This window comes from Carettochelys insculpta, chromosome 7, assembly GCF_033958435.1.
Source record: "Carettochelys insculpta isolate YL-2023 chromosome 7, ASM3395843v1, whole genome shotgun sequence".
Lineage (NCBI taxonomy): Eukaryota > Metazoa > Chordata > Testudines > Carettochelyidae > Carettochelys > Carettochelys insculpta.
In genome coordinates, this window is record NC_134143.1 from 62666072 (window position 1) to 62735887 (window position 69816).

The window sequence follows — 69816 nt, forward strand, 5'->3', positions numbered from 1 at the left end:
CTCTCCTCACCTCTGGGGGAGCCGGCAGTACTGAGTCACCACCTGCACCGGGCAAACTGGAGCTAGGGTCGCCCACGGTAACACCACTGCCCAGCCAGCGGGAGACACTGCAGTGCCCTGGGGAAGAGGGGAGTGGAAATGTGCTTCTCTTTGCGGCGGCAGGACACAGTCAGTCCAGAGCCAGGGGCAGCCAGCCCCAGCCAATCATGGCACGTTACGTTGCGTGAGTGGTGGAGCGAAGAGGCTGGGGGGGGGAGGACCGGTTGCATGCTGGTGGGTGGAGGGCTTGGGAAAGTGGTATGACAGCCCTGCTGCATGCCCAGCCACCCACAGCACACCTCGGCTGCTGGCTGCCAGGACGTTTAACTGCAACCCTGCCCCGTCCCCATTCCTGTCCCCGCACAGCAAGGCTGGCTGGAGCACCCGCCAATCCTGGCCCTGCAAGCGCCGCAGCTGCTGACCTGGACATTTGCAAAGGGTGGGAGACACATCAACTTACACAAAATTTGACTTACGTGTGGTTCCCCAGAAATGCGACCTGTGCATAAGTTGGGTTTTACTGTGTACCATTCAGAGCCCTCCATTACTTAAAGTGACATCAAATTTGGTCCCAGCACTCCAGTAATAAAGAAACAATTCTTATTCATTTATAACAATTCGTAGACTGCAAGAGAGATTCTCATTTGAGATGAAACCATCCAGAAAGAGGAGGAGGGCAGGCTGCAAGCAGAGAGTGAGAATCCAAAGTACAGTGTCAGTTTGACAGTTTACCTTTTGCAGGAATATTTACAGGGATTCTGACTGTCAAGGAAACCTCAAGGAAGGCTTCACTTTGATAGTATAAATATTAAATGTTCTCTAAAGATCAAAAGTAGCAAAGAATAAAGTTTGAGTTCTTGAAAAAGAAACCACTATCAAATAGAATTCCCATGGGCTACAAAAGGAATAGGTAAATCTGCAGTAATTTGTATTTAGAAGTGCCTAACTATGGCGCTCATGAATGTAACACCAAGCTGAATCTTTTAGAAGGTTACCGCTCATCCTTTAGGACTTCAAATATCACAGCTATGCAGATTCCTTAGGGCACGTCAGACATAAATGCTGGTAACTTGCCAGGAAGAACCACCAGTGAACAAAGTAACCAAACCAAGTAATTTGGATTAACCAGGGGACAAAAAAAATTGCCTTATTCCTGTGCTCTAGTGGATGGTTGTTTGTCTAGAGATGAATGTTATGTTGCCCTGAGGAAGTATTGTCACATTTCACCTCTGGATGAACCTTGAGTCAAAAGGAGAGCCCCTTCCCCCAGTTGATGATATGGGTCCCTTGCTTCAAAAGACAATTCTGGGTCAAGAAGGCCATGATAGTAAGGGACAGGGACCTAAGGGGACTGTTATAAAGGGCAGAGTTTAGAATTAAAGTAAGCAACAGTGCTTACCACTAGATTTGGGTCTCAGCCCTGCAGTCAGGTCTACTAGCTAAGACTTACTGATTTCAAAGTCTCCAGTGACCATCCGTCCTGTTTTAGCCAGGATTGTCCCCTTTTTTTAACTCCCTGGAGAGTGTCCTGATTTTTTAAAAACAAAAACAAACCGGCTAATTTTCCCATATGATGCAAAGCAGAGACCTGAATTTTGAAGAGACAGCTCTTTAAACAGCAGACACTGTCTGTTTAAAGAGCTAGCTGAAGAGGCTGGAAGAGGCGCATGGGCTCTTTAAACACATTGTTTAAACACTCTGCTGCCAGCGGCCCCAAGGGCGATGCGGGGGGGGCGGGAGAGGAGGGGCAAGGGGATCAGGCTGCATGGCTGCTGTGCCCTTTTTGCTCACGTTGTCTGAGAAGGACAGAGTAGGCTATGTCAGATATCCCTGCCCCCCTCCAAACACTGCTGGAAGGTAATAGGATTGGGGTAGGGAGGGCAGGGTCCTATTGCAGGGAACAGGGGACAACCACTTGGAAGTAAAGGGGGACAGCTGCTCCTGGGGTTGCACTTAGCTTCATAGCCCACAGGCAGAAGCAAACAAGCGTGGGATGAAGAATTTGGGTGCAGGAGGAGGGGGCTCCAGCTGGGGTCCAGGGGTTTGGAGAGTGGGAAGGGGCTCAGCTTGGCCCACTGATGGATGTGGAGGCCTAAGTGGGCAGTTGCCCAGGACTCCAGGCAATGTAAAACGGTCTGGGATTCCCAGACCCTTTTTAATTGCTCAGGCAGATGTGGCAGTTGGAACCCCACATTTGGGGACGCTAACCCCCTCCTCCATTCTTTCTACCTGTGCCTTTCTTCCCAGGCCAGAGCCACAGCCCCCCACCCTTTCAGAGGAGATGGAAAAAGGTGAGGTGATATGAGAAACAGGGAGTGGGTAGGGAGCTGGGCTGCCCCACTTTGCATAGGTGTTAATGGTTTAGAAGGGAAAGAATTTTTTTACAACATAATTCTTTTGGGGTTTTGTAGCTATCTGAAAACAGATCAATAATTTTTCAAAATAGACCACATTACTTGACTAATTGATGCACAGTAAATTAAAAACTTACCACACATCCTGTTTATTTGTTTGACTTTTCAGTTAGTGTTGGATTTCCAGAAAAGTGACGTCCATCAAGTTTTAGCATCTGTTTGGGAAGGGGTATTTGAACCAGTAGGCTGCAGCCCTTATCTTAATAGGCCCTGCCCTGGGAAATGGGGGAGCTAGGTAGGCCAGGAATGTGGAGGTGGGGCGGAAAGGGTGGCCCAAAGGCAGTAACTAAGAAACAAACAGGCACCATAATTTATCTGTTGTAAATCCACTGACTCCAGTGAAATTTAAATGTGATGGGCGAACGGACTGGGAGAGGTTTAAATTGGTCTAGTAGGTTTCACTACCTTTTTATAATGCTGCAAAAATATCAGATGGTTTACATTGTTCCAGAACGCAAATCCAGGGCTCCTCCCAGCCTCCTGCCCCTTATCCCTGCGCTCCTGCACACACACCTAGCCCTGGTTTCCAGCAGCTCACTCACACACCCAGCAACCCGTGCTCTGGCTGCTGCACCTCTCTCTATCTTTCCCTACCAGCCTCCACGCTAGCAGCTCCCACTCTGGAGCATAGCAAAATGAGAGCAAGGCAGGCACTTCTACAGAGCAATAGCCATGTTATTGTAGGTATATATTTTTAATTTTCACCTATTCTTGTTACAATAATGCAGTATACCATTTAAATGGGTGCTCAGTCAACTAAATGTTATAATGAAAGTTTATACTGCATACTTCGAATGGGCTGCCACTGAACTTAACTCTAAGAAATTTTACCAGTTGTTCCATATTTCATACAGAGAAATATGATCACCCTATTAGAGTTCTAACTTTGCAAACACTGAGAATTAGGAAGTGCCAGTATCACACTCTACACAAACAGCAAATTAACTTTTTTTTGGTCAGTGATGACACAGTCAAATTTTCCTGAGCATGAAAAATGACAATTTATCAAAGCCAGAGCCACAGCTGGAGAATTCACAGTTCCTGGAATGCACACAATAAAACCCCTAATGAGACAAGGACAAAAAATAAAACTGCAGCTTCAGAAATATCCTGAATAGCCACACTTACCCAATTAGTCATCTGGCAGGAATTCAAGCAGCTTTCTCCAGCCTGCGGGAGAAAAAGTAGCACTTAGTGCCTGGAAAACAATCACTTAAAATCATTACAGGAGGCTACACCTAATAGACCACCTTACCAGAGACGCACACAAGCAATCTCTCTGCCTTTTAGCGAAGAGCAAACAAATCAAATGCATTTACATGATGGCTTCTGTTATTTCTGTAAGAGAATTACTTTTACGTGTGTTCTGTACAGCACTGCAGATACTTAAGCCTAGTTGCAATTGACAAAGGAGGGGAAAATAAATTGATAATGAATGATCCCAAACTCCTTCTTGAGCTGTTTACTTGTGGGCAAATCAATCTCTAGACCTCTATGCCCGAGGTACACTTTTTTCTCCACAGTGGACCAGAACTTGGCAGCCTCCGTTGGGATGGCCTCTAGCCCTGCAGGGGGCAAGAAGTCCCACCTGAGACAGTGGCTAGGGACAGGGCTAGCTTTTGTGAAAATAGTGCCCTAGATGATCTTGTATTTCAGCACCTACCGTCCGACCACCACCACTGGCTCCTCAGGCTCCCTGCCCCTCTCCCATTGCTCATACTTCCCGTAGAACATCCAGAGAAGAGTCCACTCAGTGTGGATGGTTGGCTCCCATGGTCCATTGTGAGTTAAGTGTCTCTTGAGGAGCCACTTAATTTAACTAATCTGGCTCCAGGCAAGATTCGGGCAGTCACATGGAAGCTGCATCTTGCCAAAGCCCTGGCACTCCTGCAGCCCCTAGCTGCTCCTGGCTCACCAGGAGCATTTCAGCTGAAAGAACCAAGCAGAAATAACAACACCACAAGTGTGTGTGTGTGTGTGTGTGTGTGTGTGTGTGTGTGTGTGTGTGAGTGAGGGGGAGAGAGACAGAGACAGGGGTGTCTCTGTGACACTGTGTGCTGGTAGATTGTGTATGAGTGTGTGTGTTGTGGAGTGTGAGACTAAGCGTGTGACCAATCTGCGCTGAGGAACTGAGAGGCAATGTGTTTGAGAAAGACTCTGTGTGTGTGTGTGTGTGTGTGTGTGTGTGTGTGTGTGTGTGTGTGTGTGTGTGTGTGTGTGTGTGTCAGAGAGAGAGAGAGAGAGACTGTGTTGGGGGATTACCTAACTGATGGACAGAGCATGTGTTGGGAAGTGTGAGGATGTCACTCACACACAATCTATGCTAGGGCACTGTGAGACAGAATTTATGTGGGTGTGAGCGCCAGTCTGCGTATGAGAGAGATTGAGAGAGAGAGAGTGAACTCTCAGCTTAAGGCACCCTCTCCATACCCCTTCCTTGGACTCGACCTACATCCCTGTGGATGTTTCACTCCTCCTGCCTAAGGCCTGGCCCCTGCCAGAGACTGAGCAGAGCAGGCCGGAAGGAACTCTGTTCCAGGCAGTGATAGGCCAGGCCACCCTGCTGCCAGTGACTGGCTGTGCTGCTCTGTGGCTATGGCAGAACCAGAGCCCTCAACTATCTGGCTGAAGAGTGAGCGGTCAAGCAGTGAGGTTGAGGGCAGGAAGAAGCCAGTTAATTGTAGCCAGACAGAATACCCCTGTTCTACTCCATCTTGTCCCTTTTAGGTGCATCTGAGCAAAAAGCACAAAGAAACAGCACAGTCTTAGAATGTTTGAAAGCACAAATGCACTTATCTCAAGCCCAGTCTTCTGATGCTTCAAAACACAGATGTGCTGTGTCAGCATGACCCTGGGCTGAAGAATACAGACAAGGGGGCTAACAGGCTAGCTGTTGACCACAGGGCCTCAAACTGCCCTTGCCTGGTACTGATAATTGATATGCCCACACTTCGTCCCAGAAAAGGAATCTCCCGCCCATACGAAAAGAATGTCCTGTTTTAATGATTTAGTTGTCTCTATTTTACAAGTGTAAATTAAATTGCAACTGCCTTGTAAGAACTGGTGTCACACAGATGAACCAGTACAATTGGTACCTTTAGATAAGGAAGAATGTGCATGACCCAAGGGGTATAAAGACAGGCCCGGCAGACCACTCTAACTGAGCTCCAATTACCTCTACCTGCCGGTCGGGCAAGGTCTTTGCCACCTGAGGTCCCAAGGGACGCCCTCCTCGCATTGTTCTTCCCGAGGGATTCAGTGAATGACGTTGGCTACACTGGAGTCGAAGGACGCAGGGGTGAGAATTATACCTGCAATGTACTTTTGTGCACATTTAATAGTAAGAGCTCTTTAGGCTGAGGCATTTGGTCCTCAAATGGGTAACTTTCACTTGTAATCTAATTGGTATACCACATGTATCATCCTACTAGTAGTTAAGAAGATAGAACAATAACCTTGTAACCATTTAGATTCTTATTTTCTGCTTTTAATAATAAATAGCAACCATTTACGCTTTCAGCCTGACTCCTTCCAGTTACTGTAACTCAGCCGAACACAAAACAAAGAACCTCAGCTGTTTGGCTATATCAGCCTGATCAGTGGTAAGATGCAGTAAAAGCTGAGCGCTGTGTCGTGTCGCCTCCACAGGGCAGACTCTTGGGGCTCCCGACAGCCATCCTGGCTGCCCGCTGTGAAGGGACAGTCTGTCCTAGCAGTTAAAGATTCGGGTGGAATAAGCTCTCTGCACCAACCTCTGGGGCACCGGTCAGCCACACTGGCTGCCCACTGCGAAGGGACTGCCTGTCCTAGCAGTTAAAGACTCGGATGTGATAAGGCTCACAGACCACTCATTACCCGGCCATCGGCTAACACTGATCCAGTGCAGAGGAGGAGATAGAGAAGAGAGATGTTCAGCCACAGCGGGGAAGTCCGAGCCCACAAGTGGACTCAAACCTGAGACCTCTAGCACTTAGTGCATGAACCCCTATCTACAGTGTGTGCTAAAAGCCCATTGCCTCTCAGCTAAGGCTGTAGCAAAGACTCAGTCTTTCTCTGGGTAAGTGCTCTAGGTGCCACTACACGGGACAGTGAACCACACCTAGGCGTGCAAGTACACTTGCACTGCCCCCTGCCTATTGCACCTGGGGCCAGGACCCATATTGCCCAGCCTCAAGGCCCACGGTAGCTATGGAAAGTTGTGGGATCAATAGACCCATTGCAACACTGGCCCTCCAAACCAGTGGTTCTCCACCAGGGACATTGTCTCAGAGATTGTCCAGGAGGTACCTCAACTCTGTCGAGTTTTAGAACAGGCTACATAAAACCCACTAGTGATGATAGTACAAACTAAAATGTGTAACAGACAAAATAAGTAAGTCATTTTTCAGCCCTATCATGCTCTCACGCTTTGGCATTTTTATATGTGATTTTGGAAGCAGTCGTTTTGAAGTGAGGTGAAACTTGGGATATGCAATGCAAGGCAGATGCCTGAAAGGGGCACAGTAGTCTGAAAAAGGTTGAGCGCCGCTGCTCCAGAGTACTGCATAGAGCGCAGCTGGGTTTGGTCTGAGCCCTTTGCTTCCTAACTGACAATATCCCAGCCATGAGCACAATTTAGCAACATTCTACTGAAATTTTAGCTGGTATATATATTATTAAATATCTTGCATTTCCCAGAACTGTAGCTCACTGTCCCCAGCTCATGGAGGGAAGAGGGGCTGCGACTCTCTCAGCAGCAGAGAACATTGGAGAAAAATGCTGGGACATGTAGTAGCCCCGGGATCTTCAAGATACCTGACTACCACATTCTAGAGAAAATCTTTGGGGCTAATCAGTCAATAAACACCATAAAGAAATGGAAGTAAGTCACAAGCACTTTCCAAATTACTGCTGCAGCTAAACATCATATTACACCATAAGAACGGCCACGCTGGGTCAGACCAAAAGTTCATCTAACCCAGTGTCCTGTCTTCTGACAGTGGCCAATGTCAGATGCCCCAGAGGGAGAGAACAGAACTGGTAATCAAGTGAGCCCTGCCCAGTACCCATTTCCAGCCTCTGGCTATTAGGTATAAACAGCCACTCACCTTTTCACTCCTCTTTCTGCCAGTCATAGGACACTGGATGTATGCGCCTCTCCAGCAGAGACTACGGAACTCCAAACGATAATATTTTTATGTGGAACCCCTACGAAAATTTTATTCAAAATAAAAATTGTCAGACCAAAAAAAACAACCAACCAACCAGCAACATCTACAGCAAAAACAAGTGACGTAATTTAAATCAGGTATCACAGCAATGAAGAAGATTGTATCTGGTTTTACATATCATCAGTGTATGATATCCGAAGCGTTGAATTATTTCTCCAGATGCTCACAGCACACCTATGAGTTTTTCATGGAACACCCCTGGTCTGTGGAACACAGTTCAGGAAACGCTGACCTAGAAAATAACTTGGAGGTGAAATTCAGCAAGAAGCCTGTAGGAAAGGGGCAGAACCTCCTAGTCATTCCTCACAAAGGCCCACTGTCCTTCATTTTCCCTCTCTACTTCCCCAGTGGCTGCATTTGGGAGAGCTCTCTGGGGCAATTGAGATATATGGTGTAGGGCTGGTCCTATTCCTTCCTTCCTCTTGCAAAAGACACACCCCCGATGGATCACGGGCCAGCCTCCCAATCATCCCCTAGAGAAGGCTTTACAGGCTGTTTCTGAAAATTTAATGTCCTTCATAGGGTTTAGCTCCTACCTGTCTTCCTGAGGCACGCTGCTTGGCTATTAGCTAGGATAGCTTTAGAAGCAGCAAGTTCCATGGCTGTATCCTCTTGAACTGGCTTGCCTCTGTAAAGAGCAGGCTTCTTTCTGGTCACTGCTCCCTTCCCTTGGTAAATTCCTGTTAGGCCGCTTCTTCCCCAGAAGAAACAAGCTGGGCAGGTACTCCTTGTCAGTGGAGCACAGGCCCAGAGGGGCTCATTAGCCTGCTCTCTACCAGTGGAAAGGAGAGTCCTTGCAGCAAACCCCATCATTTTTCAGTACATACCTTTCAAGAATGTTAGGATTTATATAAACCACAATTTCCGTCCCCGCAAACTAGAAATCTTGGAAAGAGGGGTTGGCAGTAATTATCTGTTACAGCTATTACATGACTCAGGTATTACAACAGCATTGGTTTGTAATTCCATTGCCTGGTTTACTAAATCAAGGTTGCAGGTTGGAGCCAGCATGTGCCGGGACAACATATTTTTTACACCAGACTTTAGGGCTTTTTTTTTTTCTTTCAGTGTATACCAAACATCCCTTGGTTTTGCACTCTGATGCTTTCTCAATCTATTCCTATGCCATTGGTGTATTTCCTGAAGATCTGATGTGGTATGATAGGAAGTGTTACTGGTATAATTTTAGAAGTCAAGTTTCCTTGGCAACGGGTGCTGACATCTCTGACTTTAAAAAAAAAATCAGCTCTTTGGAATGATCATAGGATACAAAGACCCACTGACATTGTTCTAGCTAGGGAACTTTTCACGCTCACCTCTGAAAATGCAGTAATTTGAATTTTTAAGTTTGATATCGTCAAGGAAGGTCATGGCAAAAATCCCCTCCATTGTCAGGCATGCAGAGTGATTGGGGTACAGGAGCTAAAGGGAAGACGTTGGGAACTGACCCAGGGAAGCTGAAGTGAAACTGGACAGTGAGCGTCGGGGAGGGAAACAAAGCTTAGAAGAGATCTGTGGACTAGAGCAGTGGGTCTCAACCTGGGGCCCGTGGACCCCTAGAGATTTGAGGGTTTTGCAGGAGGTCCATGAAAACAAACAAGAGATAAAAAAAATCAGAAAAATAAGTTTTAAATACATTGCAAAGTTACAATCTATTATTTTTAAATGAATACCTTCCAAGAATGTTACTAATTGCTGTCCAAAAATCTATGTTGTGGTTTCCTTTTTCATTGAATAAAGTGGATATAGTGGCTAGAACTGGGTTTGAGGGAGTGATTGGGGGTCTGCAAACAGTTTAGAGGAGTGATTGAGGGTGCGCATTAGTGAAAAGGTTGGGAATCACTGGACAGGAGAAAAAGATGGATAATCTCCAAGAAAAGGAGAAAGATAAGGAACAGTATGAAAATGAGAGGGAATGATAGGCCCCATTCAAAGAGGAAAAGACATGGGAAAAAGTCAGGCAGACAGAGAAGATAGAAAATAAATAGAAAGGAAAGGAGGAAAATAAAAAGAAAGGAAAGAAGGAAAATAAGAGAGAGAAAATGGAAAATTAGAGAGAAAGGAATAAAGAAACAAGGGAGGATTAAAGAAAGCAAGAGCACATTAGGGTTATTAAAGATTACTTTTGCTTTAGCGTCAGTAAATATTAGGTTATTTTTTCTTGTTCCTAGAGACCAGACTGGGTTTTAGAAGCAGCTTCTGAGGGTATAGATTTTTATAGTTGTTGATTTAAGTATCTAGGGAGCCATGTAAATTGGCAAGCAGTGATGTCTTGTGGATCAAGCAGTGGTTTAAGTAGCAGGAATCCTGGGTTCTTAGTCCTAATCTGTCACTGACTAGGTGCTTGACCTGAGGTAAATCACTCCATATACTTCTTCCTTGCCACTAACTTGCCCGTCTTGCACTTTAAAATGCAATCTCTTTGCAATAGGGACTACCTCCAACTAAGTATTTGTGCTGTCGTACACAGGGGCAGGAAAGGGGTATGCGGCACCAAAAAAAAAAAAAATTCTGCCCTCCATATTTTAAAATTCTGCTAATTGTTCATGTTTTGTCAAAGTCACACACGAAAATCACAACACATTCAATTACTTTGGGTGATTTATTTCAAAATACCTGTCAGCAAGAGCATCTGCAGCAATACAAATGATTCAGGAAGTGCTTTTTTGAAAAATAGTTTCCTTATTAACCATATTAATACAGAACTTTGGTGTGAGTAGCCATTTAAATGACAATACAGAAAATTATTTCCTGCCCCCCACTGGAAGCAGTGCAAAGCAAAAGCTGCAGGAGAGGGACGTAATTGCTGGGAAGGAGCCTGCAAGTGAACCTGGAGAGTTGCTGGGTGTGGGTGGAGAAATAGGGAACAAGAGGCTGCGGGTCAGGGGATGCATATTAGGAGCTGGGGTACCTCTCTCATGCAGAACCTCGCTGATCCCTAACCTCTCTCATTAAGTCAGGCATGTCCCTGCATCCCCATACCACTTTCAGTCAGGCACAGCTGCACATTCCCATGTGTCCCTTCATCCCCCACTCCCATGCAGCCCGTGGCCCTCCTCTAGTTCCTGTACAAATCTGTTCCCTCATCAGCTCTTATGAGTCCATCCATGCGACACCCTTCCCCCCAATAGAGCCATCTGTTCTCTCCATATCTCCTTGCCTGACCCAATGGGCAAGGCACTTTGAGGAAGACAACCTCTGCCTCCTCCCACATGAGGCTAGCTGCTCTGACCCACGAGCCTGCTGGCACCAGCTTGGAAGGGGGAAGTGTATTTGCGGTTCCCCTTCCCGCTCAGTGAAATGTTTATGTGGTGGGGCAGGGTGATCAAAATCCATGGGGATTGTGTCTTCACTAGCACTGTGGCACAGACTTTCCTCAGGTGTAATTCAAGTGAGAGATGCGGCATAAATAAACTGCATTATACAAAAAGAGACACTTCTTTCTTATCCATCTTTAGCAAAGGCTGAGCAGTGGAGTGGTTGTAGGAACACGAGAATTTGTTCTCTTAGTATGTGGTGTTCATTCTGTTGAAGAAAAACCTTGACAGATTTTAGAAGTTCTTCTGAAGTTGTCACGAGAAACATTTTCATATCAGCAATGACACTGACCTGGTGCACTTTAACAGTACCAAAACATTACAATTTAAGCCTTGACACTTCAGAAAACAAGACAGAGGTCAGCACTAGTTGTATTAGCATAGTGTTCACTGAAGTGCAGGAATCAATCACAAAGATAGCTTTGCAGAAGACCCTATATATTTAAACACTCCCCTTTGATATGCTCACACACACACACACACACACACACACACACACGGTTTCTTTAACAGGATTGCAGATAATGTACCTGAGTTTCACTGGCAACATCCATGCCTGAAGGAAGGCTGATTTAACGTAGCACTGGCCAACAACCTGCAGAGATTACTCAGTTGCTAGAAAGATGTTCCTGCAGGCGCAGGACTTTCTTTTTTAAGAAACAACTAATGGGGTCTCTCTCCAACATTCTGTGTCTATAGCTAACAGTAACGGGACAGCAGTCAGTCAATAGGGAAATTTAATCTTAGCACCCTTACTTTTTAAGCTTTATTAGTGGATGTCCTTGGTGCTCCATATTCTCTAGGCCATAATGCCACTCTCTGTCACACCACAGTAAGTCTGAGGGAACATCGCTGTAGTCAATGGACATACTCAGGATTTGCAATGCTCTGAGGCCAGAGCTGACCCTTGCTTGGAGTGTAACTATGTGCTGCAGATGATAAATACAAAACACAAATATCACAGCTATTTTATGCTCACAGCTTATACACATTCCTGGGAAAGGATTGTATTTTTTATCAAGCTTAGCTCATGTCTGTGAGAAAAGAGAACCAGGGGTGTGGCTACAAAATAATTAAGGCTGAAATTCAGCAAAGCACTGCAGCATGTACAGTAAACTCTTGTTTAACCAGTATTTGAGTAACTGCCAAACTAAAATAACCAGCATAACTCACAGCTGAGTAGCTCCAGTAAGGGGACACCAGGCGGGAGTGCAGAGAGAGCAGAGAAGCCTGCTGGCTGCACTCACACAGCACAGAAGGATGGCAGGGGGCTGGTTCCTCCTGCCTTCCACCCCCAGGGCTGGGGCATTGCTCTTGTGCTGTGTACACAAACCCCAGCCCTGACACTGCTTCTCCTCTGCTCAGCAAATGCCAGGTGGGAGCACAAAGAAAGCAGAGGAGCCTGTCAGCTGCACTGACACACACCATGGAGGGACACAGGGCAGCGCTAAGCAGGTGGGCATTGCTCTCGTGTTCTGTACACAAACTCCAGCCCTGGCACCACTTCTCCACACACACGACTTTCTTGACCATGGCTAAGGAAAAGGAACTGGTACTATAATATCATAGTAACGAACATTTAGAAATAATTCATACCAATGAAGTGTGCACCTGAATTATTGTGAATTTTAAAACAAAACAAAAAAAATCCAAAAACGTAGGTCTGTTTTTGAAAATACAGCCTTTCTGTACTGTCCCCGAATATAAACAGTAACAATCTCAAGCCACAGGGAAAAAGATGAAGGATTAGTGACTAAATACTAAACTACTGATGTAGACAATTATGCAACACATCGATAAGGTCTGAGGATTCCTTAGAATCACGGGACAGAAAAGGACCTTGAGAGGTCATCTAGTTCAGTCCCCTGCACTCACAACAGAACAAAATATTATCTAAATTATTCCTGACAGGTGTTTGCCTAACCCACTCTTAAAAATCTCCAATGAGGTCGGGTGACGGGGACAGTATTTCATGCCAAATGTACTGTATGGCTCTGCAACATGCCATATATGTAGGATACCATTTTAGAGGCATTATTATTGGGAAAAGCCTTGTCAGGAAAAGTGTGGTTTGCTTTTTAAGCTGAATACAATCACGCTGAGCTTGGTCTCAGTAACGTGCCAGATTTGTCAATCTCTGCACCCATTGGTACGAACCTTTGCCACAGCTGCTTCCATGCAGTTGCCAAGGGAAGTGGGATGAGTTAGCTCATGTCTTCGTGGCGGTCACTCGATAACAAGTAGGACATCTTCATGTCAGTCTCCTATTTGAGAGTCCGTTGATGGCTGATCAGCCCAATTCTGGAGCCACAGATCTTATCACAGGAAAGGCAGGGGTTGGTAGCTGTTGGAGGAGAATGGGGCAGTTTTTGACATGCTTTTCTTCTCTTCCAACTGTCCTTATCTGCCCTGCTGCAAGACCTCTCGGATTGCATCACCCCCTCACTGATTACCATTCTACACTGGCAAGAGTCTTGAGCAAGGTTCTCTCAAGTGTTGACAGTGATTCTGCAGTTTTTCATGTGTGCCTTCAGCATGTCCTTATGTTGCTTCTGCTGGCCCCCCATACTTCTTTCTGTCCTTATGCCAATTTGGAAAACAGAATCTATTTTGGAAGGCGCTGATCAGACATCCGAACCATGTGACTCGTCCAACTAAGTTGATGATGAGTGATAATAGCTTCAATGCTGGTCATGTTTGACTCTTCCAGGATGCTAGTGTTCATGCACATTATCTTCCCAAGAGATATTTAGGATTCTCCTGAGGCTGCGTTGATGATATTGTTCAAGTGCCTTCAAATGACACTTGTATCTTGTCCAGGTTTCACATGCATATAATAGTGTTGGAACAACCACTGCATGGTATACAAGAAGTTTAGTCTTGGAATTGACGTCCCAGTTCTGGAAGACCCTTCGTCTCAGGTGGGTGAAAGCAGAGCGGTAAAGGTTGAAGGTTGGTGAAGCATCTTGGTCTTTTTGATGCTCAGCGTGAGCCCAAGATTCTTGTATGCTTCAGCGAAGGCACTTAAGACTGTCCCAAGGGCTGTGGGTGAAAGAGCAACAACCATATTGTCATCCACATACTGGAGCTCCATGATCCAAGTTGTGGAGATCTTGCTTTTGGCCCTCAGTCTCCTGAAATTGAAAAGCTTCCTGTTCATTCTATAGACAGACAATCTTCACACCATCTGGAAGCTTGCCGTAAATGAGGTGAAAAGTCATGTTGATGAAGACGCAGAACAGTGATGGGGCAGTGACGCTGCCTTGCTCGACTCCTGTTTTGGCCTCAAAGGGGTCGCTTTGGGATCTGTTGTTGCTCAATACTGTGGCAGTCACGTTGAGAAGCAGCCTTAAAATGCTAATGAATTTTTTGGGGCACTTGATCTTTGAGAGGATGGGCCACAGGGTGCTATGACTGACTGAGTTGAATGTTTTGATCAGGTCAGTGAAACTTGTATATAAAGCTTGGTTGTGTTCAAGACATTTTCTTACTGTAGCCGGGCAGTGAATGATCATGTCCGCTGTTCCTTGGAATGGATGGAAGCCACCCTGGGATTCTGGGAGAATTTTTCTGAGAGTGGTAGGAGTCAGTTTGCAAGGATTTGCACTAAGATTGCTAAGGAGGTAATGACAGTAGTGCTTTCCAATGGTTTCTAACATTCAGGCTGTAAGTCAGTAGGGGCTGGATTAAAATACAATTTGAATTGGCTGAAAGGCTTCCATTGACTGCAATGGGCTTTACCTCAGGTCCAGCTGAGCAAATTAAATCCTTTATGGGGGACACTCTGTCACCAAATGCAACTGCTAATGGGGACTCACTGGACAATACCCCGCACTAACAGGCCCAAGGAGCTGATGAGGAACCTGAATGAATACATGGAGACAACAGGTGAATCCCATCTTTTCCTAAAGACCACAACAGGTGCCTGTGAGCTCAATTTCTTTCCTGACAAATTATGAAATCTTTTCAATATGAAGTTATGCACATCTCTGTGCAGAGAGAGAGAGAGAGAGAGATACAAAGACTTTCAGTGACAATACTGCGTTCCTGACTGTTTGTATCGGTGGCGAGCAACCTGTGGCCCTGGAGGAAAACAGCACTTCCTAAGCTTTCCTCCTCCTTCCCAGAGCTTTCAAAGTGGTGCAAACCACCTGATTCGTGCTCTGTCCCCACTCCAGCCCTGCCCTCACAGAACTGGGTATGCTGCCAATCAGCTGTTCACAACATTCCAGCTCTGGGAGGAAGAGGAAAGAGTGCAAATCAGGCAATTCACTCTCTGAAAGTGATTCAATATAATTGGAGATATACATCTCCAAGAATGGGAAAGGACCTCAGGAGGTCATGTAGTCCAGTCCCCTGCCCTCTTAGCAGGCCCAGGCACCATCCCTGATATCTGTTTGCCCCAATCCTTAAATAGGCTCTTCAAGGATTGAGCTCATAACCCTGGGTTTATTGGGCCAATGCTCAAACCACTGAGCTATCCCTCCCTCCAAGTGGTAGGAGGAAGGGGAGAAGCAGGTAAGGGTGGAGTTTCGGTGGCCCAGTGTGCGCGACACATGGGGGATGAGGGCACACAGGGGGGCTATAGGTGCTGTGGCCCACTGAGGTGAAGGACAGCCACTCGTGCAGCTCACCTGCTATTTCTGCTTGCCTAACCCTAGTTTATATGCACAAGCAGTTCAGCTAGACTGAAATTTTCATCATGCAATTTACTTTATCACAACTCATTCATGGCAGTATCAACAAACCCTTAGTGAAAGGACTATCATGGGGTCATTTCCATTGCAAGAAATCTCCGAAGAACTCAAAGTAAAGTGCCAGTCCACTGCATCTTTCTATTTGGCATGGAATTCTGTTACCATTTTCAGTTTCTGAATGTGAGTAACAGCTACAGAAAGAAAATGAGTTATCTCCCTTCCAGGAACATTCAGCAAAATTTAAACTTATTTTTTTAATTGCCAATGTAATATTAAAAATGTATTTTGCAAAGTCTTTCAAGAGTACAATGAAGAATTTTACATGAGGGACAGACCCATTTACTGTGTACAATACAGAATATAAGCGAGGAAATAATACATGATGGACACTGTGTGAGCGCATGTATCTTTGCACAAGAAAAACATAGAAAGAGATCTTTTTCTTTGCCCTGCAATTCATCATCCTCAATGCAGAAGCTTGTAAATTTACACAGCAAGACAAGACAATCCCACTCCAACCTTAAAATGCCTCATTCATTGTCTTTTTTTTTCCTCGACCTGACATATCACTTATCTTCACAATTCACAGTGGATTCTTCAGAATGCTCAGTCTTTAATTTTTTAAGAGATGGCTCTACAGCAACAAGAGACATGCAGTGCTCCAAGGACTGTGCAATTTCATCAATTGTCCATTTGTCTTCATGAAGTGCATGCTCCTCTAGCGTAAATGGTCCATGTTTGGTTCGGGTCAACTCTTTCACGCTGGCACAGGAAGAGAGTTCTGTAGCATAAAAAGAAGAAAGAAGACAGACAATAGTGAATGTTCAAGTTAAAATCGATGGATCATGTTCAAAATCCCTAATGAGTTAATTATAAATAATTTTTTTTCATATAGTTAGAGTTGGAGAAAAGGGCTCCAATTTAGATTCTCAGCTCATTTCTCTCAATGTGAATCTGGAATATTTTCAACAGATTTACTACAGAGCAAAAGAGATCAGAGCTTGACCATCGGCCTTCAGGAGATTCTGTATTTCAAAATACAATAATAAAATTAGTAACCAAAGTTAAAACAAATCCAGGGTAAAATTTTCAAAAGTGATTTTGGGACTTAGGACTGTAAGTTCCACAGATTTTTAGAGAGACTTAGAAGCCTCTGTCCCTTTTAAAAATAGGACCTAGGAATTTTCTCAAATTTTACTTTATATCACTTACTAAAACAGTATAAAATGAGGAACAACCTGAGATAAATATCAATGCAGTAATTAGTTACCATTGAGACAAAAGAGACTTTTGATCAGGTTCCCAAGGACACAGCACACATAAAATTGGCCTTTGGTCACAGGATGAAGAACAGTCTCTGAAATGCTTTTTTATCTCCTCTAGGTGTAGGAGGATTGCAAAATGTATTTGAAAAGCAATCAAAAGGAGAAATTTAGGGCAGGAACCATGTATTTGTATTATTCCTTAAAGAATCAAGTATGCACTGGTATGGTAAATAAAAAATTACAGGGTCTTGTATTTTTAACCCCACTCAACACTTTCATCATCTTCATTTTTATTCACCCCCTTGTGATTCCTTCACAATTATTTACTCTGCTTCCCTTTATGCTCCTGAGGTAACTACTATAGTACACGAAAGTGAATGACAGCACTGCAGCCAGCATATTAGGTCTGGCAACTAGAGATATGCAAAGGGAGAATATTCTTCTATTAACAGAGATGTACATTCCTTAAGCAGTCATGCTTTTTCCATGCCTACCTTTTCCGATGTCACTAACCAGGCTTCTGACATAAAAGCCACCTCCACATTCAACATCTGGAATGTTAACAGTGACACAGTAAATTGCCAGCCCAGTATGAAATCTACTTCAGACAGAAACTGTGCTCCCAAACCAATATAAAAATGCACTATGCAAACAATCAAGTGATAAAATATTTATAGGGTACAATATAAATAATTCATCCTGTAACATATGTGTGGGTGAGATTGCAAAGCCAGAGAGGAGAGAGAGCAAACATAACAGTGACTGAACAAATGCGTTATAAATTAACGATTGGCCTTGGCATTTTAATAAATACTTCAGTCATGTTCATTTGAAAGGTTTCAAAAGGTCATAAGCTTCAACTTTCCAGTGATGAAAAACAGTCATTTTTAGCTCGACTCCAAACTGATATCAAACACTTTAAAACTGTGTGTCTTAAACTTTTTGAGACCACAGAACATGAGACAATAATATTTTTAATGTGGAACATTAATTACAGCAATGAAGAAGTAACATTGCATCTGGTTTTAATAATAGAAAACATATCCCAGCTGTGTATTTTTCCAAATGCTTGCGGCACACCTGCAAGTTGTTCATGGAACACCAGTGTTTCACAGAACACAGTTTAAGAAGCACTGCTTTAAAAACCTGACTGCACTTAGAGGACACAGCTGACGTGAGCTGTGACATTACAAAACAAACACTTTTCCATTCCCATCTTTCTTAACTCCCCCATCTTGTCCTTTCTGCAGAGACCACCTAGCAATCTCCCAACCATAAATCAACTATTTAAATAACACACCCCATTGAAATAGAGTGGTCATACCCACTTTTAACAACACAACTTGTAGAACACCAAAGACCTCCCAAGGGAGCAATGGGTCTAGTTCCTGAAGACATATAACTGTCCTGCCTTCACCATCAATACCAAAGGAGGATAACATTTTTCAAAAGGCTTCTCCAATTCATTTCTGTACTTCCTAATGTCTTAACTACATTTCTTTACACGTGAAAGAAGGGAGCATGGATCTCCTTTCCCCATATTAGATGTGGGGTCATTGTTTCTCCCTGCCCCTTTGAGGTGGGCATGAGCCAGCAGTTGGGAATACAGTCATGGTGGGTGTGAACAATTCCTTTCCCAGGCCAACCAAGCTCCCCACAGAATGACAGCAAGAAATCAGCTTAAGTCACATCAGACCAGGGCATTCTTACTGAAAATAAGAGTTCCCACGTTCAGACTTGCACTGAAATAATTAACCATGTGAACTACAATGCACTGTGTGACTTCATTTCCAGTTTGAGTACAGACAAGCTGGGAGCATCACCTTCCATCAACTCTTCGGCCCTTACCCAGGGTGAACAGTGGTGGCTGGAAGTTTTGGAGAGAGAGGCTGTACACCGTAACTGGCCTTGCAGGATTCGGTTCCACAGCTTTTCCTTTCTTCATCAGAGATGACAGGCTTTGTCCATCTCTCTTCAGAGCAGAATAGCTGAGGGGACAGACCATACAAATGTATGTCATGCAGCTGTGATACAACAAGTCTCCTATTCTCAAAATCTATTAAAACTGCACTACAGTAAAATATGTTTTAGCCTTCTACTCTTCTCCAAGTGCTCTTAAAAAGAACTCCATAAACCAGAACTCTCTCATCTGGCAACACCTGTTATTTGACAAGATTTTTTAGTTAGCCAGACAACCACTGTAATGGGTGTGGCCAAGTTTGCTGTGGTCCCATAAAGTTTGTTTACAGTCACCAGTCCTGGCTCTGTGTTCTGTGTTGTTATTTAGCTCTAATTTACCCCTACATGTCTTCTAAGATCCAGTAAGCAGTGGAAGTGTTGGTGACGCTGCTAGACAATACTGACCTCCTGGTGTCCAACAAATTCTCTCATCTAGCACCCGTGAGGTCCTGGTGGTGCCAGATAAGAGAGGTTCAACCTGTACTGAAATAACTGGTATACAGGACCTCACTTATGAGAGAATTAGTTAGCTGCAACAAACAAATTAAGTTAGAGTCACCTCTTCAGGACTTGCATTTAAAAAGGGTTCATCATTGAATTCATCGCTTCTGAAAGTGAGGAATCAATGGTGAGTACGGCAGCTGACTCGAACACAGGGCCCCACTGAAGCCTGTGGGACCAACCAATGTGCAAACTGTTAGGTTGGGCCCATGATCACTAGGCAGTGAAGCTGGTGCTGGACAGACGGCTTCCTTCATATCGCTCTGCCTTTCACTTTGATCCTCCTTCAGCACCACAACCCTACTACTGCAGTCTTGAATCTCTCATGAAAGGCAAGTGCCAACTAACGACCAGTGCTTTTTTTTTTTGTAAAAAAGAGGAGCCAGGACTTAGCTGGCTCCCCACCCACACCCCCAGCCAATCCCATGACTGGGGCTGCTGAGGTGCCAGTACTCGGTACTGTCACAAAGAAAAAAAAAAAGAAAAAAAGCACTGCTGACTACACAGCCTTGTTTCAGCCTGTTTATCTGACTCCTACTGATGAAACTAAATTAATTTAATTGGTGACAAAGGGCCTTAATCAAAACCCACTGTCGTCATCAGCCCAGGACATGTTAAAAAGAAAAGCTACCCACGTTACCAGAAGCTTGCAGGAAACAGAACTTTTGATAGAACTTAAAATATTCTTTGCTAACTAACAGATAACATAGGGGTGTCAGGGGTGCAGTTTTTGACTGGAATACCTGGTTGAAAAGAGACTCTGGCAGCTCCAGTTGGCACCGCCGACCGGACCATTAGCAGTCCAGTTGGCAGCACAGTGGGGGCTGAGGCTAAAGTAGGCTCCCTCCTGACATGGCTCTGTGTGGACCTCTGAGGCATCTGCCAGGTGCCTACCACCCCTAGGCTCAGGGCAGCTCTGTGCACTACCCTCATGCCCCCAGGCGCTGCTCCCAAACCTCCCATTGGCCAGGAACTGAAACCAATGGCAATTGCAGGGGCAGCACTCGCAGGCATGAGAGCAGTGTGCAAAGCTTCCCTGGCTGTACACCATGCACCTAGGGCTGCAAGGGAGATGGGGGCCACTTGCTGAGAACTGCCACGATAAGCACCACCAGGACCTCAACCTCCTGCCTTAACCTGGATCCCCTCATACCCCCAAAATCCCTCTTGGACCTTGCACTCTCCCTAACCCTCTGCCCCACTTCCTGTACTCCAAACCCCAGCTCTGGCCCAACCTCAAAGCTCACCCTCCCAGCTGCAGCCTGAACCCCCTCCCACATTCCAAACCCTTTACCCCTGGCCCCACCCTGAAGCCCACATCCCAAGCCAGACACATCGCTCCCAAACCAGCCCAGTTCCCCCCCCATTCCGAACCCTGCCCTGCCACATTCCTGGCCCCATAGCAGCCCTGCACCAAACCCCTTTGTCCCAGCCTAGAGTATTCTCCCCTCCCCCAAATTCCTCATCCCTAATTCCATCCCACAGCCCACACCCCAACTCATTGCCCCACCCTGCTTAGACTGAGCGAGTGAGTGCAAGTATTGGAGGGGTAGCCGTGTTAGTCTGGATCTGTAACAGCAACGAAGGGTCCTGTGGCACCTTATAGACTAACAGAAAAGTTTTGAGCATGAGCTTTCATGAGCACAGACTCACTTCATCAGATGCTGGTCTTGGAAATCTGCAGGGCCAGATATAAATAAGCCAGAGCAAGGGTGGGGATAACAAGGTTAGCTCAGTCAGCAAGGGTGAGGCTTTACTATCAGCAGTTGATCTGGAGGTGTGAACACCAAGGGAGGGGAAGCTGCTTCTGTATTTAGCCAGCCATTCACAGTCTTTGTTTAAGCCTGAGCTGAGGGCATCGCATTTGTAGATGAATTGTAGCTCAGAAATTTCTCTTTGGAGTCTGGTCCTGATATTTCTTTGCTGTAGGATAGCTACTTTTAAGTCTGCTACTGTGTGGCCTGGGAGATTGAAGTGCTCTCCTATGGGTTTTTGTATATTGCCATTTCTGATATCTGATTTGTGTGCATTTATTCTTTTACATAGAGACTGTCCAGTTTGTCCGATGTATATAGCAGAGGGGCATTGCTGGCACATGCTGACATAAATTATATTTGTAGATGTGCAGCTGAATGAACCCACGATGGTGTGCCTGATCTGGTTAGGTCCTGTAATGGTGTCATTGGTGTAGATATGTGGGCAGAGCTGGTAACGAGGTTTGTTGCATGGATGAGTCCCTGAGTTAGAGTGACTGTGGTCTGGTGTATAGTTGAGTGAGTGCAAGTGACAGAGGGAGGGGGGATGGAGCGAGTGGGGGCTGGACCTCACAGCAGGGTGTTCAGTTTTAGAAAGTTGGCAACTCTCAGCTAATGCAGCATCTGGACAAATTCCTGCAAATACAGTATCAGATTCCTTCTCTGTTAAAATTTAACTTCAGAACTTGGTGAGATGCATCAATTTGCATCTGATGTTGCTATCAACATAACCTTCAGCTGTGAATTTATCAAGTTAATACATCCTACAACCTATAGAACCCACCTGCCTAATGCAGGGACTTCTCTTCAAGCAACCTATAGAGAAGGGTGGGTAGAAACACCTTGTGTCTGGTTCTCTGTTGCTAGGCAGCAGCTCAATTAACAGTCCACTTCAGAGATTTCTGGAACTGGGTGTGGTAGTTTGGGGAATGTTGAACACCTGCCCAGGGACCACACTCAGACTACGTTAGGGCAGCGGCCTTACGAAATGCCATATGCAGCTTTGTGGGAGATGCTGACTCACAGGAGCTGAAAACAGGGTATCCCCCACCCCCGACTCTGAAGCCTTTTGCAGCAGATTACTAATACTGATAACTCTCCAACAGGGAAGCTCTGGCCATGTTAACTACAGAAAGGAGAAACTGGAAAAGAAAACTTATTTATTTAGTTTTAATGGTATACTTGGCAGACTGATTGTTTTTAGCCAAACTGTTTTAGTGAAATTGTCTCAACTTGTATGATTCACCAATTTTTTTCTTTTCTTTTTTTCTCTTTTTTGCATGAGGATGGGGAAAGAGTTATTTATCTTTTGCTTTTCCTAGTTTTGCATTTTTCTTGTAACAAGGTTTTTGTTGTTAAATGGAGCAGCTGGTTAATTAGTTAGCTGAAGAGTCCGCATGGATTCCAGCTGGAGCCTTCTGCAAGCAAGTGGAAGGAAGACCCATGACTGAAGGCCTCCCCATGCAACTCTCATGCAATAGGGCACTGAAGGCCTGCCCTTCCTTCTCCTCCCCTCTCCCTCTCAGCACTTTGGAAGGAGACATGAATTGCCTGAATTACGCTCCTTCCCCACTCACCCTCCCTCCCTGATCTAGAATGCTACAAACAGCTGATTCATGTTGTTCCAGCTCTGGGAGGAAGGAGGAGGAGTAGGAAAGGCGTCTGAATCAGGAGATTCATGTGCTCCAAAAGTGCTAGGAGGGAGGTAAGAGGAGCAGATAAGTGGGGGGTTCTGGTTTCCCAGTGTATGAGAGGCGTGCAAGGGCTCAGGTGAAATCCCAGCATACTGCAGGCTGCTGCGGCCCAGTGAGGTGAAAGAGGACCACTCATTCAGCCCATCCACTATAGTGGTTGTCCATCCCTGGTGTATACATTTTGGTGATCAAAGACTGAGACTGGCAAACTTAACCAAAGCTTATGGGAACTTGGAGTTACTTCAGGGACTAACTTGTTTAGATCTGATTTGTTTATGGAAAGGTAATGGATATGGATTATAAACTAGCCATGTTTTGTGGAAGAAATTTAGGTGTTACATTTTACCCTAAGTTTTAGAAAACTGATACTTAATAATTAAACTCTTTTTTTCCCCCCTTTTTGGACTTAACTGCAGGAAGGTTGACCCTGCGCAATCCTTGCTAACAGTCCTCAAGGAGAAAATGCTGAGTCTCCTTGTGCTTTTCTGTGGGGCCACGTCTACACTAGACCAAATCTTCGAAATGGCCATACAAATGGTCATTTTGAAGATTACTAATGAGGCGCTAAAATGCACATTCAGTGCCTCATTAGCATGCCGTCGGCCGCGACTCTTCAAAATTGCTGCTTTTCGCTGCCACGCGGCTCTTCCAGACAGGGAATCCTTTTCAAAAGGACCCCACCGACTTCAAAATCCCCTTATTCCTATCAGCAGATAGAAATAAGGGGATTTTGAAGTTCCCGGTGTCCTTTTGAGTAGGACCCCCATTTGGATGAGCCGTGCGGCAGTGAAAAGCAGCAATTTTGAAGAGCCACGGCTGGCAGCATGCTAATGAGGTGCTGAATGTGAATTTCAGCGCTTCATTAGTAATCTTCAAAATGGCCATTTGCATGGCCATTTTGAAGATTTGGGCTAGTGCAGACACGGCCCTGGAGTTGTTTTGAGGCATGAGGATAAGGGCAGTGAAGTAAACCCTAGTCCATGCAAAAGCTGTTTGCACCTTTCTTGCCCATATCTTCTTGCCAATATAGAGAGCTCTTTATTCATGGCAAAACTGGCTTCTGTGGAGAAGTGCACGAAGTGGAAGAATGCCAGAGTACTTCAGAACTTACAGTGGAGGAACTTGCATTATATTCCCCACGAACTTTTGCAGCACACGTTCAAGATCTCCTTTTGTTATCTGATCTGTCAAGACAAAACAAGACGTAAGTTAGTGCTGGTTCATGTCACGCCAGGGGAGTCTGTTGCACTTTACAAACAGGTACGAAGAGAAGGTCCCTGCCCTTTGGATCTTATTAACTTAGCCAGGAAAAGAACGTCACCAAAGATGATGGGGGACCACAGTGGGTACAGGAGGAGATAAGAGTGAGTTTAAACACAAGGGCTACGTCTACACTAGCCCAAAACTTCGAAATGGCCATGCAAATGGACATTTTGAAGTTTATTAATGAAGCGCTGAAATACATATTTAGCACCTCATTAGAATGCTGGCAGCTGCAGCACTTCGAAATTGACACGGCTTGCCACCGCGCGGCTCGTCCAGATGGGACTCCTTTTCGAAAGGACACCGCCAACTTCGAAATCCCCTTATTTCTAACAGCAGATAGGAATAAGGGGATTTCGAAGTTGCCGGGATCCTTTCGAAAAGGAGCCCCATCTGGATGAGCTGCATGGCAGCGAGCCGCGTCAATTTCGAAGTGCCGCAGCTGCCAGCATTCTAATGAGGTGCTGAATATGTATTTCAGCGCTTCATTAATAAACTTCGAAATGGCCATTTGCATGGCCATTTCGAAGTTTTGGGCTGGTGTAGACACAGACAAGGAGAGGAGGACAAACTGCCTGGCTTGATTTACATGTTTCTTGCTGTTTAAAAATTTAAATAGCCCTATTTCAAGTACCAACACAGCAAGATGCTCCAGATCACAAATAATATTATCAAATCATTCATGGTAACGCTGCAGTGGTTCATAAATGAGTTGAGGATGGTGGAGAGACCAATGCACAGCAAACTGACAGGGGTGGGGTGGCAGAATTTTGATGTCATTGAACTTCTCCTAAAGAACCTCATATATATTATTATTTTGCAGTCTTGCTCTTGCTGTGTGTAGTATCTCAATGTAGGTGTCATAGAAGAATCCATCTGGAAGTAAATCAGCTTGATATAAATTTAGCTTCATGAGCCTATCAGCATGTCCACTGTGAACCAGTGCCTCAGCCAACATTTGGTATGTAAACTCTTAGCAGGAGTGTCATTTTGTTTTCTTTTTAAATGTTCATCCCCTGGATTGAATTTGTGGTTAGGGAATTTAAAGACACAGCTGGGTTCAATTCCTGCTCTGATCTCATGCTCCCCACACTGAGAGAAGTTGGAAAAAACCCTTTATGCTCTAAAGAAAATCATTTGCTGTGCCGCTTATTTAGTAATCTTTGAAAAGAAAACACAAAGAAGAAAGCGAGGCACAATATATTGCAGTCACTAACAAAGTTACACAGTATCAGTTTATCAAAATAAACATTTACAAATTAGCCGGTCTAGCCCTAGAATAAACAATGTTTGTCTTCTGCAGTCTCTTGCGTTGTGAACAGGCTGGTATTAAAAACAATCATCCCATCTGCTTCTCCTCCAATGCTATTACAAGCGGATGTGAGAGTTTGGTTTTTTTTTTTTTTGGTTTTGCTGGAAGCTGTGTTTGCTTTTGTGGGTTTACACTGGAGTCGTGACTTTGCTGGAACATTGTGTAAGTGCTGTACTCACGCTGCTCAGAACAGAACATATATATGCTCTATGTAGTTCAGCTTTACTCCTGTCATGGGGTTTGGCTTTGCTGATAATTCACCCAAACAGCCACCACACAAGGCTCAGCCCAACCTTTCTCCCCAAGCTTGGCTGGTTCTGAGGATTTCCCTGCTGAGCCTCTCTTTTTTCCAGATAGTTTTTTTTCTACTACAGAGAAATATACTCCACTCCAGCTTACATCCTGGGGAGAGATAAAAGCTATAACTACCAGTAGGACTCAGCACATATTACATAGTGCCTTCATGCTGACTTCATGCTGATTAAAAAATGATGATTTAATAGGTGATGAAGGCTTTTAGAGTCTGTCACCTGTTGCACAATGGCTTAAAATACAACAGTCAAGTCCAGCTGGTGCTTGGAATAGGCACTGCATGCAATCTGCCAATGGTTTATACACGCTACCCTAAATAATGAAAGAAATAATGTAACCCAGCAGCCTCTGCATAGGACAGAGTGTAATAAAATATTCCCCAGTTAAAAATCCATAAAGATACCAACGTACTACTGACCCAAGAACTTCTAGTCCTGTCTATATTGGTGTAAACCAGAATGACTCCTTTTGTCTTCTGAGACCAAAAGCTCTTGAGTCAACAGTGCACTGGGATGCTGATAAGATTACAGAAGGAAAATGGGTCAATGACTAAAATGAGTAAAATACAGTACATATTATTGTGAGAGTACTCTAGTATAGCTTGAACCTCTCTAATCTGGAACTCAATGTATGGCAACAGCCCTAACCTGGCAGTCATTTTGTTAGTCTTTAAAGTGCTATATTTCTGCTGTTTTGTTTTGCTGGAGTACAGACTACTGGCTACCTCTCTGCGACTACTGGCATGATTTCAGTTAGCTGGATGACCACTTACGGGTGCGGCCAAGTTTCCTTTGGTCCCATATAGTTTGTTTACAGACACGAGTCCTAACACTCAGTGTTCTGTGCTGTAATTTGCCCCTAAATATCTTCTAAGAGCCCAGTAAGCAGTGGAAGCGTTGGTAATGCTGCTTAACAATATTGACCTCCTGTGGTCCAGCAAACTCTGTTGTTTGGCATCAGTCAGGCCCTGAGGTTGCCAGATTAGAGACGTTCAACTAGTACATGCTAAAGAGTAACATCTGTTCAATGTCTGTTTGCAGAAAGTATTCATCATAAACGAACAGCATATAGATAATCAAAGTGCATCTTTTCAACTGAGCCGTGCCAGTAGATATCAGTTTAAGATCTGGGATAAAGTCTGCTTGCAAATGATTTGCAAAAAGGAAAAAGAGGACTGCTGTTTCTCTTTTATAATTATTCAACCAATTTTGTCAATGACATCCCTTCAATTAAGAGGCATAGTCCAGAGTTAGGCATGCAGTTTCTGTCACCTATGCCTCAGTTTGGCCAATAAAGAGACTGGGGAAGGAGGTGGATATATACCAGTATGGTTCACTACCCAAGGAGCCACAAAATATAAATGGCTCTCTCAGAAAAGCATCAGAGAACTAAACCAAGTTCAGTTACTTTCAAAAGTCTCTGTTCATTTTCCAGCAGTAAGGGAACAAGAAGAAACAATTTCCACTTGAGGAAGCAAGAATCAATCTGGCTGTGTAAGATGCTTTTTCCTCCTGCCCCACTCACTAAAAATCCCCCCACAACAACAACTAAAAGATTGTGAGCTTGGTTTTAATCCTTCCCAACATATCCTTGCAGTGTGTAACGTATGTATATACAACAGCTTGTTTTCTAGAGACTTAGCTATAAAATGTTAGTGCCAGCTTCTAGTTCAGACAGTGGGCTGCTTTCTGCAAGTGTTCTCCATTCTGGACTCAGTGGGGTCCTTGAGGAAGAAATCTGCACATCTTGTTGGCTGCTTTCCCTCCCCCACACTTCAGACTCTGTCCTGAATTGCACAAGAATAGGGAGCACTCAGCACCTCACAGGTTGGGGCCCACAGGCCAAAGGGAAGTTGAAATTCAGCTCTGAACACCAGCAGTGTGTAATGTGCAGAAAAATAATCTACTGTGGAGGAAGCTACCAGCCATTGGGGAGTTAAGAGATGGGATGAGACCAAAAGAAGCTGGGGGAGATAAGGGTGAAGGGGATCACATGGTCCCTGAAAAATCACAACAAAATCTCTCTGCTTTGCACTACTGTGGGACAGCCCAAGATGATTTCTGAATGTGGTGATGACAGCAAGCGAGCAAGGCTAAGGTCTGAAGCACATCTGGTTCATCCATTCTGGCAGTGGGACTTGTACAGTCATAAGTAATTAAAAGTCATCATCGTGGGACAGTGAATATTCTCCATTTGCATGTGCTGCATATATTTTATCAGCATAAGAGAGTGTCAGCACAGTATCTTGCATCCTGCCTTTCTGAGAAGATACCACTTTGATTTGCAGCTCTTAGAAAATTGTGAAGTCTAACAACTCAGATGGGCAACCTCACAAAAGCCTAGATAGCTGGAGAAAAAGATTCTGCTGTAACCCCTGACCACTCAGTACCGAAATAGAAGCAGAATGAGCAAGTTCTCTGAGCAGCATCAAGCAGTCAAAAAGATATTATCAGCCAGCATTGGCAGTGCAGTTCAAGGTGAAATAGGAACTGGGGCTTGCCTGCACCAAGTGTAAGGAGAAAAATGACAAGAAAGCGGGGGGGGGGGGGGGGAACAAAAACAAAAAAACAGCAAACCTTCTTTATCACAAGATAATGAAAGGTAATTGTACTGTATTTACCTGTTCCTAGGTATCATAAATAGAGTGGGGCCTGTCAGAACTGCTAGCAGACCAGCTACCTATGGCATATTTTTATGCTGCAAAAGAATTAATGGCAAAACACTGCCAGGTAGGTCTCCAATTAGTCCTGCATTATTTCTCAGAGACATGGTGGTTTTTTTACCCTGTCTATGAATGCACTGCAGAACGCATGAACTGACAAAGCAGTAAATAGAATTAGTTCAGAACTGCCAAAGTTATACACCATGGTTTTTGTATGTGAGAGGCTCATTTATGTAGATTGCTAGGAGCCAGCCTGCAAAGGAGAGACAGCATCAACAGTAGAAAACGTGATCAGAGGAGTCTACGCCAGCCTGTACTTAAATAAAAAAGCCGATATTTAAAGGGACTTTTTGAAGGGGAGGGCTTCTTTCCTTCTGGGTTTGAATGGTGTCATTAAAAGTCATCCCTCACGGGACTGTGCACTGAAGGATGAAAATGTTATTGATGACGCCAGTACAGTGAAGACAAGACAATACAGCTATGCCTGATTCTATTATTCACCTTACTAGTTTGATGAAAGTTCCTTTGAAAAACTGAAATCAACAACTGTACTGAACCCAGTTGTGAGATCTTGCGCAATGAGGTTAAAGTTGAAATATCTTACATTTGCATTCTTAGCATTGTATAAGATGCAACGTTCCAAAGAGCTATACCCTCTTGCTCCCAAGAAGGTTTTTTTCTTTTAATATTAATCATTGCTGCAGGTGAGTTGCTTGTTTTCCTTCAAATGCAATCCTGAAAAAGTTAGCATGTGAAGTCCAAAATCTCTCCTTTGCTTTGGTAAGATACAGACCATTTATTGCACACTAATTAAGTCAGAGATAGAGATTAATGAAGTTACCATAGGGCTTTTCTTCAGTTACTTTTCCTGTAGCATCTAATGTATCAGTAGCTTTTCCCAGTTCTCCAATGGCCGTGTACCTCTACGAAGGAAAAAGAAGAGAGCAATGTATTCAGGAGTTTTAAATGAACATCCAGTGAGAATTTCAGATGGAACTATTAAAGTTGTCTCACAAATAACCAACCATACCACCCTAAGGAGTCAAAGATGGAGATATTAAGACAGGAAATAGAAGAACTGAAATCCAGCATTACATGAACATATCCTTTCATTATTTTAGGATTGTCGCAGAGAGTTAGGGAATATGGTAGCTAAGCAACATTAAAACAAACATGGTGGGATGTAAGAGCTTAACAATAAAAATATTTTAGTGAAATAAATGTGAGCAAAATATTTGCCATAATATCTTCAATACACGTAGGATTTTCTATGCCAAAGAACTGCACAGTGCTTTACAATTTTGATACAATACAAGACAATGAGAGGATGAAGAACTTATCTACCACTGTAATGCTCTGATATGCCTCAGAAATCAAGCATTAGTATGCATTACCACATAGTACTGTGGACAGGAAAAGAAAAAATTATTGGATTATCCATGTTACAAAATGTATCAGCACGACCAAACAGAATCATACCCCCTGAAGTGTACAAAGGAGATTGCGTCAGTGCAGAACGTTCAGGGCTACACGCATTATTCACATCATTCCTCCACACAGACCCCAATGCAGGTGAGTTGGCTCGTGCATAGTCATCAGGTTGGTGTTTCTCAATGTCTCCTACAGCCAGGGTACCCACTTTTATACTGGCTTATGCTAATGCCCACTGCTGGTGTACATATTTAGTGATGGTTTCAGCCATGTGCTTTCAGACTTCAATACTACTGGGGTTCCTAATAGCTACAAGTAAATTAACCATTTACCTCAGAGTTACTACCATAAATTAGTCAACTAGTTGCCACGGTATAGCCCCAACAAGGGCATGTAAGTTCTGATTTAAAATTAACACCCTTCAAACTTTCTTTGAAATACCAAACATATAGGCCTGCAGTCCCTTACTTCACCTTTATCGTGTGCCATGTAACACACATCGGCTACGTCTACACGTGAACGCTACATCGAAATAGCTTATTTCGATGTAGTGACATCGAAACAGGCTATTTCGATGAATAATGTCTACACGCCCTCCAGGGCTGGCAACGTCGATGTTCAACATCGACGTTGCGCAGCACCACATCGAAATAGGCGCAGCGAGGGAACATCTACACGCCACAGTAGCACACATCGAAATAAGGGTGCCAGGCACAGCTGCAGACAGGGTCACAGGGCGGACTCAACAGCAAGCCGCTCCCTTAAAGGGCCCCTCCCAGACACACTTGCACTAAACAACACAAGATCCACAGAGCCAACAACTGGTTGCAGACCCTGTGCATGCAGCATGGATCCCCAGCTGCAGCAGCAGCAGCCAGAAGCCCTGGGCTAAGGGCTGCTGCCCACGGTGACCATAGAGCCCCGCAGGGGCTGGAGAGAGAGCGTCTCTCAACCCCTCAGCTGATGGCCGCCATGGAGGACCTCGCAATTTCGATGTTGCGGGATGCGCAACGACTACACAGTCCCTACTTCAACGTTGAACGTCGAAGTAGGGCGCTATTCCTATCCCCTCATGGGGTTAGCGGCTTCAACGTCTCGCCGCTTAACGTCGATGTTAACATCGAAATAGCGCCCAACACGTGTAGCCGTGACAGGCGCTATTTCGAAGTTAGTGCCGCTACTTCGAAGTAGCGTGCACGTGTAGACACGACTATCTTGTGACATAAGGTCACCTAGGGAGTTATGAACAGGCAGGATTTCTTAATGCTAATTGCATTGAAGGTATCAGGCCTGTATGTCCTCATATTACAGCTGCCTACATCTTACACATATAGCCTACATGTCTTTGGACAATAAACAAGAAACAAACAAATTACTAGTTTACAATCCCCTCTCTATAAATAAAGCAATATGGAGAACAGTCTTTAAACTATTGGCATAGCCAGAGACTTTGGGAGTTTTCAACAATACGATGAAAAATAAAATCCTGTGTATTGGACAACTTTTTCAGATGTGTATGAAAGATTCGATTGCTACTAAACTTTTAATGCCTTTCACTAGATTTCAATTCAAAGAGGTTCCAATGGTATGAAATCCCTATATCTCCTGGGCCTCTATGATGATTTTTTAAAAATCTGACTACCATCAACTAGCTTCAGGCTTCCCATTATAACAGCATCATTAAATTTAACATACTAACTGTGTAGAAAATTTCTTTTTGCTGTATCTACATAAAAACAGGTTATAGCAGAGTTTCTTAAACTTTTTGAGACCAATGAACAACAAACAATATTTTTTGTGCAGAATACCTATGAAAATTTTCTTCCCAAACCAAAATCATTGTAAAAAAAAAAAAAAGGCAAAACAAACAATGCCACCAAAACCAGCAACGTATACATTTAAAAAACAAAACAAAACAAAAATGAAGTAATTGGGTATCACAGCTAACAAGCAGCAATGTTGTATCTGGTTTCAATAACAAAGAATATATCCCATCAGTGTATGATAACAAAAAAGTGTCAGACTCACAGCACACCTGCGAGTTGTTCATGGAACACCAGTGTTCCGTGGTACATAGTTTAAGAAACAATGGATTATAGAAATGTCATCATTGAATTGTGAACAGAGTCCACAGCCTGGATTTTTATCTTTTTAGTTCTGTATAAGGTTGTGAACCTTTCTAATTTACAAAAAGTTGTGTATACCAAAGGATAACTGCAAAGAGAAAATCCCAGTCTAGTTATAGGCCATTAAAGTGAGGGGGTATTAAAAAAATAGCTGCTATACATAAATGTTTCCAGTTTTAGGCTTCAACAAATACTTACTACAGTAAATTCTTTCATATCCGCCATTCTATCATGCAGAACTCTCAAACAAGCAGCATTTTAACCATAAATAAATTTTAGTTATGTTATCCATATGCACATAGTGAAAGTAAATACAAATAAATACAGCAAATATGGCATGGCTACAGTTACGCTACAGCGACCTGCCTATAGAAGTTACTGTTGGAAGAGCTGTTCCAACAAAACTTCTGTTGACAGACTGGGTCTACACACAGAAGTGGATCCATCTTTTGATCCGCTCTGTCAACAAAAGGGCCATCTGGAGTGTCTACACAGCGGTTTTTGTCAACAGCGTCCGTTGACACAACGCGTTGTGTATGTAGATGCAGAATTTTGTCTACAAAACTAGCCTGTAAGTTTACAGTGTACAGTCCTACTGTTGTTGGTAAATAAAAGTACCCAGCTACATCTCTGTTTGCTTCTTAATAGCTAAACCTGTTTTTCTTCCGTGTTACGCATTGGTAGGTATAACTCTCTATTATCCAGAATATTTGAATGTCCAGCAACCTCCTGGTCCTGGGGCTGCTGGATATGAGAGAGTTTACTGTAGTTAAATCCTGACAGGACAAACAAGGGTAGGGAGGTACCCCTGTTCAGCGATACAGCTGCGGGACTGTTCCAGTTCCACTGTTCCAGAAGACATCCTTTGGAGTTGAGTGCAAGGCTGTCCTGGACTCCCCCACATCCAGCCCAGTATTCTGGGACACTTGGGGGAAGAGGCTGTGGGGAGGAGGGCAGGTGATTCAGCATGGGGTGCACAGGGGCACTATGCTCCATATGCTTTTCCTGCGCCTGTACCTGGTGCTTTAGCAGCACTATTTGCGTTTCTATGAGCCTCAAGATCTCCTGGATCTTGGATTTACATTCCCTCACGCGCTCCTCTCCTCATGCTCCATTTGCATCACCTGCAGCATCCCTTTCATCCACACACTTGACTGTGCCCCGCTGATGAGGAAAGACTGCATTTGCTCATTAAACAGGCTGCCCTGATTACACATTTTTCACCTTCTGATCTGTGATAGCCAAAACAGCTGGAGGAGCAGGCAACAGACTGAATGTTGCACTCACTACAAGAAAAAAAGCAAAGGGCAGACTGGGTACTCGTCTATGGTTGCAAAGAGGAGCTGCAGTCATGAGAAGCAGCACCTGTGCTGGCAGCAGGGCAGGGGCTCAAGTGCTCACAGTGCGTTCAATGCTCCCCATTTGCTGGGAGAGCACAATTTTCCCTTCCCACAGGGGGCTGCTGGGGTGAAGGGATGCCAGTTGAGGCAGCAGGGCAGGGGCTCAAGCAGTCACTGTATTTGCCTCCCCACATTTGCTGGGAGAACACACAGTTCCCTTCCCCGCAGGGACTAGGGCTGCTGGGTGCGTCAACAGCGGCTCACGCAGTCAGCAAGCCATGCTGTGTTGGGGATGAGCAAAGAGCAGTGTACGGTCTCAGTGGCAGCAGTTACGTAGCTTCCTGTGCTTCATCCAGGTTGCCAAGCGCGGTATCAGTCTTCTCTGAATGACACAGAATAATAAGGTGTGGACACTGGCTCAATGTGGACAAGGGCTGGCTGGTATGCAGCAATGCTTTGTGTTGCAATTATACCAGATCGCTTACTGGCAGCTGGCATGGAAAGGTGTCCTACTATGGAGGACGGAATCAGGCAGGACTCCCCAGAAACCTTGTGAGGAGGATGAAAGCTGACTTCAACGAGAGCTTTATGGAGATGCAAAGTGAGGATTCCCACTCTGTCTCCAGACAGGTTGACAAATGGTTCTGGGGAGCCCCTGCTGCATAGGCAGAGCAGCTGCCACAGCTCGCACCCAACCAGCTTCAACCACCTGTAGCATGATTAAAAAGGTAAAGTCACCAGAAGTGCCCTCCGCACCATCGAGTCTGGCAGCAATACACCCCGGCAGGAGAGGACTGGCTCCAAAGTTGAGAAAAGGCCCTGGCTGTCCGTGTGACTGAATGCTCTGCTCACCTGCTGAGCACTGTCATTGCCCTTCACTTCCTCCTCAACAATGCTCTCATTGTTGCCTGAGGCTGCCTCAAGAGTCACCAGGGAGGCATGCACAGACAGCTTTGGGACACTGGTGAGGTGTCACCCCGCACCCCCGGCTCCGAATCCCATGCAACCATACTGCTTCTGTGAACAGCCGCAGCTCTGACCCAGACCATCCATTTGCCTGCTTTGTCTTCTGGTACGTCTCCCTGAGCTCCTTTATTTTCACATGGCACTGCTGGGTGTCCCTGGTGTATCCTTTTTCCAGTATGCTCTGCCCGATTTTGGTATCGATACCAGCATTTCTTCTGCGGCTTCATAGTTCTGCCCATATGGATTCCTCTCCACACACATCAATCAGATCCAGTGTCTCCTACAGGTTCTATGCTGGAGCATATTTGCAACTGGGCGTTGGTGGTCAGGCAAACTGGTGAAGTGTGGTGGCATCATCGCCAGGCTGGCCGAACACAAAATGAAATGCAGATTTTGCCAGGGCTTTTACTGTGCACCTGCAAAACAGTGAAGTGGAAAGTGCTGGCCAGAGTGGTCACACTTGGGCATGTGAGACACCTCCTGGAGTCCAAGACCATCAATTTCTCCAGCACTGCATCAGCACTACCCCTAAGTTGATCACGCAAGGTCAAATTTACTGTTACTCCTTGGTACAGAAATCAACTAACAATCCTTAAAGATGGCAGAATGGGCTTGGTGGTGTAGACTCATTGTTTAGAAAAAACAACCTGATGCAGGTAAAGTTCGACTAAAACTCTGAGGGTAGACCAGGCCGTAGAGTTCATTTGAGGGTATGCTATTTTACACTCAGAGCAGCACTGAACATAGAACTACACGGGGTGGGGGTGGTGGGGGGTTTGCTAAGAACCCTAGTCTGACAGACTGAGAATCAGAGAAATCAGACTGGACATAAATAGAAGACCTATATATGCACATGCCTGACAAAAGTGTGGGCACAGGAACCGTACAAAGGTTGCAAGGATGCTGGTAGCAATCAGCAGGAACACAAACTCAGCCATTAGCCGTTTAACAGCATGGTCTGCAGTTACCATATCTGTAGATGGATCTTGATTGCAAACTTGCAAACTACTGTCTTGGCCCTATATGGTTATTTATAAAATACAATCAATTTGTGTTTCTAGATTAATAAGACAGACCATTAACTCCGGACAAAGATTAGTTATTTACTTAATTTGTTACATATATTTAAATCACACCTAGAGGTTTCAGACGAAACCAGCATTCCATTGTGCTAAGCATTCTTCAAAACAAATAGCAAGATACAGCCCCTGTATCTAAACAGACAAAACAGGCCTGGGACAGCAAAAAGGGGATGGTTATTTTAGTCCAAGTTGTTTTACAAAAACAAAAGGACTTCCAGAAGCTACAGGCATAAAAGCAGGAAGGCCCCAAACAACTGGAAAGTTGTTACCAGAAGACAAAATTGAGATGACAGAAGATAACAAAGAATTATGACAAAGCAAGTTCAAAATTAAAAAGCAGCAAATATGTCATCGTAATACTGAGAAAAATTACAGTTTCTCTCCTCTAGCATCCATTTTTCTCCTGAGTGAAAAAGCTGACTTGGTGCTAAAGCTGCACTACATTTTATTTACTGCCAGATGCTGTAACTGTACTGTCAATTCTGAAGACCTATCTGATCTTTACCCTAGCACTAACTGGCTTTTCTGACCCCTTATATCACCTCTTACTTACAACACTAGCACATGGGGTGACCAGATTTTCAAAGGGAAAGACTAGCACCGCCCACCATGGAGCTAACTGCCAAAAATTCTGCCAGAGTGATATGATAACTTGGGGGTATTCTGCCAGAGACTGCAGAAAAGTCCAAAAGCCAGAACAAAACACCGGAATGTTGTGAAAAAAAAAATTAGTTCACCCTCCAGATTTCAGTGACACACGGTCCCACTGCTAAGCGTAAACAAGGGTTTACAGCACGCAGACTTATTCAAGAAATCAGATGCTTGGGAATAGTAGGTCTCTTCATTCAAAACTTCCAGGTACCTTCTCCATGAAAATTCTCTGCATTCACTGGGGGGGCGGGGGAAATCTAAATCTTGGTCTCATAGAGAACATTTCCAGTTTTGTTTTGCCACACACTTATTGTCGCCTTTCCAGTCCTAATCTCTTCCACCTGTGCAACATATTACACAGAGAAAACACAAAGCCCACCATTTTAAGGAACTGAATTTTAAGGAAATTCAGTATTTTCTTTCTCCCACAAATAGAGCAGACTCTTCATAGGGGTAAGAAATGCCAATAAAAGATTGCTTTAGATTGGTGCAATGGGTTATACCTTGGAATGTCAACGTAAAATATGAAAATTAAGCATTTAAATTGAATCCAAAGAAGTTTCCTCATTCTAATGTGTAATAAAACTCCCAATGGCACTGGTAAAGGTTGAACCTCTTTCATCCGACACCCTTGCGACCTGACAGGTACCAGATGAGAGAATCTGCTGCACCATGGGAGGGCAATATTATCTAGCACATTACCAACACTTCCGCAGTTTACTGAGCTCTTAGACGTTTAGAAGTAAATTACAGCTAAATAACATCACAGAACACAGAGAGGCAGGACTGGTGGATGTAAAAACTTTATGGGACCACAGGAATCTTGGCCACATCCGTGATAAGTGGTCAACCAGCTAACTAAAATCATGCTGGATTACAGATGTTGCCAGACAAGAGAGTCTTGGATTAGAGAGGTTCAACCTGTACAAGAATATTTGAGTGACCAAAAAGAAGAACTATAGGGAACAAAGCTCCTTTAGTATGAAGACAGACAGATCTGTTAACAGATCATTTGTTTCTCACTCCCATGATTTTGTGATTTTTTTAAAAAGGTCAGCACTGCTATTGTGTTAAAGTGGGATGGAAGACTCCTGTATGTCCCTTACACAAATATGTAATATACAGAGGTCAGAAGGAGGGCGTGGATGAAGGAAAGAAAGAATAAAGAAAAATTTTAACTGGGGTTGATTCTTAAATACACTTCATTTTGAGAAGCCTTTGTTCCCACAACACAATAAGTGCAGCCTCTTCAAAATTGTCAATACTTTAAAGAGTCTGAATATTAATAGTGCATGAAGCAGAGATATTAATAGGTTAGGCCGTTGGGGTTAACATGAAAGAGACTTGGAAAATACACAGCATGAAGAGCCAGCTCACTAATGGTATGGCAGCAGACAAATTAATACCTACACTAGACAGCTGGGTCACTTTTACAATCTATATTGGAGGGGAAGAAAACACTGAGAAGAAAAAAACAGTACAGCATATGAATTTAGCAACACTAGAGACCGTGTTAAAAAAAATAGGGCAATACAAATCTTTGAGTGCAAATAGGATTGTGAGACACTTTGAGGTTGCAGAAGCATTTCAAATTGGTCATAGTAGCTCCCATGGGTGGAGAAGTGCCCTTAAGTGTTCCAGTGAAAACAATTCTGATTTGATCAAGTTATGATTTGCTGAAAAATCGTGCAATGTTTGCATACATAGTATGTTTTGCATCGAGCTCTCAAACTCAGACAGGGCTCAGCTGCTGTGCAGCTTTTGCCTTGCAAAATGTTCCATTGGCCTAAGTGGCATTTCCATTCATTTGCAGGATCAGGACCAGTTATTTAGTTGCCATATACAAGACAATTCCTGTTCATGATACAGGACAGCCTTGCTTAGGGGCAATTCGAGGAATTAACCAGTTGGCTTCAAACAAAGCATAGCTGTCAAATTAAATGGCCTGTGTCTGTCAGCAGCATTTCACTATTGCTCTGCGTTTCCCCTTAATCTGTGCAATATGACAGCAACATTTAAATGTGTGGTTACCATATAAATGTCTATTGCAAAATGCTGGATGTATAACAAGATGCTACAATATTGGTCTTTACGGTTGTTTTTGACTGTCACTGACATGTTAACACAGGCACATACTCCAGGCAGTGATGCCTAGAAAAGGCCAACAACAGAATCTTCTAGAAAAGTGTTTTTCAATATTTTTTTATAAAGTATCCCTTTAAAAAACAAAACAAAAACAAAAACATCTATACATAAATACCCCCAGACTTCTCTCATGTACTCCTAAGGGTACATGTACCACCAGCTGAGAAATGCGTTCCTAAGGTAATCTGAGGTCTTGAAACAAGTGCCATTCAACCCTTCCAGGTTATTGTACCCTTTTCAGGGGTCAGATTTGTTCTGCATTCCACCAAGTTACACCTGATGTAAAAACTATTTCAAAAACATGCCAAAACATCACAGAAGACTACTAGTGAACACTTGCCGACTTTTTACCATCAAATAAATGAATTGGAATAGAAATATTGTACAGTAGTCCCTAGAGTTATGCCAGGGTAGCATTAACATTCACCCTCGAATAACTCAAATTTCACGTAAAGTCAGTGTGGGTGGCTTTTTTTCCCTCGGCAGAATGCACGTTCTCTAGCCAGGGAGGCAGCATGAGCATCTGGAGCTCCTTTTGAAAGGTAAGTCCTGGGTTTGGGCTGGGGGCGGGTTGAACCAGGGCAGGGGGGGAGCAGGATTTTGAGTTGCGCTTAACTTGGGTTCATGCGAGTTAAGCACAACTCAAAATCGTGCATTTCAAGGGCTTACTGTACTTACATTTCAGCGTAAGGCATATGAAGCAGTAGAAATAAGTCACTGTCTGAATGAACTTTTAGATTGTACTGACTTTAATAGCGTTTTTATGTAGCCTGTTGTAAAAGTAGGCAAGCATCTACATGTGTTGATGCACCCCTTAGAAGGCCTCAGTGTACCCCCAAGGGTACATGTACCGCTGATTAAGAAACACTGCTCTGGAAAGCGTTCTATGAACATCAAACAAGCAGAGCTAATTTATCTGTTCAGTGTTCATATACTGGCAACGAGTGCAACAGAAGAACATTGGATTAAGAATAGTAACAGAAGTAAACCGTGCTAGTCTATACGCTATCAAAACAAAAAGCAGTCAAGTAGCACTTTAAAGACTAGCAAAATAGTTTATAAGGTGAGCTTTCGTGGGACAGACCCACTTCTTCAGACCATAGCCAGACCAGAACAGACTCAATATTTAAGACACAGAGAACCAAAAACAGTAAGCAAGGAGGACAAATCAGAAAAAGATAATCAAGGTGAGCAAATCAGAGAGTGGAGGGGTGGGGGGGAAGATCAAGAATTAGATTGAATTAAGTATGCAGACGAGCCCCTATAGTGACTCAGAAAGTTCACATCCTGATTTAAACCATGTGTTAATGTTCCGAATTTGAATATAAATGTCAATTCATCCGCTTCCCTTTCTACAAAGGAGCGATAATGTCTTTTCAGTAACACACGTACCTTGAGGTCATTGACAGAATGGCCCATTCCATTAAAATGTTGACTAACTGGTTTGTGGATCTGGAGTGTTTTAATGTCTGTTTTGTGCCCGTTGACCCTTTGTCTAAGGGAGTTAGAAGTCTGTCCAATATACAAAGCATCTGGGCATTGTTGACACATGATGGCACTCTCTGATTCGCTCACCTTGATTATCTTTTTCTGATTTGTTCTCCTTGCTTAGTGTTTTTGGTTATCTGTGTCTTAAATATTGAGTCTGTTCTGGTCTGGATATGGTCTGAAGAAGTGGGTCTGTCCCACGAAAGCTCACCTAATAAACTATTTTGCTAGTCTTTAAAGTGCTACTTGACTGCTTTTTGTTTTGATTGGATTAAGAGTATACGAGATGTAATAAAACAAACTACCTATACTTCCAGCTAACTTAACCGAACTAATGTGGTCTGTGTACGGAACCTGACAGCCTGTCCCTGGAAGCAGTTTTCGGCACTGCCCTTGGCTATGTCCTGATCTTACATCCCGCACTCTGCTCCAATCACCATGCCCAGCTGCCTGGATCAGGCCTGAGAGCCAAGGTTGTGTGCGGAGCCTTACCTTGGGCACTTCCTGATGTGTGAATGCTTCCCTATGCGGGTACGACATTCTCTGAATATATTCTGCTTCCACAGAACACCACCCGCATTTCCAAAGTGCTGTCCATCAGAGCATCTCAAAGCACTTTTTAAAAAATTACAGTCTTCCCCCGCCTTACGAGGGTAATTCGTTCCTGAAAAACTCCTGTTAGGGCAAATTCTTGTAAGTCGAAAATGTAATTACCATTAATTTCAATGGGAAAAAATGTTTTGTGTTCCTGAGCCCCAAAATTTACACCCATTTATGCTAAAACACCACCAAATCCCATTGAAATGAACACAATTACTTCAATAGTTAACATTAGTTATCATAACGCAACCTAACAAGGCATTTTCCCTTCATGAATTACTCTACAATATGTCTGTTTACCTGCAGAGACAGGGGAACGGAAATCAAAGAGCACCGGGGAGGGAGGCACAAAGCTGGGTAGCTGCCCATGGCTGCAGAAGCAGGGTCGGTGCAAGGGGGCGGCAGGGCAGAGCACGGCACGGGGAGGCAGCCCAGCCTTGACCACAGCTCAGGTTAAGTGGGGAGGGGGCAGTGTCAGGGGCTGGCCACGTGGGGAGCTAGGCAGGCACAGGAGGCCCCCAGTTGGCAAGAGGCAATGCATCGCTCGTGTGGGGCTGTGTGGCGGAGAGGCCCTGACAGCAGCGGCCAAGGTGCTAAATGCAAAGGAACACCACAGGCAGCAAGTGGCGCCCGAGGCACAGCTGCGCAGGGCGGGCAGCGGCGGCCCCCTAGCTGCCTGGGGAGCAAGCGGCAGGGGTGGGGCCAGGATGGGCTGCACACCCAGCAGCCACGTCTCACAGGAGCACCTGGGAGCCCGTGGCCACCAGCTGGGCCAGGGTGCGCCACTGCTGCAGAGCTGAGGCGGAGACCCAGACCAGCCACAGGTAAAGGCTGGGCCAGGGGCTCCGGGAAACTGCTGCCGGGCACTGCAGAGAGACGCACTGGGTGGGATGCAGCTGCGGGTAGCCGTTGCCTGGAGCCGCAGCCTCTCTCCCACTGCAGGGCATCCGTGTCCTACTGAGGCGCACAAAATTGAAATCGGTTCTCGTGAATTCGAGGAAATGCCTCGTAAGACGAGGTAGGGGTTTTAAATCAAATTCCTCGTAAACTTGAATTCTCATAACCCGAATGGGTGTATCTCGGGGTATGACTGTAATTCACTAAGTGAGGATTAGCTCCATTACACAAAAAAGAAGGGAGAAGACAGGAGCACTAAGGGTACATCTACACCGGTCAGGGTTGATTGTCAGAGGATTCAATTTTACACTCCTACTGGGGACACGTGAAATTGAACTATCAGAGGTCAACGGTCAACCTCTGTACTCCTCAATCCCAAGAAGAGTAAGGGAAACTGTGCAGGCTGCCAGAAAAATTGATCTAGGATATGTCAATTCCAGCTGGAATTGTGTATCTTAGATCAACTTTTTGGTCTAGTGTAGACCTGACCTGACAGATGAATGGGTCCTAGAGCTTGAACTGCAACCTGAGCCAAAACATCTACAGTGCAATTAAGCAGGCCCTGCGACTAGAGCGTCAGCTGGCATAGACTACTTCTTGGCATCTAACTCCAGTTTATATGTACCGTCACAATGATTTCTTTAGGCTGAAAGCTGTCTAGATAAAACACCAGAAGACAAGCAAGGGCCCTTGATCTGCCTGCAAAGTGCTACCTTAGGAAAAAGGTGGTTTAAAAAACTAAACAGTAAAAATGTGTGCCACATAAAGATTGCTCTGAAAAGAAAGTCAAGTCTTTCAGCATCTTACTCTATATGCATCCACGAGGATATTTTTGCAATAAAATTTTAAGGGTAAAAGGAAATATTTTTAAAAGGTATAAATGCCTCCCATAGAACTCACTGCCACAAGATGATGGATAATCACTTTGGGGGAAAAAAAAAAAGACTCTGCTATTCATAGCTATATGTATAATTGTATATCCACTATTATGTAGATAAAAAATTAAGGACACTAAATTCTTACACTTCAGGGCATAAAAGAACCTGTCACAGATGACTGGTTAGGAAATACTGCTCCCTGTGAGACATTTCACTGTAGGCTTGTGCATCTTTCTCTACATCATCTCAGGACTAATCTCTGCAGAAATTATACTGTACTAGATGAACTGCATATCCAGTTAGGCACTTCCTAGAATAATGTGGCAATTAAACTTACAGGTAAGAAGTTCTCATAGTACTAAAGAAGTTGGACCATTTTCTACTGAAGAATCCTTCAGAAGCAAGCTCCATATTCACAAGACAAAACATGGTGAAGCTGCCCTTAAAGACTGGATAACTGAAATGTTTTCCATGATTCTCAGGCATTCAGCTTTACAAGTATAAAGAATCCACATTGCTTCACAGCAGGCTATTAACTTAACATCTTCATTCTCCCCTTCATCCTTTGTCGTCTCTAATCCTTGAGGGGGTTTGGAGTTTGGGTTTAATATTATCCCGATGACATTTTGACATGGAGCCCCTCTGGAGAGGCTCCAACCTTTGAGATCAAATGCTCAATTCACCTACTCCCCACTCAAAAATTTTCAGTCAATGCAGGGAAGTCAATTCTAATTCTCCACAAGTCACTCGAGGTCCTTGGGTTTCAGTTAAAAACAAACAAACAAACAAAACCATGACGAGAGATTCCGCCCTCCAGAAAAGAAAAGCAACATTTTCAACCTGATGATACTGCAGTATTCAGAGCACAGAAAGCTCATTATGGCCCAACTTCTGGACTCACTTGCCCTGGTATTACCCCAGTGAAGGCTCTAGGGTCACCCTGCTGCACGTGATCCTGCTGAAGAGAACACGTATAAAGCCACAGTTGGGCTCTAATGCAATTAACTAAAAGGCTACATTACACTAGAGATTTTTGTCGACAAAACTCGCAGAGTGTCCACATTAAAATGCATTCTGTCGACTGTACATCGACAGAACATTGCACACATCAACAGCATGCTCTTGTTCCCCTATGAGGCAGAACCTTTCTCATCAGACTCTGTTGACTGGAAGTAAGTGTTGATGCTCGGGGGTGGGGGGCGGGGGGGGGGGCCTCTGTTGACAGACAGGGCTTCTGGGACACCAGGCAGCCCTGTTTGCTGTGCTTCCAGGTGGCCGTTCTGTCAAAGAGTGCAGCCGGACAGTCTGGCCGCTCTCTGCCGACAGAGCAGATCATGTTTTTGGTCTCTTTGCTGTCTGGCAGCAATCTGTTGACAGAAGTTTTGTTGGAAAATATCTTCTGACAAAAACATCTGTCAACAGATCACTGTAGTGTAGACATAGCCAATGTGGACGAACGTGCTACCTGGGGGTCTGAAGTTTTTGATTACCTTGTTTGTATCACTGCAGTAAAGGCTTTCTGTGCTAGAGGCATCTCTGTTCCACTCTCGCCCCCACACTGGGATTTATTAAAATTGTGCAAAGTCTCACTGTGAGAGGCTTAGGTTACCAAACCTCCTACATACTCAATGACCCCACAATGTCCTTCTCCGTAGCTATGTTATTACAGCATATCTAAATGAGTAAAGATTTTTTCCAAAGCTGTGATCCCCTCATCCAGCCTCACGTCTTTCAGAAAAAGCATAGCGGGCTAGCCATTCACATGCTGTAATTTATTCTTGAGATTCTCAGCCTTTTGCTTGCTGAGCCCCACAACGAGCTATAAAAATTCCTTGGCCCACCTGTGTCAACAGTTTTCCTGAATACGTAATAAACTGAAAGCCAGGAATGGCCCTAACGGGTACCCAGCAAGGTAATTGCCCAGAGGCCCACACCAAAAGGGGGCCTGAGACATTAAGTTATGCAGGTTTCTGTTTTTAGCCCCAGGTCCTTGGGAATCTAACACTGGCCCTGCTCTCTGCTTTATTTTGGCAGTGAGAGAAGACAAAGAACTGAGATGTTCCAATGCGGATGACCCTCCAGTGTCAGGGAAATGACTGAGAGATACAATCTGATGATCCTTGCAAGTGATGCACTGATACCACAGAAAGAGGCAAAAGCCCCCAGAGTCACTGCCAGTCTGAGCTGAGCATGTCAGCAAGAACAGGGCCAGCCAAGAACCCAAGAGCTGCTGTCCACCTTCTGATCTTCCATGGGGCTTTTCTGTCCCAGTGGATCCAGTTTGTATTCATCTTTCTTGAAGATGGAAGACCAGAACTGTACACAGTATTCCGGAGGAAGTCTTACCAGTGCCTTCTAGAAGGGCATTAATAGTTTTCTGTATCTACTGGAAATGTATCACCTGATATAGCTTAAAATCACCTTTACCTTTTTCCACAGCTAAATCACACTGGTGACTTGGTCATTTTGTCATCAACCCATGCACCCACGTTTCTCTTTTCCCCATCATTTCCATAATGCTGAGCCCCCAACTGGCGGCAGAAATTCTGATTCTTAGACCTTATATTTTGCACTGCTGAATGTCATCCTATTTTTGTCACTTCACTCTTCAAGGCCATTCAGATCATTAGCATGCACAAAGTTTTGGTGACAAGGTCATTAATAAAAACAGTGAGTAAGACTGACCTCAAAACTAATACTTAAGGACCTCCACTAGTAACCTCCCTACAATTCAACAATTCACCTATTGACACACCCTCTGTCTTCTCCGATTTAGCCAGTTCCTCATCCTCCTTACAATGCTTGTACTAATCCCATATTCTTAATTTATGTAATAATTTCTGATGCAGTACCATCCCAAATGCTTTATTAAGTCCACATATACTAAATCCACTGTATTTCCCTTAGTAGAAAGAGTCAGTTAATTTCTCAAAGAAAGACATCATGTTAGTCTGGTACAATCTACCTCTGATGAACCCAAGTTGCATTATATCCCCTTTACTGTTTACCTGCATGATTTAATAACCGTTTCCTTCACCACTAATTCTAAACCATATTAGTGAAGGCAGACTAACAGGTCTGCAATAGACAGTATCATTTTTTCCTTTCTTAAATATAATTACAATATTAGCTATACCTAAGTTATAGTGCTGTAGCTCCAAATAGGTGAGATTTATTAAACAGCTTGGCTTTTGGGCTAGTAAGCCCACATGCCAGTTCGACATTCAGGGATGGAAATTACCTGGTCCTCCTCATTTGAGGACATTAAGATCTTTACATTTTGATTTCACCTCGGATGGGGTAGTTTCTCTTTCTATACACTGATTCATCAGCCACCCTATCCCTTCCCACTTGCATTCCATATTATCCTCCTTATTTAAAACCAACGAATAGGATTCATTTAGTGCTTGGGCCTTACCTCTTTAACCTCCTTCCCATCGACACTGCACAGTGCCCAACCTCATTCTTCCTTATTTTTTATTAATGCTACTATAAATCCATATTTAAGTCTTTGAGCACTTCAATCCTGCTGATGTTTTCAACTAATCCCTTAACTTCCCAAAATCTTTCCTTCTGAAACCCAAAACCCAGAGCTGATTACTTGGTTTTGATTATCCTTTCATTTAATTTAAACTAAATAAGCTCATGGCCATTCAATCCAAAGTTATTTCTTCCAGCTAGCTCTTATGTGATGTTCTAATTACTTACCAAAAAAAAATCTAAAGCTGCAATGCAACTGACTGCAAGGGACTTTGGATTGGGCCCTATTGCCACAACCACTTTTCTGTTTCTTCTACTTAACACTGGGTGAATATCAGTCCCTTATTCAAATCATCATCATCATCGCCATCTATGAATAGTTTACTGGTCATGGATCAGAGGTGAGAAAAAGGAAGAAATATAGTCAGTATGAAATGCATTAGAGAAGCTATCAATTGACTTTAAAGTCAATTATTTTAATGTCATTATTGACTTTTCTAAAGTAACAAAACCTGGAGAGCACATGACTACTGAATTGATTTCTTCATCTCCTATGCCTGCCCATTTTTAAAGTATACACCAGGACTTAACATTTTCAGCTTTCAAGATCGTGTGCAAAACCCGCTGTCACCCCTGGCTGGAACCAACTCTCAGGCTATGTCTGCACTAGCCCCCACCTTTCAGAAAGGGGATGCTAATGGGACACTTTGGGATATGCTTATGAGGTGCTACCATGAATATGCAGCACCTCATTAGCATAATGGCAGCCACGGAGATTCAAACGTACTGCTTTCAAATCATGTGCCACCCATGCAGACGGGGTCCTTTCAAAAGGATCCTCTCTACACGGGCAGCATGCAATTCAAAAGTGGCACTTTGGAATTACCGCGGCCACTATTATGCTAATGAGGTGCTGCATATCCTGAAGTGTCTCATTAGCATCCCCCTTTCGAAAGGCAGGGGTTAACGTAGACATATCCTGAATGCTTAAGTGACACAGCCCCATACCCTACATCTATGACCTGGAAACACAAACACACAGACCGTTTCTACACGCTAATAAATGGCCTGAAATATGCTAATGAGGCATGGATGCAAATTCTCTACACCTCATTAGCATAAGGTAATGTGATTTGGAGTCCGGAAGACATTCTTCCGGACTCCAAAACTCCGTTTAGAAGCGCAGCCCCCAGGGGGGTCTTCCAGAAGGAAGTCCTTCTTCCAGAGGCCCCTTCTTCCTGAAAAGTTTTGGGAAGAAGGGGCCTCCGGAAGAAGGCCTTCCTTCCGGAAGACCTCCCAGGGGCTGCACTTCTAAATGGCGTAAGGGTGACCTGGCTAGTTAGTACAACCAGAGGAGAGTCAAGTTCCCATCTATTCACTACACAGAAAAAGAGCTCTTCAAATCCACGTGTTGTCACATGTGAGGAGTTCCTTTACAGCCAATGGGGCCACTCACATGAGTGAATTCTTGCAGGATTGTGAGTGGCCCCATTGGCTGTAAAGGAACTCCTCACATGACCAATGTTACTGAAATAGGTAAATGTTTGCAAAATCAGTCCCTTAAGCCAGGGGTGAGCAAAATGGGGGCTGGGCCCACTCAGGCAGATGCAAAATTTCATGCAGCACGATTGGCTGCTGGGTCACAGGCTTATCCATCTCATTAAAAATGGTGAAATATGTTACTGTTTTTATGTACGTGTATTCACATTTCTATACCGATTAATAACATTTTTACAGTCTAACCACTAATTTTCTTACATGTGCTGAAAGGGTTTTTCTTTTTTCAAATGAACATAACCAAAAAGTCCATTGGTTTTGATTACATTAGACAGGCTGGGGGCCCCTGCTAATTGCAGGTACAAAAAGTGGGGATGTAAGAATTTTGCTCACCGCTGCCTTAAGCCGTTCATAAATGATGCTTTTCTCTTTCATACAATTGTATACCCTGCTGCTTAAGTTTACTAACTTCCTTGCTACACTTATGATGACAGCTCCCAAAATCCCTGTTAAAGCCTGGGATCCCAGCATGCAGAGTGCTGTACAGACCCAGCAAAAATAGACGACCTGTGCTCTGAAGGATTTATAACCTAAACGTATATTCCCCTGACCAAAGAGTCCTTAAAACTGACATTCGGGAGCATATAATTTCCCAAGGGCCCAGTGTGTTTTGAATAATAAAATCTTACTAGAAGGCTGTTTATTAGCCTGGCACATCTATTCAACTGCCACTTTTAGAAACCACCAATGCACTGTTTTTTGTCCTGTCTTCAACATACGGAAGAGGAACCCCCCACCCATGGAATTACCCCAGCACACCAGTACCACACTTCCTGTTGACCAACCTCTGATGTGATATCGTTAAACAAAACAAAACAAAACCAAAAACAAAAAAACAACAAAAAATCATGATACACTGATGGGAAACTACTGTTTGTGAGATTTTCTAAACACTGATAATTTGGAAATATCAGGAACCACCAATACAAAATCATGTGGTTACATAGCTAACTTTCATCACTTTCATTCTCCTCTCCTATTTTTAGTTATATTTTGTGTCAAATTTGACTGCAAGTGTTTTGGGGCTAGGACTATGCCTGCCTGTACAATGGAGCCCTGGTCCCCAACCATATCTAGTCATTACAGCGGTACTAATAATAAGGATTTTAAAAAAGAGTTTAATCTTTTAAGACTCCATGGAATTTCTTAAAAAGCAGATATGAAGAAAAGATGTTATTTCACAACAGCTTGTGATGGAAGAGTTGCAGTATTACTCTTTCATATCCATTTGAAGGAAGGGACATAGAGCATGGGATTTTAAAGTTTTGATTTAAAAACAGAAAGTTATAATGTTTACAGGACATCATTCTTTACTGTGTTTCTACAGCTCATATATTAAACCCACAGAGAACTGATCATTGAGAAAACATTCCCTGATCATCACTAAACTCTCTGGGATAATGTCAGAGATACAAGGGTTTTGACAGACAGTTTGGCATGCTTGTTATAGCAACACTTTGGGTCCTTGGAGAAATGGAGACATTCTGAATCCTTCCTTAATACTGCCAGGTTTTGCTGCCTGCATCTCGATTCACCTTGACACGGAAAAAAATACGATGACCAATAACTTGGTGTGCCATACCTTGGAGCCTGACAAAAGGTTGCTCAGCATTTTAGTTCCTTTTCCAATGCCGACCACTGAAAAGACAGAAAGAGAAATATTACAGCCTTCTATTACAGCAAATTCACAATCTCCCTGTACTCACTATCACTCAGTTTATTGCCATAGATCACTGCTAGTCAGAAATAACACATTTTCTGCACTGTTACCATACAAATGGCCTCAATTATCATAATCAGCTGAATGAGTCTTTTAAGAGGAGGATACCAAAAGATAAAGATATCGCCTAAGAGAAACTATCCCTCTGGGGCTCAGGAAATGATAAAAGGCAGAGGACAGATAAGATTTGCCTACTGTTAAAATGCTCCAGTTCCACCCTGTGATTGCAGTTTATTTATTTATTTGCAGTACTTTTGATCATCAGTAAAGAAAGACATAATACGAACCATGGCTCTGAGTCAGGTCTGATGAAGTCTTTAGCAAGGTCCATTATTAGGAAGCCACAGACATAGCTGTAACTAATGGACCATTTAAAGGTTATTAGTGGCCTACAGTAACACAGTGAGAAATACCATAATGGAATTCGTTTGGCACTGATAGGACCAGGGCAAGAAAGTAAAATAATCAAGAGGTCTCCAAGTCCCATGACAGGACCATTTATGACTCAAACAGGCTCATGTGGTTGTGTGGCCTACTGGCTTTTTCAATTTTAAACTATATTTTGCCATGTCAAAGTGATTAACCATCAGATTTTCATCAATAAAGAAAATGGGCAAAAAAATACCTCTTTACTATGTTAAAATGTGCATTAAAATCTTCCAACAGTATTGTGCTTTTCTTTACTAACTTTTTCCATTGGTTGTCTGCACATCCCATATTCAGAACGAGTAGATTACAACCAGAACAGGAAATCAGGGAAAACCAGGTACATTATAACCACACATTTGTAAACCAGTCATCACCATACAAAGCATATTCTGTAGAACACTCCAATATTACCTTGTGTACGGGCTAGATATCAATATTGATGCAGAAATGGCTATGAATACAATCATCATAATTCACTATGATACTGTTAAAATAGAATAAGTTTGGCTTTACTCCATTCTAGGACATACAATTATTTCTGCATACAATACTAGATGAATATGATAACTCACGTGCTTATATTTTTTGCTACTAATTTAACGAAATCAAACGTTAAAGCCAATTAATGGACTTGATTGGAAACCTCTGCTTTCCATCAACCAGCGATGAGCATCAAAAATATCAAGAAGTGGGGACATCTCCTTAGCCCTAAAACCAACTATTTTACCTCCAAGTGTGCTTACACATGCTCTGGAATGTGGCTTTACAGCTTCAGTTCTGCTTTTAACAGCCTATATTTTCTTATCACACCTTTCAAAATGGTGTAAGTGTTGATTACTGTGATTTGTGCTTGCATGGACTTTTTGATAAAAGTTAATGACAATCTCTAAATGTGGGAACCATTGGACAAAAGACAAACAAATAGCAAGTATGTCTCTTTAAAGTACAGAACATTCTAATCATCTCTAGAAGTAAAGCTCATGACCTAATATATCTGTTAGTCTTTAAAGTGCTACAGGATTGCTTGTTATTCCCATTGTACAGCACACTAGTTTGTTCTAGTCATGATCTTTAACTCAAGAAAGCAAAACTTGCAAAAATAGGTGTGTTTCAGAAAGAGATCTGGCTGTATATTCAGGATATACCAAAGGAGACTAAAGTTTAAGGTGCATTAACAGAGCTAGAAAGTAAGAAAAGAGGGACTCTATCTGTCCTCTTTGCAAAAGAATAAAACAAAGAAATCTTTTTCGATATGGATAATTCTAGAATTCTTTTATAATTGCTCTAGTCTTCAAAATGGTAAAAAGAACATTTATGGTTGGACAATGTTAGTTATGTTTAACCCATGTTTCCTCTTTAAGGGATAATAAAAGGTTTCACCTTCAATGCTTGAAATGGTACAAGCTTCCTTTGAGACATGTATTTGAAAATGTATTAACCACCTCAATACTACTATTATCTGAACAGTGGATGTTTTATGTAAAAAATGGAATCAAATGACCTTGTTGTAACAGATTACTAATGTAAGAAGCCACCTAAGTATAAAATCGTTCATATTAATTGGAAAATTAATTAGCTATCTAGTAACGTTTAACCAACTCCTTACCAAACTCAGGAAGGCAAGAAAAACCTCTCTATAAATTGGTAAGAAATAAGACAGAACTCTTCTGCACAGCCACTTCATTTTTAAATCTTTATAAATAATTTATGTTTAAGAAGACTTCTAGGGGCTTAAACACTTTCATATACAAAACAGGAGGGTGTGGACTCAGCTCCAGAGTATCCAAGCACCTTATTAGACCTAGATAGTAGTAGAGGACTAAATGGCTCTGTTGTTCCAAAGGAGAAACTTGGAAAGCTGTAATGGAGAAGGGTGAAAACATTGAGGAGAGAAATTATTCAGAGGGGTACAAGAAGGTAAAACAAGGTGAGATCATGAAACTAAATTTCAAGGTGGATGTCAGGATAGACTACCTGACAGGGAAAATGAATGAGTGCAGCAGAGAAAATTCTCGCAAGGTATGTCTACAACCCATTAACAAACCTGCAGTGGAGTCTCAGAGCCAGGGTCAACTAACTTGGCTTGTGGGGGTCAGGCTGTGCAAACTAAATGCAGAAGTACAGAGGTTTGAGCTTAGGTTGGAGCTTGAGCTTCAAGAGCCCCGCCTCTTACGCCCCCCAGGTCCCAGAGCTGGGGCTCCAGCCCACACCTTCATGACTGCCCTGCAATTGTATATCCCTCCAGCCCTGAACTCCGTGACCCCAAGTCAGCTGACCCAGACCAAGCCATGGCCATGCTACCGGTCTTGTACTGCCCACATAGATACACCTTCAGAACAAGAGAGAGTGCTATAACCGCCCAGAGCATTAAGAAACAGACTGGACAAAACACAGTTAGTTTGCCCTACACAGAAGCGTTCTGCAGTGGCTGGGAGACTCACCAGCTCTTTTCCAAATCCATTTGTTTTAACGACTTAAACAGGGGAGTCTATGGGGACATCTATGCTGCAAAGAACATAAAATGCAATGCGGAGTCTCAAAACTGACCTGGGTTTGCAGTACGGAGTTAAAAATAGTAGTGCAGATCTTTGGGTTGGGACCCTCCACACTCCCTGAGTTTTAGAGCCTAGGCTTTAGCATGAACCCAAGTTTCCTACACTGGTATTTTTAGCCCTGTCGCATGAGCCGCTTGCACGTGAGTGAGCTAAACAAGACTAAGACTTGGTACCAGTGTCCCCTGAAATCTGTGAGCTCGTGCAGCCACTCAGAAGATGGTCAAATGCCACGCAGATGATCAGCAGCAGAGTGCCCACAGCCAGGTTTTTTGTTTCTTCTGGTGGTGCACATTCGCATGTGCCTTGGTGCACATAAAATTTATTCTGCACATGGCTGGAAAAAATCTGCACATCACTTGAAAAGATTAGAAGGGACATTGCTTGGTACCCCAGGATTTTTATTACAATGTAGACATGCTCTGCAGATCAGGGTACTAGTAGCACACAGAGTAGCAAGGGAACTGGGGAGGTAGGGAGGGAGGAGGAGCTTTTAGAGCTGCTGATCACACTTTGAACTACTTCATGGCGAACTAGCAAACACCAGCCATTACTCAAGTGGGCGGATCTTACCTCAGAAAGCATCCAAGCCCCAGCCGTCCCCCAACCTCTGCTCAATTCTGAGAGGATAAATGGTGACCTGTGCCTTGTTAAGAAGGTGATTGGAACTGATATTCTTATCAAAAGGCTTATACAATTTCCTGCTTCCTTTTCTCACCTTCTATCAGGCAACCATCCAACCTCACATAACTACAGGCCAGTCCCCTTCCACTCCTATTCGAGGGCGGAACTCCAGCCACTGAGGGAAACTATCGGAAGTGTTTGGCCGGCAGTCTTCCAAAAGCTCTGCATTACAGCCAGGCTGCTCTTTAATAACAACCCCAACCTGAATCGTATTAGGCCCTGCTCGAGCATTGCTCACTGATCTCTTAAGTGCTAAAATGTCAGTGGAGAGTATGTTCTTATCTAGCTGTTACAAATATGGCAATAGGTACCTCACTTAGGTCCTGAGCCTGCAGGTACATATGCATGTTTCTAATAAACTAAAAAAGGGCTACTCGGATGTGCATGGATGAATGCTCACAGTATCAGGGCACTCACTCTCACCCACTCTCTCTAAATCAAAGGAGAGCACTTCATGGAGCAGATACGTCTGATATCAAACAGCGAGAAAGGAACAGAAAACAGGCCCTGAAAGTTGAGGCCACAGATGCACAGATCAATAAAGGAGGTTGAGCATTTTGTGTTGCTGCTTTGTACATGGAAGAAAGCAACCCCTACCCACCACAGATATGCAGGAAACCTCAGACAACAGTGAACTGAACGTTAAATAATTTTTCTGTTATTTCTTTCCTTCCCCCAACTATTTCTTCGCACATAATTAGGAATTTCAGTGCATTCATTGCCACCCACCTACCAGTTTTATCAATTTTTTTTTTGGGCTTGCATTGATTTTTCCCTGCCACTAGAACAAAACATCCTTTGCCCTTGTGCAGCATTGATTGGAAACATATTAAGGTGATGTACTTTTCTGTCTTTACCAGACACACATGAAGCTTGGATACATTCTGGCATGCCACAGATGCAAGCTCTGGAGCCCAATGGTTGCCAGAAGGCAACAGAAGAAGCAATTTAAAAACACTCTTTTTTTTTTGTTTTGTTTTCTGGATCGATGCTAATGACTTCCCACAACAAGAAATAAAGTGCTCAGCGCGAACATCTGTGCCAGAGAAAGAACCTTCCACTTCGGAATCAGAGACAATAACCTTCATCGAATGGTAACTGAGTCAAAAGATAACTTCCATCCTATGGGAGTTACATTTTACAGGGCACACAGGTTGAACGAGAGAAACAACTACCCACATACTGGCTGCCATCTCAACGGTTTCTGTTTCCCTGAAACACAGTTCAACTTTGAGAAGTGACTATGTCAAAACTCAGTGAAATTGATTCACAGCCACTTGTTGAATTTAATTTCGAAACAGAATTTTAACTGTTTTTCTTTCTTTTAGAGCTACAAAGCAACACAGCAAAATTACTTCTGATGATGTGCAAGTTGGTAATAATCCATCTGGACTCTCAGGCCGACAGCTGAGTTTACACAGCTGGAAATTTTCATTCCGTTACCAGTAAACAGAACACACTTGATAAAGAAATCATTGCAAGGTAGTAAACGCAGAAACCTCATTGATGCCCTTGTCATTAGATGTGTTATTTTTCACTTCCTATCTTGAATTGTTGTGTTGCTGATTTGCATAGCTGAACTGAATCCCACACCCCTCTAGTTTCTACAGCACGTGGGGTTCTTTTGAGATGCAGACATGACAGAAATTATAAATCATTATCGTAACAAACATTACAGAAAACTAATGGCAGCTACAAAACACCGGCTTAGCCAAACAAACGTATCCGTTTCTCAGGCCATTCAAATTAGGGATGTAAATACCATTTAATTGAAGGGTGGGGGCGGCAGGGGAGGCCACTCCAGCTTGCGTCACATCCCCTGTTCCTCCCACCCATGGAATGCCAGGGACCAGGGCTGCTCCACCAGGGCCGAAGCACTGCCACTCCCTTGTGTGCTGTGAGAAGGGTGCTCGAGCCTGGCTGGAGCAACCCCTGTCCACAGGAGGGGGCCTGCCTCAGCCTGGCTGGGCTGGAGCAGCTTCCCCAGTGCCCCCTGGCCACCACAGACAGGGATTGCTCTGGCAGCACTGGAGCAGGGCCCCACTTACAGCAGCCCCACGGGACTGGAGCATACCCCTGCCTGTGCCAGGCTAGGGGGAGTGGGAGGGCGTTGCTGTTCCAGCTCCTACCAGTTAACATCCCTATTCAAAATACAATTCATGAAATAAAAATAACAAAAGGCAACACTGCAGATATTCCTATTTTAATTACCCAGAATTCCTGCTGCTGCACCATCTAGAGTGCCACCATGTCCAATCTTCAAAATCTGTTTTTTCCTTTTTCTTGCACACACTTGTATACCAGCTTCTGCAAAAATAAATTGACACAACACATGACAGAACAATGCAATATAGGAAAAAAATCTGTTATGCTGCAATGTATCAAAAAAGAAAAAAATTCAATGGAAATAATTTTCTACTGGTTCCAATTAAATCATGAATTAGGAATCTATACATTACACACAAACAATTTCCGGTCTCATGCACCATTATAAACAGAAGTGTTAAAGTAACGTACAAGAAGCAAGTTACCCGATTCCCTTTGTTAATGAAACATATAACACGACCAATAAGTGAACACACTCACAGAAAGCAGCTATCACACACACGAAGCATTCTTACTCTATTTAGCTGCATGTAACAGGCCAAACACTGTGCAGCTACATGCGTCATTTCAATAGGAATACCTACATGCAACTGAGTTGAATTTGATCCATGTTCCCTGTCTGCTGTTATGGCATATAATAGAGGTCTCAAACTTCCTTGCACCGTGACCCCTTTCCGTTAACAGAAATTACTATATGACGCCATGGGAGGTGACGGACGCCTAAACTGCCCAAGCCTCACCACCCTGGGGAAGAGACGGAACAAAGCCAACAGGCTTCAGCCTGGGGCACAGTGGGCCTGTAACATGAGCCCTACTCTCCACGGCCAAAGCCCTCAGGCTGTGGCTTTAGCACAGTGAAATAGGGTTTGGACTTCACTTCAATCCCAGGAGATGAGACTCCCAAGTAAGTCCAACTGCCAGCCTTAGCAAGCCCATTCAAATGGAGTCACAGTACACTTGGGAGTCCCAACCCACAGCTTGAGAACTGCTAGGATATAATAAACAGTGTCATATGGGGAAAGGGGACAGACTTGTTCAAATCCCATCTAGGAATTCCACAGTCTTGATCACTGCCTGAAAAAGAAACAAACATTCAGCACACTTTCTACGGCTGCATCTACACTAAAAGATAAAATCAAATTTAAAGGAGTTAGCCCAATCTTAAAATGTCACTGTCTTGACTATAAATACCATTAGCGCGACTTAGTGAGCCCTAATACTGGTAACAAAACGTCAATATTACCGGATGGGCACAGCGTCAATTTCTAATTTAAAATCTTGAATAAAGGCTAGTGTCAAAGTGCCATGTCTTTAATTCAAATTTATTCACCTCTGGAACTGTCCTGTATGTATCCCACAAAGCTATGTGATGACCCTCCATGTATGACCGTTTCCTTCTCCGCTGTTCTCCATCCAGGTGCGCAGGAAGAAGGTCACAGGAAGCCCACAAATTTTTGACTGAATTACAATTTGAATTTGAATTCTGCAGCAGCCAGGCCTGCAAATATAAAGGTCTGGATGTGTGGCTGATGGAACCAGGCAGAGGTAGACAGGGCTGATAGAACAGCTACCTGCCACTGCACCAACGTCTACAGAGGACGTGCAGCCCAGGGAACCCAGGCGGGTTTGGGGGAGGTCTGAATTCAGTCACTTGGTGCTCTGAATTCTGGGACAATGCTTTTCATTCTGGGATTTTAACATGAAACACCCACAAGCAACCAGGACTAAGGCATAGGCTCATATTGTCAAACTTGCATAGGGCAATGGGGACACAGTAACTTGACACGGAAAAATGATGGGTCCAATTTCAGGAATGTTTGTGGACGCTTACATTTGAATGAATAAGAATAAGGTTAAAAAACAATCAAGCTTACTAAAAATTGAATTTATCTCGTACTGTGGACTTGCCCAAGCCAAAATGAACTTGAAAGCTACTCAACTGACTATACAGTTGAAAGAGCTACTCATGGACCCAAGACCCCTTTCCAATTTCTATAGCTTTACAACCAGCTAACCCTGTAAAATAACTGCACAAGGAGCTGCCCAGGAGAAATTCAGATGCTGCCCAGCTGATAACAGAGCACCCACAGCTGGCAACATATGTTTCTACTGATGGGCACACCTGCACATGCCTTATTGCACATAAAATTTATTTCGCCCAGAGACGGGAAAAAAATTAGAAAGAACATTGTTTATGGCCACGTGACTATCATTTCAAGTGGTTCTCTTCCATTACAGTGGGGCTATGTCTGGACTGCAGGTTTCTGACGGGAAACGGGGAGAGCGTGGCTGATGGAACCGGGCAGAGGTAGACAGGGCTGATAGAACCAACTGCACCAACGTCTACAGAGGACGCGCAGCCCAAGGAACCCAGGCGGGTTTGGGGGAGGTCTGAATTCAGTCACTTGGTGCTCTGAATTATGTTACCCATGCAAACAGGAAGAACTTTGAAATAAGCTGTCAACAAAGTGCTATCGTTGTAATTATGTCACGCAAACATTAATCCAGCACTGAAGCCTAAGTGAGCAGACCCCTGTGCCTGCATAGAAACCAGCTGAGGGGGGCTTTTAATGCAGCCAGGATCCTGCAGTTTTTCATGCATGATTGGAGCCTTATACTGCAGGAGACACAGTAATCCAGTCAGGATCAGGGGTCCATAGCATGGTCCGTGGTCTCCAAGGAGGTTACAGTCTTAAACTCCAATTCTTTGGTACACTTTGGGGAGGTATTCTTCTGCAGTGCAGTTCTGTAGTGTTCCAACCCTAAGTTCTGTACCACTCAGACCCATGGGACTGAAATTATTTCAGCGGGTACCAGTGGAGGCATAAGCACTCACCACCAAGGACCACACTGCAAGATCAAGTATAAACAATTTGAAAAATTAAGGAGAAAATACATTTTTCTGGCTTATTCTTTCCAGGATAGACAACAGTGATGTGAACTTTGAAAAGAAAGAGATAATATGTCCCTAGGAGTAGTGATCTAGGTATTTCCTGCATTTGCTGGGACACTAAATCACTCCTGCCATGCAGATTCACAAAGAGGAGGTCCACATAATACCAGAAGCTTGAGGAAGCCTAACAAGTTGAACACAAATAGCTAATAATCTCAGAGGGTAGCTGTGTTAGTCTCTAAGGTGCCACAGGACTGCTTGTTATTTGTGAAGCTGCAGACTAACATGTTTATTAGGTCATGAGTTTTCACAGGTAAAACCCACTTCCAATTATCTGAAGAAATGGGTTTTACCCACAAAAGGTCATGACCCAGTAAATGTGTTAGTTTTTAAGGGGCCACAGGACTGCTTGTTGCAAATGATTCACATATTAGTGAAATCAAACATCTGAGTGAAAGTGACTTTTTGGATATAATTTCAGGCTAGGTTTTACAATGAGCGTTTCCAGCGATTAAGGATTTTTGTCTCGCTGTACTGCAACAGACACTTTAAATATGGAAATGTACCCATCTCATACAACTGGAAGGGACCTTGAGAGATCAAGTCCAGTCCCCTGCATTCACAGCAGCACCTATCACCATCCCTGACAGATTTTTTTTAAATCTATTGACCCCAGATCCCTAAATGACCCCTCCAGGATTGAGCTCACAATGCTGGGTTTAGCAGGGTAACACTCAAACCACTAAGGTGTGTCCCTTCTACTAATTTCATTCCCTTCTAACCAAAGTAAACTTCATTTAGACTTTTCCACTTTTGCAGCTTAGAGAAATCTGGGCTTTTAGAAGTCACATGTGCACGAGAGGTATTTACAATTTGCATATCTGGTAGACTCATGAATATCTCCTTGAACAGACGGTGTGGGCCGAATTTAGGAGTGTGTTCGAGCTGCAACACATGAAGGTGCAAATTGCACAAGGAAGATGTTTCACTTGGGCACTAGTTTGCACACACAACCCCCTAACTTGGGGTTACCGGAATGGGGCATCTACACGGGCAAGGGTCCCCCAGCCACCTGCGGAAGGGTTAAATGACGCGCCAGCAATCTGATTTGCATACGTGCATTTAGCAAGCAGTTCACAACTCAAGAGCTGCGCAGACTGATTATCTTACCACCCAGAGTGGGGGGGGGAGAGAGACTCCTGCACTTTCAGGACGAGCACGGAGTTTCCAGCCTGTATCACCCAGACCTGCCTCCTCTCCCCAACGTACCCCCGACCCAACGTGAACCATCCGAGCGTCCCCCTGCCTGAGGGTGACATCCTGCCCCTCCCTGCAGTACCTGCCAGCAGTTTCTCCTTCAGCTGGTTGAGCACACTGGCGCACGTGGGACCTTTGGGCTTGTACACCGCGAACAGCCCGCTCAGAGAGAACAGTTTGGCAGCGGCGGCGCTATGGGCCACCACGCTCCCCAACTCCCCGCACATCCGCTCAGCCATGCCCCCGGCCGGACTGGAGAACCCCGAACGTGCAAAGCGATGGCGACTCGGGCCCGGCTTCCCCAGGCGCCAGGCCGCCCTAGCACCCACGTGGGGCTCATCTCTCTCCGCACAGGACTGCAGGCAGCGCGGAAGGCCCGGGCGCCCGCTGAAGGGCGTGCCGGGAAATGTAGTTCGTCGCGATCGTTCACACGGGCGGAGGCACTACCTGGGCGCAGCCCGAGCCGGGTAGACGCTGCCTGCCGCGGCGACGAAGGTTGCGTTCTCACGCGGTGCACGGCGCTGTACAGAGAAAGCGGGGGCGGGGGGGGCACAGGGATGCCAAACGCGCCTCGTTAGTAGGGGTGGATGGGAGAGGTGTGTGCACTAGGGAAGGGACGGGAGAGGACAGGAAAAGTGCACCGCCTTCCCACGTCTCTGCCACTTCACTTCACTTCACTTCACTTCACTTCACTTCACTTCACTTCACTTCACCTGCCCTGCCCTGCCCTGCCCTGCCCTGCCCTGCACTGCACACACAGTTTGCCTGTTTCATTGGCCTCTCCTTCGTCAAAGTCCCCGCATTTTCTTTTTAAAGCGTTAGAACCACTGGGCGGGGGGTACGGGGAAACTGCTACAGGTGCTGTGCCAGGAGGAGTGTCCAGCCACTTAAACTAGGAAGTCGGTTTTACTCACCAAAGGTCATTACCTAATAAATAAGATGATTAGTCTTTAAGATGCTACAGGACTACTTGTTTATTTTAAACTACAGACTAACACAGCTGCCCTTGGGAGGCTATGGTTACACTAGAAACGTGTTGACAAACGTTTCTGTTAGAAGAGATTTTCTGACAAAACATCTGTCGACAGAGTGCAGCCATACACTAAAGTGAATTGAAAGCCCTGTCAATGGACAGAAGGCCCCCCAGAGCATCAACACAGATTTTTGGAGACAGAATCTGACAAGAAGGGTGCTCGTCCTCATCTGAGAGAGGCAGAAGGTAGTCAGTAAAGGTACCGATGTTTGTTGACACATTTTGTGCATAGATGCTCCATCGATTTTGTTGATAAAACTCTAGTGTAGCTGTAGCCTGAGACTCTTACAACCAATAAGAGGGGCAGCAGGGGACAATTTCTCTGGGTTATGTAATTATCACACGTTGTTTTTTAAAGTGCCTAAGGCTGGAACATTATGTTACTAACTAAATAAGAAAGAGAGACAGCTTCTGATTCTCAGACAACTTTTTTTATTAAACCCTTGTACTCCGCGTAGAGTACAGGTCATCTACAAGTCTCCTCCACTTCATTCCATCTCCAGATATAAAACTTCTAGCTGACCCCAGGACCTTGTTGTCCTTTCGTCTCAGTAAATCTTCTCCACATTGTCTGAGGTCTTCGTCTGTTGCTCCCCCACCCTTTTTTTTTTTTTTTTTGCATCATGTCCTTATCTGTCTGAAGTCAATGGTAACATTCTTATTGATATATATGGGAGAGGGGATAATACCTAAGGAACATCAGTCAACAGTGAAAACATTTCTAGACCATATCCTCCCAAAATGGGTTACTTTTAGTCAGAATTTGTCTGTATATCTTTAACAATGAGGGCAATTAGCCACTGAAACAGTGTAATTAGGAATTTGTTGGATTTTTTTCATCATATTAAATTCTTAAATCAAGTTTTGGTGTCCTTCTGTAAGACACAAAAGCTCAGCTAGAAATTACAGGCTGTATGAGGGATTACTGGCTGAAACTCTATGGCTTTGTCATACTGGCTGATCATAATGGGCCTTTCTGGTTTTATAATCTGTGAATCCATGATCATTAAAGCACATGTATAACTATTTGCATGATCCAGGCCTAAATTTTGGATACATTTATCAGAATAGTCTGTGCTAGCTGGCAGTAATTAATTAGAAAATAAATGTACCTTTAATGAATGTGGTGGGTCTCCTTCAATTTCAGTTAGTATAGAAGCTACAAGTCTCTGTTTATCAAATGGGCTCAGATCTGAGATTTTGGTCATTTTATAAGCAATTTGTCACATTTATATATACAATATACCCATTTTGTGCCCACCAGACCCACGTGTGTAATTCAAACTCCTGTTGTGTAGCTGGTATGGATGTGGAGTGAGGAGTGTCAGAGACACTGAATCATTCTGTAGCAAAGCACCCGGTTTTCTGATGAATGGATTTGGAAAGCAGCTCTCCCTCTGACTCATCATAATATTAGTTGTACTACCTTTGTTACAACAAGAAGTCCTGTGGCACCATATAGACTAACAGATATTTTGGAGCATCAGCTTTCGTGGGCAAAGACCTGCTTCATCAGATAAGCAGGTCTTTGCCCATGAAAGCCGATGCTCCAAAATATTTATTAGTTTATAAGGTGCCACAGGACTTCTTGTTGTTTTTGAAGATACAGGCTAACTAAGGGCCAGTAAGGGGGTCTGGCTGCCGTGGTTTAGGGCTGCGGGGGAGGGGGTGGCAGGTGGCAGGGGAGTCTGGCCCCGGGGCCAGCAGGGGCATCAGGCTGCTGCGGTTTGGGGTCGCAGGGAGTCCAGGCAGCAGTGGGATGTCAGGCTGCAGGGCCAGCAGAGGATCAGGCTGCAGCGGGTGGGGGCTGCAGGACTGGCGGGGGGGGTCATACTAGGGGGCTTGGAGCCGCAGGGAGGGGAGTAAGGCTCGTACGAGCAGGGGAAATTCACTCGTGGAATGAACTAGGGTAGGTAAGTGTGTCCCTCGTTTAAGCGAGTACTTGTAAGTGAAGTACTCATTTAACGAGGGATGAGTGTACCTACTAAAAGGAGGGACACACATACCCACCTATGCTCACTAGACAAGCAGACTTCCCGCGCTAATATGAGCTAGCCGTGGGGTCCCTGGCCGGTGGCAGGGAAACCCACAGCCCTGGAACTGGAGTGGAGCCAGCTGTGGGGTCCCTGGCCATGGGGGCAGGGAGACCCGCAGCTGGAGCCTTCTCCCTCCTTTCCCTCAGACATGCGGCTGTTTGAGAGCCCTGCGGCTGGGGGAAGAGAGGGAGAAGGCTCTTAGCCTGGTTCCCAGCCCCCGGCTGGTGGGAATGTGAAACTGACCAGCCATGAGCTGATCAGTTTCCCAGTCCCACAAGCCATGGGGAGTCTGGAACCAGCCTGCCCCTGGTTCCCAGCTCCTGCCAATCTGGGAGCCTGGAAACTGACCAGCCCTGGTGGTTCCTAGCTCCCCACACCTTGCAGGAAAATTCAAGTTATGCAGAGGTTGCAGGAGCAATGCCTGGGTACCTTGAAGGTTTACTGTATTAGTTGTCCCTGTCCTCTGTTCCACTGCCCCCCCCGGCCCTGCAGACCTCACCCTCAGCCAAGTTTAAACCACCCCCAGCAGCCCCAAACCACCCCCAGCCTTAGAGCCTCTCAGCAGCCACAAACTGCCATCAGCTTTAGACTCCCCAAGCAGTCCCAAACAGCCCCCAGCCTTGCCCCCCCCATTAGCCCCAAACTTCCCCCAGTCTTAGACAACCCCCCCAACATCCCTAAATGGCCCCAGCCTCAGACACTCCTCCCCCACCTCGCAGCTGCTTCACCGGCGCTGCTAGGCTGGGCGGCTCCCCCAGCCCTTCTGCTCCAGCAGACAACAGTCGTTAAAACAAATTAACTGAAGTTTTAAGGTTTCAGCACCTAAGCATAAGGAAATTGCTATCCCTAGTGACAGAGAGAGCTGCCATCTCCAGCTGCTATCTCTTTTGATAGATATCAGTGTGAGGCAGCAATGTGAAGAAACTGCAAATGGCTTCTTTAACAACCACGTGCAGCTGGGAGCTGCCCAGCTGGTGACCTTTAACAAATCTAATGGGACGCATGTTTGGGTCCCGACCCACAGGTTGGGAATCCCTGCTCTACATCCAAAATAATTTATTAGGTGAACTTTCATGGGACAGACCCACTTCTTCAGACCATAGCCAGACCAGAACAGACTCAATATTTAAGGCACAGAGAACCAAAAACAGTAAGCAAGGAGGAAAAATCAGAAAAAATGATCAAGGTGAGCAAATCAGAGAGTAGAGGGTTGGGGGGGAAGGTCAAGAATTAGATTAAGACAAGTATGCAAATAAGCCCCTATAGTGACTCAGAAAATTACCATCCCGGTTCAAACCACATGTTAATGTGCCGAATTTGAATATAAAAGACAGCTCAGCTGTCTCTCTTTGAATAACAGTGTGAAAATTTTTCTTCAGTAACATGCAAACTCTTAAGTCATTAACAGAATGGCCCATTCCATTGAAATGTTGACTAACCGGTTTGTGGATTTGGAGTGTTTTTAATGTCTTTTTTGTGCCCATTAACCCTTTGTCTGAGGGAGTTAGAAGTCTGTCCAATGTACAAAGCATCTGGGCATTGTTGGCACATGATGGCATATATGATGTTAGTTGAGGAACATGAAAATGAGAATAGGCACATTTGCATGTTCCTCAACTAGCATCATATTGTCTTTTAAGTGCTACTGGACTGCTTTTTTGTTTTGATAGTATATAGACTAGCACGGCTCCCTCTCTGTTACTGCTCTACATACATACACTACATCCTATTTCTGGTGCCAAACTATTCAAATACATCAGAAGAGTACCTAAACTTAACTGGTTTATGTCAAGTTACAAGACCTGTGAATGAATTGGAGACTTTTACATGCATTTTAATAGGAATTTAGTGTCGCTCTTATGAGTTTTGCCTTCGAGCAGAAATTTGGGAACCAATTGTGCTCGTATAGCGAGGGATGAGTGGATTGGGGCCTGCATTTCAAAGGCAGGAGGGGTTGCCTAATCTGCAATTAACCTAAACCTAGCAAATAAATACAGTGTCATGTTTCATAAAAAATATTTGTTTGGTTAGAGAGCAAGGGCTCTCTCCTCTCGCATAGTGCTACACATGGGCAAACTATTACCAGGAGACCACCCCACTTAAGGCAGCAAGCAGGGCTCTGTCTGCATGGAGCTCCATGCAAGATCAGGGTCTATACCTATATATGTATTTCAGTGGCATATGGTAGATTAATGGACTTGCTCCATGATGGGAATTAAGCCCATATCTTCTGAATCCTGCACCCCAGCCTGGCCAGTAGACTCTTCCTTCTCACCCACACTGGGACCCAGGTGGAGATTGCCATCCTGGGCATGGTGGATGCCCTGCCCCGCCTCCAGGGTTCTGCAGGCCTTGGCAACAAGTCAACCACCACTCCCCATCCCCCGTCCCCCACGGCGCCTCTGGAGCCACCCCAGCTGTGGGGACTGGTGGGAGAGGCTGGTACTGGACCAGTGGGGCAATGAAAGGTGGCTCGAGAACTTTGGAATGACAAAGAGCTGTGTCAATGGCTCACACCCGCCCTGCAGTACATGGACACCCGCATGCAGCCCGCGCTCCCAGTCGAGAAGCATGTGGGGATCGCCCTCTGGAAGCTCGCCACCCCAGACAGCCACCGTTCAATGGTGCACCAATTCGGGGTGGGCAAGGACACTGTCTAAGCTGTTCTCCTGGAGGTAAGTCAGACCAGGGCCCCACACCCACCCTGGGAAGGGGGAGCACGGGGGCTCCTGGGCAGGGGGCCTGCAGGGGAAGTGGGAGGGAGGGGGTGGCGGCCCCCCTCATGTGCAGACCCCACATGTTCATGCCCCCCTTCTACAGGTGGCCCAGGCCATCAATCGCGTCATCCTGCAGAGGGCACTCTGCCTTGGCAACTTGGATGATGCCAAGGTGGGATTCACAGCCCTCGGTTTCCCAAACTGCTTTGGCGCACTTGATGGCACCCACATAGCTATCTGTACCCTGGGCCATAGCAGAGGACACTACATAAACCGCAAGGGGTGCCACTCGGTGGTGCTCCAAGCGCTTGTTGATGTCCGGGGTCGGTTCTGTGACATTTGTGTGGGCTGGTCCGGGCGAGCCCACAACGTCTGGGTACCACACAACTCCTGGCTGGGGCGGCGCATGGAGGAGGGGACCTACATCCCTGCCCAGGAGCTCCCTGTGGGGCGTACAACAATGCCACAATGTATAGTGTTCGATGGGGCAGTACCTTTTGCACCCATGGATGATGCGCCCCTACACTGAGTGCACCACTGCCGGCCAGAACACTTTTAACAACTGCCTGAACCACGCCTGCAACACTGTAGAGTGAGCCTTTGGATGCCTCAAGGGACATTTCTGATGCCTGAATGCACAGCTGGACCTCAGCCTGCCCAACGTCCCCAGGGTGGTCACAGCTTGTTGTGCTCTGCACAATATAATGGAGGACAAGCACGAGTGCTACGTGCCAGGGTGGGCTGCGGACCACGGACCGTGGCCCCGTCTATGAGCAGCCGCCCATGGCCCCATGCCGCTAGGCACATCGAGAAGGAGTTAGGGTCTGGGAAGCCCTCTGGGAGGCCTTCAAGTGGCAGCCACGCTGACCTCCACCTGGCACTTGGCTCACACCCACCCTGCAGCACAGACCCCCCCCACAGAGGGGACATTGGGGTGCACAAAAAAGGGTTTAATAACTGGGGGCCAACTATATACATGTAACTAAACAACTCTAGAAAAATGGTGTGGGGTCTTCCTATGGGAGCTAAATACGGGGGGGAACAGGGCAGAACTATATACAATGAGGTGGGGGCATGCCCCCGTGGCTGGGACCACAGGCAAGGGCGGGCCTAGTACCCCACGGAGGGTGTGGGGGGCAAGATCCCTGGTAGGCAAGGGGGCCCCTGCTGCCCCAGGTGGGGTGGCCCTGTCGGGACCGGGAGGGGGCTGGCGGGATGGGGAGGTAGGATCAGCCAGGGGCTGAGGGATGGGGTGGGCTGGGTGAGGCGTGGAGAGATGGGGTGCTGGCGGGACTGGAGGGGAGATCCTCCTCCTAGCTTTCACTGGCAATGAGCGAGCAGCCCAGGGCGAACTGGCCAGATGGGGCGAAGGTGGGTGGGATGAGGGCGGTGAGTTCAGCGGCGGTGGGGGGGACGAGGGTGGCAGAGGGAACGAGGTGGACGGCAGGGGGGCCAGCCGTCGGAAGGCTGTGGCCACTGTGGCCCAGACCCCCCTCTGCCAGGCCCTGTCCTCCCACTGCATCTACAGCCACTCCCAGAACATGGCGGTCTGCTCCCAGATAGCTGCAGTGTGGGCCTCCGACGCCTCCTGAGGGTCGTAACTGCGTCACCTTTGGGCCCTCTGGGGGTGGGCAGGAGGCAGCCTGGGCAATGGGGAGAAGAGTTCTCCAGCTCTGTTGGATGGTGGGGCAGGTGTGGTCCAGCCCTCAGAGGATGATGCTGTGGAGACACAAGGGAGAGAGAGGCCACCCATCAGTGCAGTTGCCTGGGCCCGGGGGCTCCAACCTGCCCATCCCCCAAAGTGGCTCAATCCCCGGACCATCCCCCAAAGTGGTGCCTTCCCTGCCGACCCCCTCCTTGGGGCTTCCATGTGCCCGCTGGGACCTCATCTGTGGGCAACCACTGGCTGTGGCCTGGCCCCTGCATCCCTTCCCAATTGGGAGGGCCGGAGTGCTGTTGACGGGCACAGGTGCTGGATGGCACCATGCTTGGGTCTGGAATGGGGCAGGGGACCATGGGATAGGGCCCCCCGGGGCTGTCGGATCCACCCTTTACCTACCTGGGGCTCTGGAGAACAGGTCCAGGGACACCAGCCTCGAGGGGGCCTGTCTGGAGGTATCAGAGCTGACTGTGATCATGAGTGGCCCCCTGCCTCCGAGTTGCTCCCTGGCTCCACTGGGGCAGTTTGGCTCAGGGGTCCTGGCTGTTTGTGTGGGTCCATCTCCCGGTCAGTGTCAGGCCCGCCTGTGTCGACCACCACCGATGGCTCGGGGACATCATTTGGGACGAGGAGCTGTTCCAATGCCTGCTAATGCGGCACCTCAGGCCAGCCTCAGCCCCCGATCACCGGCAGGTGTCCCTGGCCCGGCTATAGGCCTACCTCAGCTCCTTCACCTTGGATTGGACCTGAGCGGCCGTGCACTGGGGGTGTCCCCGCCTCCGCGGCCCCAGTGATAGCTGCTCAAAGGCAGCTGCGTTGTGGGGCCATTCGGTGCTATGGAGCAGCACCTCCTCCTCTGCCCAGAGGCCAAGGAGGTCTTTTACCTCAGCCTCTGTCCAGGAGGGGCCCCTCCTTTTCTGGCCCTGGATCTCCTCAGGTGACCCCTTGGGCTGGGAGGTGGGGGCCTCCTGGGGGTCTCTGGAGTGTGGGGGGCTCACCATCCAGCTAATGGGCTGTGTGGCGCATCTGTCTGGGTGGCTGGAGTGTGTGCCAGGCAGACCTCATGCTCCTCAGGCCCTGGGCACGCTCTCAGCTTCCTGCAGAGGGTTTCTGGGGCTGTGCGGCTTTTAAGGGGCTGGCCCAGGAACCATAGAGCCCCAGCGGGGCCTGCTAATGTCTCCCTGGAGCTGCTGCCATGGCGGACCCGCAATTTCGAATTTGTGGGCCCGGAGCATCTACACAGGCCCTATTTTAAAATTTGGTTTCAAAAGGGGCCGCTCTTCCTGATCCCAGACGGGAAGAGCGGTTTCGAAATTTGTGCCCCTTTTCACCCAAAACAATTTCGAAAGAGGCTGTTGGGCATGTAGACGCTCCTCACCCACTTTCGAAATTGGGTCCCCTTTTGAAATTAATTTCTAAACAAGGGACTGGTGTAGATGAACCCTAAGGATTGGAACATGCGACCATCATTGTTGATGCATGAAATGAGATCCTATTGTAACCCACACACCTATGCATGGTTGACTGTCCCATGTAGTGGTACCTAGATCACTTCACAGAAAAATAATGTGTCTTCTACAGCCTAAGCTGTGAGCCAGGTGGCCTTTAGCTCAAGCTGTCCAGTCACCTGCACTAAGCTCCAGAGGTCCCAGATTCAAGTTTGCCAGTGGGCAGTTACACCATGATCTCCTAAAAGACTAATGGGAGGCTCATCAGGAGTTTTGCCATTGATTTCAGTAGGATTAGGGTTTATCCCCAAGAATGGGACATGAAACCTTTACCTCAGTGGTGGGCAACTTGCCACCTGGGCCTCCACCTACGGCCTATGGATCCCCTCCCCAAAGCCCGTGCCTCTTGTGCACCAGGGCACTAGAGCCCTGTACATCCTACGCCACCCTTGCCCTCTCAGCACTTTAGGAGCATGGGGGATCTATGCACCTCCCCAGAACGGCTGACTTGCAGTGCTTCAGCTCTGGGAGTGAGGGGGAGAAGTGGAAACAAGCACACATCAGTGGATTCATTGCACTCAAAGTGCTGGGAGGGAGGGGGCTACAAGTACAAGAAGTTGGGGGGGCAGACAGGGGTTTGTGGGGCTTCAGGTGGAATCTAGTAGGTCCACTCCCTATTCCTGGTTGCCCATCACCACTCTACCTACAATAGTCCTGGCCTGAGAAGTCCCTTGTAGCTATGTTGGTTACTTGTGTTAACCTAACCCTTTGAAAATACAATTCTATCATTGTCCTAGCAAAAAACAGTTTGAATTGCATTCTAAAAGTCCAATGAAAAAAAAAAAGATTGCCAATCTAAGGATTGAAATGTGAGCCCCTGGGGGCCAGCATTATCATTAGGTCAGTGGTCTAGCCTGAAAGTGCTTTCTAATGTTTAGGTGGATCAGTGAAACAGACTGCAGAAAAATGTGGACCATCACCATCTGCATAAAGCTATCATTCATGCCAAGAACATCTGGGCTTTTCAATAATGCAGCTGCACCAAGGGACTATGAATAGCCTTCTGGTACAGACTACCTGCGCTGCTGCTTTTTAAGGGCTGGCATCATCAGAAGAGGGTTTTGAAATGATTTGGCCGATACAAGTCACTTAAAGCTATGAGTGGGCATAGAGTTTGCATCTGAGCTTCAGCAAGCATGGAGAAGTTGCAATTTTTTGTTTTTCTTTCAGACTAGGATTTTCAGATCTTAAAGGAATGAGGCACCCCACTCTCATTGGAAAGAAATGGGAGATGGGCACATACATTTCTTAGGCCTCTTAATACTATCTGAATGGTTTAAAAGCATGCTATGCATAAGGGGCCTGATCTTTTAAAGATTTGCTTGGGCTTCACGGGGGATACGACCAGGCCCAAAACACCGGATATACATAAAGTTACCAAATGCTGTGTGTATTACAGTTAAAGCATGGACGGGTTGGAATGTAAATAGAATCACTCTTCTTTTAGCAGGTAATGCTATCTAGAACTCAGGGAAAGGGTGATGGGAATCAGTTACTGAACCAATCTAAAACCTTGTAATCAAAATCACTCGTTAAAGTTTGCCTTGGGCCAGTGGTATTTGAAAGTCATAACCATCTGCTCAACCTATTTGAAATGAAGTGCTGGTCATATAAAAGCACTACCATAATTGTCAACTTCATTAGCAACTTAGCAAAGAGGCCTAAGGCTGAACTGGCAGCCCTTACCAGTGGCTGAAATCTTGTAAGTAGAGCCTTGTGGAGATACAAAATTTGTCTCTGCAGCCAGTATCAGAGGGGTAGCCAGGTTATCTGTATCTGCAAAAACAACAAGACGGCCTGTGGCACCTTGTAGACTAACAGATTTACTAGAGCATAAGCTTTTGTGGGCAAAGACCCATTTCATCAGAAGCATCCAGGGACATCTGCAAATTTGCCAAGCTCCAGTCATAAAGGTGGCCCAAATCTGTAGGTGAAGATAATGGAGTTACACTGACGTACACTTGCTTTGGATCCGGTTCAGTTGTGTTTTAGTGGAACCAAATTAACCATCACTATTACTTGATTTTCTGAACTACTACACAAGTGCCCTTTTCAGGGAAGAAAATTCCAAGGTTATTTAGCTAATATGGCAGTGTTTATAACTCACTGCTTTCACCAGGATGCCACAGCACTGAATAGAGAATGACATTTCCTTCTGCAAGTGAAGGTGGTTACAGCTCT

The 69816-nt window shown here is 45.1% G+C and overlaps 1 protein-coding gene across 1 annotated transcript; it reads right to left on the minus strand.

The window, feature by feature from the left end:
* Positions 1 to 10274: 10274 nt before the first annotated feature.
* TRUB1 (TruB pseudouridine synthase family member 1) lies at positions 10275 to 59002 on the minus strand. The gene is made up of 8 exons (XM_074999081.1): positions 58764 to 59002; positions 54637 to 54732; positions 48623 to 48678; positions 29241 to 29322; positions 23962 to 24034; positions 18791 to 18930; positions 17437 to 17493; positions 10275 to 16458 (listed from the first exon to the last, which is right to left on the minus strand). The coding sequence occupies exons 1-8, from the start codon at positions 58918 to 58920 to the stop codon at positions 16244 to 16246; spliced, it is 876 nt and encodes a 291-aa protein (XP_074855182.1). The 5' UTR covers positions 58921 to 59002; the 3' UTR covers positions 10275 to 16243.
* Positions 59003 to 69816: the final 10814 nt, after the last annotated feature.

Bases quoted from the DNA above. Each gene is read 5' to 3' on its own strand.
- TRUB1 (XM_074999081.1), bottom strand. From the start codon at position 58,920: ATGGCTGAGCGGATGTGCGGGGAGTTGGGGAGCGTGGTGGCCCATAGC. The intron at 54,733-58,763 runs GTACTGCAGGGA...TTATTTTTGCAG, and splicing joins GAAGGAGAAACTGCTGGCAG to AAGCTGGTATACAAGTGTGT. The intron at 48,679-54,636 runs GTAATTAAAATA...CTGTCTTTTCAG, and splicing joins TGCAGCAGCAGGAATTCTGG to TGGTCGGCATTGGAAAAGGA.